At 46.6% G+C, this 60948-nt stretch overlaps 4 protein-coding genes across 4 annotated transcripts; 2 read left to right on the plus strand and 2 right to left on the minus strand.

Moving 5' to 3' along the window:
* Nucleotides 1-7026: 7026 nt before the first annotated feature.
* Nucleotides 7027-30219, plus strand: LOC135805801 (dnaJ homolog subfamily A member 3, mitochondrial-like). Its single transcript, XM_065319903.1, has 14 exons — nt 7027-7415; nt 9617-9655; nt 10697-10782; nt 15571-15654; nt 16364-16415; nt 16827-17023; nt 17949-18104; nt 18439-18586; nt 18737-18804; nt 19711-19782; nt 20239-20295; nt 20781-20896; nt 22900-22952; nt 29458-30219. The coding sequence occupies exons 1-14, from the start codon at nt 7349-7351 to the stop codon at nt 29583-29585; spliced, it is 1323 nt and encodes a 440-aa protein (XP_065175975.1). The 5' UTR covers nt 7027-7348; the 3' UTR covers nt 29586-30219.
* A 1988-nt stretch (nt 30220-32207) lies between these two features.
* LOC135805802 (ubiquitin-conjugating enzyme E2 A) lies at nt 32208-40370 on the minus strand. Its single transcript, XM_065319904.1, has 6 exons — nt 40159-40370; nt 39983-40063; nt 39817-39842; nt 36537-36626; nt 35201-35289; nt 32208-33107 (listed from the first exon to the last, which is right to left on the minus strand). Exons 1-6 carry the CDS (start codon nt 40200-40202, stop codon nt 32976-32978), a joined length of 462 nt encoding a protein of 153 aa, XP_065175976.1. The 5' UTR covers nt 40203-40370; the 3' UTR covers nt 32208-32975.
* A 505-nt stretch (nt 40371-40875) lies between these two features.
* LOC135805804 (uncharacterized protein K02A2.6-like) lies at nt 40876-45804 on the plus strand. The gene is made up of 2 exons (XM_065319906.1): nt 40876-41061; nt 44006-45804. Exon 2 carries the CDS (start codon nt 44124-44126, stop codon nt 44973-44975), a length of 852 nt encoding a protein of 283 aa, XP_065175978.1. The 5' UTR covers nt 40876-41061; nt 44006-44123; the 3' UTR covers nt 44976-45804.
* A 4207-nt stretch (nt 45805-50011) lies between these two features.
* On the minus strand, nt 50012-56494 carry LOC135805803 (uncharacterized). Its single transcript, XM_065319905.1, has 3 exons — nt 53584-56494; nt 52800-52893; nt 50012-50813 (listed from the first exon to the last, which is right to left on the minus strand). The coding sequence occupies exons 1-3, from the start codon at nt 55587-55589 to the stop codon at nt 50784-50786; spliced, it is 2130 nt and encodes a 709-aa protein (XP_065175977.1). The 5' UTR covers nt 55590-56494; the 3' UTR covers nt 50012-50783.
* Between the last annotated feature and the right edge of the window lie 4454 nt (nt 56495-60948).

Genomic DNA, 60948 nt, shown 5'->3' on the forward strand with positions numbered 1-60948 from the left:
GCCTCTGACACATGCCATCCACAGCCGTTCACAGACCCACAGCCCGCGTCAACAGCGCCATTTGTCGTACATTGCTGAGTTCACGACAGATATTCGTCATGTCAAGGGTTCTCAGAATGCTGCCGCTGATGCACTGTCACGATGCCACCTACCTGATGAACCCGTTTCTGCCATCACTGCCATTGACACAGCTTCCTTTGCCGCCGCTCAACAAGATGATCCAGACTTGCCCAGTCCTGGTAAGGATCCATCCACTTCGCTATGCTGGCAATCTATAGCTCTGCCCATGACTGATCACTCGCTCATCTGTGACACCTCTACTGCGTCTGCCCGCCCGTATGTACCTGCCAAGCTGCGCCGTGCTGTTTTCAATTCGCTTCACGGCCTCTCCCACCCTGGTACCCGCGCTACCAGGCACCTGATTACAGCTCGCTACGTCTGGCCCGCGATGAACAAGGATATTAGTGAGTGGTGTCGTTCCTGCCACGCTTGTCAGCAGTCTAAAGTTCAGCGCCACACCACATCTCCCGTAAGTGCATTCAAGCAACCTGATGCTCGTTTCTCCCATGTCCATGTCGACATCGTAGGCCCGCTTCCATCTTCTAGTGAGTCTCGCTACCTCTTGACAATGGTAGATCGCTTTACTCGCTGGCCCGAAGCAGTACCTATTCCCGACATTACAGCCGAAACCGTCGCTCGCCAGTTTGTTGCCACCTGGGTCGCCCGCTTTGGTGTTCCCACTGTGCTCACAACCGACCGAGGTGCCCAATTTGAGTCATCCCTGTGGTCATCGCTCATGTCACTACTTGGCACATCTCGCATTCGTACAACGGCTTACCACCCTCCTGCCAACGGCATGGTAGAGCGCTTTCACAGACAACTGAAAGCTGCACTCCGAGCTTCCGACAATCCACAGCGCTGGACGGAACATCTGCCACTAGTCCTGCTCGGCATTCGCTCCTCCCTGAAGGCTGACCTCAACTGCTCAGTTGCAGAAATGGTCTACGGTTGCCACCTCCGCCTGCCAAGTGATTTCCTCACTGACGAGCCTGAGCCATTTCCGGATCCGACGTCCTATGTCAGCCGCCTCAAACAAGCCATGTCCGAGCTCCGCCCTACACAACCCCGCAAGCCACCCACCCAGCATCCGTTCATTCCAGCTGCCCTCTCGACATGCTCTCATGTCTTCATTCGCACAGATGCAACACGAACGCCCCTCCAACGTCCTTACACTGGTCCACACCGAGTCCTGGAACGTCATGATAAGTACTTCCGCCTCGACCTCAACGGCCGCTCCGACACAGTATCCATCGACCGACTCAAACCCGCATTCCATGACAACCAGTCTGTCGACCATTGCCATCCGACCAAGCCGACGCCATCGCTCGCATTCGACGTGCCTCCGCCACGCCAAACACGAGCTGGTCGTCAAGTCAGATTTCCCGCCTATTTCTGACACTCTCTCGCTTATCCCATTTGCTTGCTCTCCCTTTATCGCGCTAGTTATCGCTCATTACTCATTCACTAGGAGGGGAGCTCTGTAGCGTCTCTGACGTTCTCGCATCATGACATCATCATTTGTTTGCATGTACACGTCATATTTTCCTCATCATCACAAACACTGATTCACCATACTCTCGCACACATTGTAATACCTACTACACGTACTTCGCTACCATAATCATTACGTAATGTTTGGCTAGCATAGTTCCAATACACATTACGACATCTTTTGATGTTACGCACTCCTCGCCTACAACGCTATTGTAGAAAAGTAGTCTTTACTCATCTCTTGTAAGTTCTGTTTGCATCCAAACACTTCTTCCAAACAGCACACGTCAGATATCTAACAAAACAACAAACTTCATTGCACAGTCTTCTATCACAATCTCTTTCCTATATAAACCTCCTTTCTCTTCACTTTCTTCATGACATTTAGTGTTCGCCAGTCTTGTAAAGATCTTGGAAACTAACACTCGTTGCACTGTATCTAGACTACTAAACACCAACGACTTTACGTAAACCGGTAGGCGGTACACTGGGCTTCCAGAATAATACAATGAAAAGTATAATACTGAATAATACAATGAAAAATATGATTTGTTAGGAAAGGGTTTGCTCCGGATCCGATCTAGCTCCCCACACATGGGTGACATGGCCGAAGTCGCTACCACCGAAATGGCGAAAAGTATGATTCAGCAGAGTTTATGTGATGAAGCAGTGCACTTGTGTTGGGCCAGAAACAAGTCGTCGCCTCATCACGCGGCTTGAGCGGAAGATCCTTTTGTCGTTTTGACTGTAATCTGTAGCTGTATGATAACCACTGAAACCAGTGACTGTCTGTGTCGGAGAGGTAAGGACTTTTAGGTTGTATGTGCGCAGCAGTCACAGCAGACCTGCCCAGATCGCGGAATCACGAGATTCCGATCATTCGCCACATGGCGCACTAGCATGCATGCACTGGACCGGCAGTGGCACCATGGCCAGTAGGCAGTACAGACTATGTCAGTCAGTACACTCTACACTGCAGTACTGACCAGTACAGGCTGTACAGCTACTTGAGCTTGCTAGCTGTACACACCACTGTCACGTCACCAGTCATCACTACACTGTGAATGGTGGTGTCGTGCGGTGACATTACTGGTTTGCTCCGAAAGAAATGCGATGCCAAGACTCAAGCTCAAGACAAGTCAAGAGGAGAACCAGCGTGGGAAATCGGCTGGGCTATGTAATGCTACGTGTGCGCCAACAAGCAGATTCGAGGAAGCGACATCGCTTGGAGTCCATAATAATTATTTTGTTTTTTAATTGAACACAGTTACTTTCTAATTGCTAAGCTCTTTTCCACTACCATCAGGATTCAAGAACTCAAGAAATATTCCGGTAAAATACGAGCAACTACTAGTATTACTTCTAGAACCAGTGCCGGATCGAATGACTATTAGTATTAGGAACTTACAAGTGTAGCCACTTCTCTGTTCGGTCACGTGTCCGTGGTCTCACTCACCTCTGAAAGACTAGTGTGTTTATTAGTAGCTATCTCAGCAGGGTAGCACTACAAGTACGGTCGGTACATGCAAGAGTACATAATCCGGGGGTTATCATGGTTATGTATAGAGCTCAAACGGTCACGGTTTTACCCCTAACGGTTGACTGCTAAGCTAACGGTCGGTTTAACGGTACAACGCACACATGTACAATGCTCTTGCATGCTCATTCATACATACTCTCTCACCAAGAGATCAGATATGACCGAGTTGACAGCCCAGAAATTGCGTACGCGTGCGACAGCCTGCGAAAGCGCATACTTTGCAACGACCTGATACTTGAAAAATTGACTGAAAAGTTACTGCGTAACCGTTATCTTTATCGGTTAACCGTTAATTCTTCGTAAACGGTCTGCAACCGGTTAATCGGACTAACCGTTTGAGCCCTAGTTATGTACTCTTGGTACATGTATGATGTAATAGCAAGAGTATCCAACTTTGAGTCGGGTCGAGCGAGCTGCAACTCCCCGTGTCGAAAGGCGGGCTCACACCCCTACTGGCCCTAGGTAACATGGCTACATGTACTTCCCCTTGTCTAACCTCCAAGACGAAAATTAATGATAGTAGCCGACTGGCCTGGACGGTGTGAAACAGAGCGTCTCTGTATGTTTGTATCCATGGTGATGGTTTGGCATGGAGAGCCAAGAGTTCATGAACTCTTGGTGGTGCTCTTCAGACATATTATCTTCCTCGGCCTACTCAAGCTCAATGGATGAGGGGTGAATCCCCCCCAAAACACTGCCAGTATTGAGCAGGGAGTGGTGCTTTCTTGCAGATTTGCTGAGTCGAAGGTTCGATGGACTTCTCGTGTGCTCTGGATGGCAGTCGTGAGTCAGTTTGTGGAAACGCGTGAGCTCTGGTGTGGGGAGCACCTTTCCTACAATGCAACATGATGAGAATATCAGAGAGTGGTCTAAGACAAAGCACACCAGGTTCAAATCCTACTTGGAAGCAGAAGGATGAGTCGTGCTGTGACCCACAGTTACTGAGTTAGGGAACTCATGGCCTGGCACAAGTGGAACAAAGTTACATGGATGCAACGAATGGGACTTTAAAAAATTATTTGTTGATGCCATCTTTATGGGATTTTCTGTCTTTGGTGGTGGGTCTGATCGACCCACCTCCCACCGCTTTAAAAATGGGTCCAATAACATAAAAGAGAATATGGAAGGAAAGAAGGAAAGGAAAAGAACGGCGGGAAGAGATACGTTGAAAAAGACTTGAAACCACAAAGCAGAATAGCTCAGGATCCAGAATAGCTGAGGAACTGACAGAAACGGAACCACAATGGCACGGGTCCACATTAGGGGTGAAAGGATGATGTGGTTAAGTCGATTAATTAGTCGAAAAAATCTAGTCGATTACGATTTTTCTATTCGCTACAGCATTTTCGTACGACATACTATACGGTACGACGAAATATCCGGCATGTGCAGTGTGTCTACATGACTTTACTGCGTGCAGCACATGTACCAGAGTACGAGTCGATGCACGTGCAGAGAAAAAGAGCCGCGTGTCACACAACAGATCTAGAGTACTCTAGATCTATTGTGTGACACGCGGCTCTTTTCTCTGCACCGCGCACTGATTCGTACCCGCGAACTTTCGTTCCGGTTGCTTCACGGAACTCACTGTTCTGGACAAGTAGCCTTCAGAATCAGTTTGTGCCTGTGCGACGGTCGATGTTTCCAATATTTTTGTTCTCTTTGAAGTTTCAAAATTGATTGTAGTTGATGCAAAATGGTTTAATCGATAATAATCGATAAGCAATCGATAAGTTTTGGATTAACCGTTAAGGAATATCCCTTAATCGTTTCACCCCTAGTCCACATACAATATTGACTTTTGGGAAGCTAAAATTACACACAAACAGAAGCATAATAGTAGAGTAAAACCTGATGTAATCTGTGTTTAGCGACCACCTGCTCTTAACGACCGTTTTTTCCATGCACCGACAGTTCTACACACACACTGTGGGACCTGATTCTAAAGACCACCTGGCTTTAACGACCGTTTTTTCCATGCACCGACAGTTCTACACACACACTGTGGGACCTGGTTCTAAAGACCACCTGGCTTTAACGACCGCTTTTGCTTGCACCGTGGGGTGGTCGCTTAAACCAGGTTTTACTGTAGTTGCCAGGAAGCTGGACATATTGACAGCAATCGGGCAGCTGGAAACAGCCTGAACAACTGTGATTATCCTTACACAATGACATGAGAGCACAATATGGATCTTCCTTTTCGGCTGCCTGTTTCTGCCTCGCCCATTTCCTCCCCTTGCAGACATTAATAATCAATCGGCCTTCTCTTTTCTCTTCCGTGTCGTTGATACAAAGTGATACGTGGCGCAGATTTGAGTGAGAACAGGGGTTAGAAACCCGAATATTAATATGGGTCACTCAAATCAACTGCCCCGTAAAACACTGGCAGCAACATCAGGGGCGTCGGACACGGTACGGTCACAACGGTATTGACCGTACCTATTTTTGCCCAAGGTGCCCCGTGAATCAATAAAATACGCTGATCTGGACTCTCAGTCAGGGCGCGTTCGAATTGTCTTCATGAACTGTTCAAACGAATTTTAAAAAGAGATTAGTTGAAGTGTCCCATTAGAACGGTTTCTATCATTTTAGAGTTTTTCAGTGGAATTGTCATGGCGATGATGACGTGCGATCAGATCAACCATCTCCACCGTGAGACTCCACATACTACGTGACGTAGCTATTCCAAACTCTTTGAAACTAATCCACCTCTCCCATCGGATGAGGTTGTGGAGTTTCGAGGAGCTTCGTTTTTTCTGAAGAGGCCAATAAGAAACTCCTCGAAAAGTCAAAGAGTGATAATTCGAACACGCCCTCAATTTCCAAAATTTTCCGCTCAGCCATCCCTCCCCCTACGAGTAAACTGAACCTCAGGTGGCTGACCGTACCACACTAAAATACCTTCCGACGCCCCTGAACATCAAGCCGCGCATGTTCCTTGATGTTGGCAGTTTATAAAATATATCGTAGTTGTTCTCCGGCCAGTACCTACAGCATAGACACATTGCTGCAGATTTTATTATTTTAGCAACTGTGCGGTACGCGGTGCTGTCACAGATGGAGATGAAAATCCTCTGTGTATAGGTCATTCTTACTTTCATGTACAATCATGTACTATGGTCTATGCACAGTTAAGTCACCATGGCATGCTGTGCTTGGTGAAATTCTAGCCTGTTCGCTCTTCGGCACTACCGGTACGTTCCTCGGCACCCGCCAGTACTGTAATCTTATCTATACTGCCACAGGAGTGGTTATACGCCTATAGCCTACTAGCAATGATGCTGTTTAATTTTCTACATTCCATTTTTTTTAGAATCAGTGTCACCAAACAATACAAACACCAGGGAGTACTAAAAACCGTTTTTTTTTATTTTAGCACATGTACTCCCCCTGGCCTAGGCCCTGACGTGACAATCACTGTCCGCATAATCTAAACACAAAAGTGAGCAAGACACACTTACCTCTTCAAGAGAGTACGAGTCCTAACTTGATTGGCTGCCGTTGTCACATCACGTAGCTCCATGGTACTACCGCTGAAGCCTTTGAGCAACATTTTACCTTCAGACTCGACTCACACAATCTGTCCAAGAACTTGAGGAAGTACATTGTATTGTTCGAGTCGGACTTCCAGCCCAGGAAACCGCAATCATACTAGTAAGTAAAGTACTAACGAGCTCCATAGCTGGGACAAAGATCGCAACTCGAATTTAAGGTACAATTTGCCAACATTTCCCTCACAGTCCGACACTCAAAGTCTTCTTCTTGCTGATGTCAAGAGTGGGGGTTATCAAGGTTATGAACTCTTGCTGATGTGTATGCGCTTCTTCATGCAGTTCTTGCTGGTCATGTCATCCTACATTTTCATGTCCTCACTTTCGCATTTCCCGCGACCAACGATCAGGGAAAACCCCGAAGCGATTACGTAAAGCGTGAGCCTCTGATTCATCAAAAATAGATCTCTGTTTAATAGTCTGTACATTTTGGCATCGACAGATATATCCCATTCTGGATTATTTGAACATTTTCTACACTACAAGTACAACGTATCTCTTGTCCACACAGCTAGCTGTAGGATCCAGTTGATATTACGGTTCCCTTCCCCCTAACTCTAGCCGTAACCAGTTCGAAAGCAATAATTATATATTCATAGTTCATACGAGCGAAGTAATGATTATGTCTATGAGTAGAAATGCGTAGTACCGGTGACCGTGCTTATTAGCTCGTGTCGTAAATTTCTCAGCAAGTACAGCTGCGATCATGACATGTATTTCTCAGCGGTTGCTGCTTTCAGCTCGCGGGACCCTCTTCAGAACTCCATTGTCAGGTGAGAAATGTTTTCTTCAAAAATCGAATTGCTACAGTACACACCGACATTTATTTACTAGTACATTATTGTGTTTTCACACAATCTCACACAATCGTCAATCAAATGATTGGCGATTTCGTCTGTGATCGGTGGGGTGGTGAGCGAAAGTCAAAATGGAAGGTGCTAATATCAAACCCAAAACAGCAAGCCAGGCATGTGGATACTGAAGGAGTTAGTCCGCTTGGGTATGATATTGCATGTTGATATTGTGCTGTAGAGGGTGTAAATGCTGTGATACTGACAATATCCGACAAACATCACACACGCACACATACACACACCTAGTAAAAGATGAAACACATGTAATCGTAATCATTCATCAAGTGACAGGGGTGTAGCAGCCGGGCTTTGGCTGGACCACTTTTTTTTAACATAATGCCAAAAGTGCCCAGAATACAGGATTTTGCACCCAAATTTCAAAATTTTCACAGGGGAGACCCCGGACCCGTCCGGCCAGACTACCTCCAACAGCAGTGCTACGTCCCTGAGTGACTCGGGAATCATGCCCACCATCCAGGTCCGCACTTTGGCTTTGAGCATGGCTTTATTTCACACCCCATAGCATGTAGTTGCCAATCAAAAGAGGTGGGGGTGAAAGCTGATCACGGCTGAAGAACCGTAAGGAACTGAAAATAGAAAGAAAAGAGAGAAAAGGAATAGAGAAAGGTAACTAGAAGGGGACTATTGAAGTGCCGAAAGCTGGGTCTCTGAGGCATGATGTGAGCTTAGTGGCGACTGTGGCTAGGATCAGAGAATTGCGTATTCTGTGGCTAGAGTAGAGGAGTCGGAGAACCAGTTATAACAGCTAAGATGTGGGGATGGAGGCGCAATTTAATCACGTGGCAAGTTTGAGTAAGTGAGTGCGCCGCCTATGCAACAGTGGGGTGGTCTGGGTTGGGTGAGAGCATACAGTTCAGTGGAAGGGGTCAAGTGGGCTTCGCAGAAAAGGAGCTTTAGAATCTCTCTGTGATGTGTTTCTAGGCATGTTACGTTTGTTGCTGATAAGCCAGCCCAAGACACGTCAGCATAATCAAAAAGCGATCTAAGGTGCATAGCGCAACTCTGCGTGACAATGCGAGCATTTTGACATACATACCGTAATTCCGCGCATATAAGCCCATGGGCTTATATGTGAAATAATGCAGTTTGGGAATAAAATATCCAGTAAAACATGTTCGTTTTTTAGCCCATGGGCCAATATTCGAATTTTGAAGGTTCACGAAAAAGTACAAGTCCGTTCTCATAGTGGGTCTATCATATTCTTCTGGTAAACTACTAAACTCCACTGACCTGCTGTACCATGGTAGCAAGAGTCCATTATTGTGAAAATATTCTACTTGACAAGTGAGTCGTATGTGTGCCTGTTTATTAGCCCATGGGCTTATAAACGGAGGTGGGCTTACCGGTATATCCGGATATAGGCCCATGGGCTTATATCCGGATATAGGCCCATGGGCTTATATGCGCGGAATTACGGTAATGTGTTTTGGTTACATGTTTGGATAATTAGAGTGTCGAGATAATTACCGTATTTTCCGGGGTATAAGCCGCACTTTTTTTCGCTAAAAATCGGACCAAAATCGCCCCTGCGGCTTATACACCGAATATGCTTGCGCGAATGAATGCTTAGCATACATCAGTATGCATGCTGACGTCATGTGACATGTCATTCGACTCTTCGCGCCTGTGTTGCTATCCCGGCACTTTTACTACTACTTCGAAGTAGTTTTAGTGCATCAGTGGCAGCGAGACTGAAGATAGTGCAGATGACATGGAGTGATCTGTAGTCAACACAGCAATACACCAACATCTCTGCAGCAACCTGTGGTGCACTAACACTTCATAATCTGATCTAACATGGTATTTAGCTCCATAACCATAATAAATTTGTAGAAAGGCCATTTGTCAATGAGTGTGAAAAATCTTGGTTTGTGGGTGCGGCTTATACTCCGAATACCAACTTTTAGTCAATATTTTGCCTCAAAAAGGGGGGTGCGGCTTATACCCCGGTGCGGCTTATACCCCGGAAAATACGGTAGAAGTTTTTCTACGGCTTTTGGGGGTTTGAATTATCAGGATTCGACCTGTATTTCCCATCACATTATGATGAATCCTGTGTGCTTTCCTCTTCCAATCTGCTTTTTTCTGGGTTTATGCAGAGACCCTTTCAAGCACAAGAGCGTTTCATACGCAGGGAGGTGAGAAATGCTGCGAAATTTTCTCTTGTATGCCATTTGGAAAGCAAATGTCTGTGAGATAGATAGAGACAGACAGACAGACAGACAGACAGACAGAGACAGACAGACAGAGCGAAGAGATGTTGAATTGCTGATTGTGTTTGTTTCATAAACCAGAGAGCTCAGCTCAGGACCCTCACTGTATGTGTATATGAAGATCCATGTCATCATCTGATCATTGTGCTGAGCTAGCTAAACTGGTGCTCCATCTTATGTCACGTGAGATGCGAACAGACCCACAAACACGTGCACACACGTACATACACACACACACGCATACATACACACACACACACACACATACACACACACACACACACACACACACACACACACACACACACACACACACACACACACACACATACATACACACAAACATACACACACATACAGCCATAATTGTGAAATAAAGCATGGAGGACCCTGGCTAGCGCCAGACGTTACTATTGAAATGTAACTGTACCTGTAACTATCATACCTAACTGTGCATGTGTGTCGACCTTCATGCAATATCTTGTTCTCTTGTCATGATGCATGTAACACTGTTGTTCCAGCTAGTTCCGCTAGTGTTGTCCGTGCTAGCGCTTTGTTCTCCTGGCGCCCGCGGCCCGATCATGTATCAAGGCAGCGCAGTGCATGCATGCAGTGATTGTGGTGTCGCGCGTGTGGAGCTGGTGCGTGACACGTGCTGGTCATTTTTATACTCCGCCATATTTTCTCCTTTGGACTTGGTCCTTCGTTTGGGACCGGGTCTTCCTTCTTCTTTCTTCTTGGCACTCGACTTTAGTTTTAGCTTTGTTTGCTCTCCCAAAATACAATGTGAACCATTACTCTCTGGCTCTCTGGCTTGTCGCGTGTGCCCGTCGGAGGGAGTGATTAGTTTACACTATGTAACGTCGTTTGCATAACTTCGGGAATTGGGCATGTTTTCTCTCCTGCCCTTGCCAAAGTCAATTCTCAATAATACTGTAATGATAATTATTATGTTGTGTCCTGTAGGTGGCCTACGGAAAGAGGATTTGTATAAAACGCTAGATGTCCAGCAAAATTCTTCCCAAAATGACATCAAGAAAGCATATTATAAGGTAAATTATACTTTGAGCATTTTCTTTGTAGCGTTTTGTCTTCTGGGAAACTATACTTGGAGATTGACCTTTTAAAATGCTTGCGCCCGTGTGGGCTAACTTGGCTTTGATACTCAAAGCCGGCATTTAAAAAAAGGATATGCGTTGCGCTCTGATCCTGTGGCTTGCTATGATTGACATCACATGTCAGCAACTAAAAGTTGCTTTTTAGGCCATGTAAAATATATTGATTGTTTATTGTCAGATTTTTCCTGAGAAATCGGGGCGGACGGGAGTTGTTTTTCGCGTATATGGCTGTAGGGTAGGTGTTCGTATTTTCTACTCACACGCACACGAACCCTTCGAAGACTGTATATTCATGCACTCGAGTACTCATACACTCGAATCATCACACAAACTGTGGGGCTTGATCTGTCTTACAACGTTCTTGCAAGACGATACAACAACAGCTCCTGTTCTCTACAAATCCTTAGACACACACTAAAGCACTATCAACTAAAAACCAGCTAATTTATGCACAGAACATATCCTGAAAAGCAGCGAAACAAAGGAAGCCAAAGCAGCAGGCATGGAAAGATCCCGTACGCACTATGAACTCTTGCACTCTAGATATGTGCAGCGTACGATACTAGTTCAGCGGCTACTAACACTAGCATGACAGACATGAATGAAACCGCAACCAAGTGAGCGTGACACAGATTACGAAGGTAATGAAAAGAACCAGACTGTCATCGCACAACCGCCTATTGTCGGCTCACACACAGAAACCAGATAGTCTAGCAATATATGAAATGCGACGGAACATAATCCCCCTCTCACACAAAGGGTATAAGACTGAGTGTGATACCAAACAGTAACGATAGAACATGAAAAGACAAAGAACTAAAAGGAAATATGCAGGTCCATTCTATGCTGCTACTGTCACTACGGTGGGCTAAGGCACTGAATTCCTCAGCCACTATCTGCACACAATGGAACAAGCTGGTGAACACTCCGGCGCTTGATCTTGTCGGCGATCTTCACGTCCACTACCCTTACATGACCATCGGCTCCTGGATGGGTTCCTACGACTCTGCCTAGTGGCCACTGGCCACGTGTCACATCCGGACTTGGGCACAGCACCAAGTCGCCTTTCTGCAGCTCTCTTCTCTCTGCTCTCCATTTCTTCCTGAGGTTCAATAGCGGAACCAGTTCCTTCATCCAGCGGGTCCATACATGACACACATGCTGCTGTACTACTTGCCAACGCTTCCGCGGGTGGACGGCGTCAGAGGCATTCACTTCCATCTCCAAATCAAGTGGTTGCACTATGCGGCCAACGAGGAAATGATTCGGGGTCAGCACATCGGCATCCTGCGGGTCAGTGCTGAGCTGTGTGAGAGGACGGGAATTCAGGATATTCTCAACCTCGGTGAAGGCAGTGACGAGCTCCTCATCAGTCAAGCTGGCCTTGCCCAGCACATGAGTGAGTGCACGCTTTGCTGCTTTCACTACTGCTTCGAAGATACCGCCAAAGTGGGGAGAACGTGGTGGATTGAAACGCCATTTGATACCATCATCGGCGGACCGACGTTCTACCTTCTGCCAATCAATCTGCTCGGCAGCTTCACGAAGCTCTCTCTCAGCGGCAACGAAATTGGTGCCGTTGTCGGATATCATGACGGATGGATTTCCCCGACGCTTTACGAATCTAGAGAACGCCATCAAGAAGCTGTCTGCGTTCAACGATGTCGCCATCTCTAGGTGACAGGCCCGGGTCTCCACACAAGTGAAGACGCACAGATAGCGTTTCTGCTGTGCCCGACTGCGGCCTTGTTTCGTGAGAAATGGGCCCGCGAAGTCGACTCCACAATTGCTGAAGGGTTTGAACGACTGAGTTGTTCGTACACTGGGCACAGGTCCCATCAGCTGTTCTGCTGGTTTAGCATTCATCCGCTGGCACCTCACACAACTTCGGCGTGCGCGTTTTACAGCTGCAAGGCCGTTCACGATCCAGAACCTCTGCCTGAGATTCGCCAGTAGGTGTTGGGACCCTGCAGAATGGTGGCATTGTTGATCCTCTTGCATGATCAACAGCTGTGTCACCCGATGGTTTGGTGGCAGCAACATGGGCTGCTGTAGACCACGGCCGAGATGTGCCGATTCCTTTAGTCGTCCACTCAGTGTCAGTATAGGAACACCTTCAATTGTGAGCAACACCGGATTCAGCCGTTGTAGCGGGTCGGATGCCGGCAGAGTCTTTCCAAGTGCAAGTCGCTGGATTGTGCCTCCATAGGTGTCGACTTGAGCCGCTCTAATCCAGTGTAGTTCCGCATTCTGCAGTTCTTGCGGCGACAACTCCTCCGTAGCGTGTTGTTCTGTGGAGTTGCTGGCTGCACTCTTTGCAGACGTCCCGTCAGTCTGTTGCAATGGTACCACTACCGCGCTGGTGGGAACCGCTCGCCCCCTCGTGATCCTTGCTCTCAGGTTGCCTAGGAATCGCAAGCACCATGCCGTGATGCGTACTAGCCGCGACCAGGACGAGTACGTAGATGGGCTTAGCCTGATCTGTTCATGTTCGACGGCGAACGTGATGGCTGGCTTCTTCTTCAGTTGTCCGGGGAGCTGAGCTGGCACAGTGAGGTTGGTTTTCGGCCATTCTGCCGGTGCCGACTGCAGAAACTGGGGTCCTCTCCACCAGGTATCGTTCCGTATGAAGTCGGCTGCGCGCTCGCCACGGGTGCCGAGGTCGGCTGGATTGACTTTGCCTGGCACATGGCGCCATTGATCGGCTGTAGTACTCTTGATGGCGTTCTCTAGATTCGTTCACAAACCCAGACATGCCTTTTTCTTCTCCTTTCTTGTTTGAAGCCATTTCGGCGCAGAGTGAGATAGATCCATGCGATGCAGATGAATCGTCAGCCACGAATAACATCTTGCAAGATAATTTCTAGGATACACAATAAAGGAACAGTGAAACAACCAACATAGGACAACAAAGAAAATCAGGCAGCTGATAATTATTACTTTATTAGTTTCACTTTTCAAGCGCATACCGGTAGCACCTACATGTATGGTTCAATCTGTGGACTTGGCCTTCAAAGATCTACAGCCACGCATGTATGGTTCAATCTGTGAACATCTACAGCCACGCTTATTAGAGCCAGTATACAGTAGGCATAGATCGCAGCAAACACAGTACAGCTACCAATACTGAAAAATAAAATAATTTGGCCGGGAAGAAACTCGGGGCGGGCGCTGCCGATAAACAATCAATATAATATTATGTTTTACTTGTCGTTAATTACTGGTACATGTTTTCAAGTTAGATGGCATCTTCTTTAGTGAGTACCGTAAAGTACCGTTGATCCCCTACGCCATGTCACTTCCCAGCTGGGTTTTCGGCGGGGGGCGGGAATTCGATCAAGGCTGTAAAGTGCAGTACGATGTACAACAACGTGGAAGATCAGACTCGATGTGCTGGATTGTGCATATTTTCATCCTGCACTGGCACGTATTGTGTACAGCAGTACATGCGTCGGTTTAACATCGTATTTAGTTGTATACGCTGAAGTCGCTTCACAGGCAGAAATTCGACAGGGGGCGGCAAATAGAGAGGGGGCGGATCAACGGTACTTTACGGTATTAGTATGAACTGATATTTTACTTTTGCTGTTTGACTAGTGTTTTCATTCTCCTGGCAACGGTCCTGATGTGAATGGTGTTTCTTGTACCTACAATGCTGGCTTCCAGTATTAGGGAGGTTTCGCTCTACGGAATTACGTATGAAAATAACGTAGGAACGGCACGGAATTTTCATACGTAAAAATTAGGGGTGAAACAATTATACCGAATATTCGAATACTCGTTTGGATTTTCAAATATAATCGTACTCGGAATAAATCAGAGTACTCGCTCATACATGGTACATGCATTTACCACAGAAGTCTGCAGTTTCAGAGCAGCAGTCAGCAGATATTGATGTGCAGACTGTGTGATGAACATTTGTACACGAGTAGAGAGAGCCCAAATGACCCACCAACCAATACACCCGAGAAAAGAACTGCCAATCGATTCAATCAGGGTTGTATCATGTGATTTTTAAGGCGGTTGGTGTGCGATTTTTAGGATATCAAGAATACTCGAATATTCGATCGGAGAAAATCAGAGTACTCGAACTCGGGATCTCAGTGCCAACTTTCACCCCTAGTAAAAATCAGAGCTGTTGGGTTTCGCTCTACGTGATTTCAACACGACTGCTAAACATGCGTTGTTGCTTTGGAGACGCGTTGGCTGCATGCGTCTACCGCATGCACCATGAACCGAAACCGCGTTTTCCATTTTATTTTGCACGTGGTGTACGGTGTGTGTACCTTGTGTTTCGCGCGGCTTGAACGTTGCCATGGACAAAGGTGGAAAATGCGGAAAAAATATTTCAAAAAGTCCTACGGAGGACCCAACGTAGGAAAGAGCTTTCCTACGGAAATCCGTAGAGAGATTTACGTATGAAAGTTGCCCTCGCTCCCCGGCGCGTACGACATACGGATTTTCACACGTAATTACGTAGAGCGAAACCTCCCTATTATGTTCCAATGGGAACTCTGTTCCAGAAGAATTGAATCCTGCTGACAAGGGGAGTTTGTCTACTGATTTGCATGTAATGGTCAGTTTTCTACTGTAGTGTAGTGCGGAATAATGACAGCGCCACCACCACCACCACCACCACCACCACCACCACCACCACCACCACCACCACAACCACCACCACATTCTAAGTGCCGCTTGTGTTTGCCTCTTGTTGTTTTGCAGCTAGCTAGAAAGTATCATCCGGATGCTAACCGTGACAATCCAGAAGCTGCCAAGAAATTTGCACGCGTTGCTTCGGCATATGAAGTAAGTTTAGTCACATGAGCATAAGCAGTAAGCAACCTGCTGTTAAGTCTTGCCTATCTCGCCGCTCTTCAATGGTAGAGAAAGTAGCTCCAGTCCTGATCACATACGTTAGATCGGGCTTTTGTTAGGCTTGTCCATGCAAATTTTGAATGGTCGAGTAATACTACATAATTATGGTGATCCGAAGATCAACAGCTATTGTTCGGAGAGAAAAAACTGCCCAGCGGGTTGTCTTAGTTCCGGATTCCTGATCATTGATGCGTGTTGAATGATTCGTCATCTTCAATATTGCAACCAGGAGGACAAACTGTGCGGTAGCTATTCTTTACGTACGGGACATATTTGCAGTGTAGACAGGACAGGAACCCTGAGAGAGAGAGAGAGAGAGAGAGAGAGAGAGAGAGAGAGAGAGAGAGAAATGATTATAGTAGGAACAACTGTCCATACATGTTGTGAATAGCTGCTAAAATTGGCGCTGGAACTCGGTATTGCCATTGCATGCACTGAAGATGTACATGAGCCCAGAACCCGCCAGGAAAGACCTAGTTATACGAACGATTTCCCAATTCTTGTAACGCATGATAGTACTTGCTTCACTACCGTCACTGTGGGTTCCTGTTTTGCTTTTTTCTGCTGAACTGGACTAGACTTGTCTCATTTCTTTATTGTTGTTCTCTTTTTAACTTTGCTGTGCTTGCCGTTTGTTTAGACTCTGGGTAATGCAGAGAAACGGCAGAAATATGACATGCAAGGCGGTCCAGGTACGGTGCTGATTGTTTCTGGGCACAGTGATTACCGTATGGTCAGAGAACATGAAATCCTCTAGCCAGGCTGCTGCTCTGGTCTTATTCTTTCCTCGCCGACTGCTTTCCGGTTTCCTTTGTCCTGCAGCCGTACATCACATGACACTGTTGTTGTCAGTGTGTATTAGCACAAGTGTTTCTCTGTCTGTGTGTGTGTGGTGTCTGTCTGATTGTGAGCGTATGCGTGTGCTGTTCATCGCATGACATTCTGTGCGACTGTGTGTGTGTGTGTGTGTGTGTGTGTGTGTGTGGTGTGTGTGTGTGTGTGTGTGTGTGTGTGCGTGCACGCGTGTACGTGTGTTTGTGTTCTCTTGTTCCCCTTACTTCGAAATACTTATCCGTATATATTGTCTGCTTGCTTGCTTACAGCTGGTGGATTTTCCAGTACAATGGGTGGTAGTTCAGCAGGCACTGCTGGCAAAGCATCAGGCAAACCCGGTGCTCGCAAACCTGGTGAACAAGATGAGCAGCGCGCTGAAGAAATATTCAGAGCTTTTCAGGAGCAATTCGGCCGAAACTTTGACTTTGCCGACTTTGCCGAGAGATACTCGTATGCTTCTAATCAGGTATGGTTATAATATGGTTGCATTGTGCACTCATGTATTGAATGCTTAGAGGAAGAAATGAGTGTTTCATGCTCATCTTGCCGTTTGTAGCTGGCCTCTTTTTGCATGAAGCTGCAGGCTCACTACTTCACGTGCTGAGTGAAAGTTCAATGTTCATGAAATTCATTCACTACTTGTAGACCCCTGTACTGGTCAACTCCTGGTTCTGTTTTAGTTTTACAGTGTGCCATCTTCAACTTGCACGGTACTGGCATACGTATTCATCAAGGCATGCTCTAAGTGAGTTACCTGCCTGAATTGACATGTCTATCTGCTTGTAACTGGCAATGAGCAGGCACCTGGGCCTTCAGTATGAAATATGAGAGGATGTGCAAGTATAGCTGTTTGCGTGCAGACTGAAGATCTTTTTCGATTCTTTATTTTATTTGAGCTTTCAGTTCTTCTTAGATGAATGTATCTTAATGGGTTTTTGATAGGGCTGAAACGATTATACCGAATAATCGAGTACTCGTTTGATAACTCTAACGATCGAGCAATCGTTTAGATTACCGATTACGATTATTTTGCGTTTTTTTAATTTGTATCAAGAAAGTACTGTAAACCCTCGTTTTGTGAAGTTTGAATCAGTTTCCGCTGGGAGTATGCAGTTGCCAGGGGTATGCATGGTTCATGTTCTGAGGTTAAAATAATTGACTTCAAAACTGCCATGTCTCGGAGCTACCCTTTCACTAATGCAGATTTGTTGGTATTATGAAGGCATAGTTTGTGGAAACAGAGTAATGTTTGCGCAGAACTATGACTCTATTTGCTAACGATTATAATCGATTACTCGATCGTTAAGCTAAAGAGTAATTGATACTTGAAAATCCACGATCGTTTCAGCCCTAGTTTTTGATGTATTTTGATTGCTTTGCGTCTTCTTTAGATTGTTCAAGTTCACTTGACGTTTGTTGAAGCAGCTCTTGGCACGGAAAAAGAGTTAGATTTGTCCTTCACTGGTATCTGTCATCACTGCCATGGAATGAGATCCGAGCCAGGCAGCGAAACAATCATGTGCCCCAAGTGCGGTGGCACCGGAGAGGTATGTTATTTATTGGTTTTGCTCAATCATAGCCACTTGCCACACTGTTCTGTTGCTACCGCTGTTGTGTTGGTTATCTTATCACTATTCTCATGTTTGCCTGCTGTATCTACTGGTGCACATGGCTCTTTCTTCTTTCTTGTCTTGCTATGTGCTTGGTTTATTGGTGATCGGTGGCATGAAACGTGTGCATGCACCGATATCGGTTTCTCCTAGTTCTCACCGGCTGAGCGGAATGTGAAGCTCAGTTATGCTGCAAGTTGTACATAATTCAGTGGCTGCTAGTACCGCGTTTGAGCAGCCACGTTTATTTTCTCCTTTTCCCTGTTGGCAGGTCTCATTATCCACTGGATTTTTCAACATGCGCTCCACGTGTACCGACTGTTCTGGAAAGGGATTCCTTTTTACAACTGCCTGTACTGTCTGCTTTGGGCAAGGTCATACGAATCAGCAGAGAAAAGTCGTTGTTCCGTTTCCAGCTGGTAAGTTTAGGCCTTGCTCGGGACGTCCTTACAATGTTTGTTCTTATAATGCCGGTGCTGCGATGCGATTACGGCTGAGTCAAAGATGCATGGGACAGTGTACTAGCTTGTTGACGCTGTTTTTGGTGCTTTGTTTTTGTTTTGTTTTAGGTGTGTCTGATGGTCAGACTATTTCGGTGCCCGTGACTGGAGCTGGGACATTCTTTGTGCAGCTATCTGTACGTCACTGTTATTCTGACCTGTTGTATGTGTCATGCGCTGGTCTAAAAGCAGTTATGAAGAAGACATGCGCCTCAGGCCAACTCTACGCGGCAATCTGATAAATATGCATATGTGATACAAACCATCAATTGTTTCACATCGCAGTGCAAGCTTTCAGCCATAGGCCCATCTTCATGAATGGTGACTTGTTATGCTAGTGGTATATTGGTATATTGTCTTGCAAAGTACGACTTACCTACACGACTAGGGTGGCAAGTAGGGCTGAAACGATTATACCGATAACTCGCATATCGATCGTTAAGAGTGCGATCGATAATCGTTAGTGTTCAAAACGAGTACTAACGATTTTTTACGCATGCATATCAGTGACAGTATTCTAGCCCTTGCACTCCATCTGATAGTGGAATACAAGTGCAATCATGTACTTTCAAGACTTTCAAGGGCAGTAAAATTGACTTGTGGCTTTGAAAGAGATTGGGAGAGAAACTTTGTCTTTTCGGTTTATTTGTGGGAGAAGTTGGAGATGAGAGGAGTTGCCAGAGGGTGATGACATTCTTCGCTCTAGAAACAACATGAAATTCTCTACTTGAGTAGTTCATGCTGATAAAACCAGCCAGATATCTACATATGTCAACAGGTGCGGTGCCACAAATTTCTAGCGTAGCAACGGCATCATAAAATTTCTTTATCAACTGGTGTTTGGTATAGCCAACAGGAATCGATAAAACCAATATATCGATCGTTAATGATACTGGTTGATCGTGAGTTATTGAATGATCGTTTCAGCCCTAGTGGCAAGCAACATTGCTTCTAGAAGGTGACATTCAGTTGGTTTGCTACTGTAGCACAACATGGTATCTTCCATTATGAATTTAGCGTCTTGTCTCTCCTTCTGCATCTAGGTGGCTGGCAATAACAACCTTGTCCGAGAGGGTTACGATGTCCACTCCAATGTCGAAATTAGCTTTGCAAAGGTATCGTTTTGACCTGCTATGACCTGTAATGTGGTACATGTACATGCACTGGAAATTAGACCCACGGTTCACCCAATCTTGAGAATCTGTTCCCTGTCCGAATCTGGCCAGGGAAGTGCTGTGCACTTCTTGTTTTTTTTTGTGGATAGCAACTTCTCGTCTGCCGGTCCTCCCTTTCACTCCGATCATGTTGTTTGGTGGTTTCTTGGTGATAGTTGGTCGTCTTCTTAGTAGTAGCGGCTGGCTGCTTCTTCGAAGATGTCTTCAAAGCCGTTGCTGCTTTGAAATACTTCTCTCATAAGTAGTTCAGCATTGTCTTCATTTCCGTGACAGGCTTATGTCTCCTTCTCTCGAGTGCGACCGGAATTCTTATGGTACTGTGTAAATGAGCGTGGCTTCACCACCTGATCAAATGTTGTTCTCCTTTCTTTGGTCCGCCCATGTATTCTACTGCAGGCTGTACGTGGTGGAACTGTTCGTGTCGATGGTGTCAGTGGCTTGGTGGATGTTGTTGTAAGTAGCACAGTTGTTGGCCTGTAGTTACCAGTAAAAAAATAAAATAAAAATGTTACCAGTACAGCACGTGAAACATTTACACCTGCGTGTACAACTGGGCAAGTGAATAGCAACTTACTGAGAGAACCATGGCTAAGTCTTGCTAAACATCATACCCTGGTTCGGATGACCATGGTGTGTGTGTGTGTGTGTGTGTGTGTGTGTGTGTGTGTGTGTGTGTGTGTGTGTGTGTGTGTGTGTGTGTGTGTGTGTGTGTGTGTGTGTGTCAACAGGACAGGACAGGACAGGTGTGTGTGCGTGAGTGTGGGTGTGCATGGGTGTGCATGGGTGTGTGTGGGTGTGCTTGCACCCAGGCACCTGCAAGCTCAGACGCATGAATGCTTACACCTCTTCTCCATCAGTGAAGTGACCCACAGCAGGGCAACCTGCAACACCATTCGACGGTGCTCTGTTTTGGATCTGTGTGATTTGTGATTCTTTAGATACCGCCCGGGACCCAATCACATGCCACACTGCGGTTAGGTGGTCGTGGAATTAAACGTTTAAATGCTGTTGGCTGTGGAGACCACATTATTCATGTGAAAATCCTCGTTCCAAGGTGAGTAAATTGCTCTTAGAACTACCCGCCTTTACCCGTAGCATCCGCCGTCTTGTCCTTTGCCCTTTGAAAGGCTTTGTGTAAGGTAGTACCAAGAGTACATAACCAAGAGTGTGCAACTCGACGATCCCCAAGCCCACGGCGGAATTTTTTTATGACATCATTTTATGACATGGTTCGCTGATGCCATCATGCGTAGCCAGAGATCAAAGTACAAAGAATTTGTACATCACAGCTACGGTAGTCGAAGCAGAACAACGGACGATAGATCGATGTGTCCTGAACCTGGTGAACTCTCACCGTATCTACAAAAATGTGCGGGAAAGCATACACACTTGATCATACTTCAGCCAAAGAATGACGCGATAAAAAAATTCCGCCGTGGGTGAACCCATCGCAGCTCGAGATAGGAGTTGCACACTTTTGGTTATGTACTCTTGGTAGTACATTGTCAGGATGTGTCCTGTATTCATGGTAATGGGCAGAATGATCATCCATTGCTTAGTCATCCAGTGTGGACCTTCTTGTAGTGATCCTAATATATTCCCATGTTTGATCTCCCTCATCGGACGCTGCTGTCCCTAAAGCTTTTGCCACAGGGTCTAACTAGTGTAAGTAGAGAAGTTGCGCGCAACGAAAATTCATACTTCGAAGTAAGGTTGAAACAACTATACCGAATATTCGAGTACTCGCTCGGGTTTTTCAAAAATAATCGTACTCGGAATAAACCAGAGTACTCGTTCATACATGGTACATGCATTTACGACAGAAATCTGCAGTTTCAGAGCAGCAGTAGGCAGATATTGATGCGCAGATTTTGTCCACGAGTAGACAAAGCCCAAATGACCCACCTTTCCAATATAACTAGGGGTGAAACGATTAAAGGATATTCCTTAACGGTTAATCCAAAACTTATCGATTACTTATCGATTATTATCGATTAAGCACCACTGACGACAAAACTCACCATTTTGCATCAACTACAATCAATTTTGAAACTTCAAAGAGAACAAAAAATAATGGAAACATCGACCGTCGCACAGGCACAAACTGATTCTGAAGACTACTTGTCCAGCACATGTGCAGTGAGTTCCGTGAAGCAACCGGAACGGAAGTTCGCGGATACGAATCAGTGCGCGGTGCAGAGAAAGGAGCCGGGTGTCACACAATAGATCTAGAGTACATCAGGTAGATCTACCGGGTACGCGTGTAGTGTGTATCCAGAGCATGAGCAACTCGCTGTGCGTGCTGCACGCGTTGTTTGATACCTCCGTGCACGAGCGCATCGACTCGTACTCTGGTACATGTGCTGCACGCAGTAGAGTCATGTAGACACACTGCACCTGGCGGATATTTCGTCGTACCGTATACATGGTATAGTATGTCGTACGAAAATGCTGTAGCGACTAGAAAAATCGTAATCGACTAGATTTTTTCGACTCATTAATCGACTTAACCACATAATCCTTTCACCCCTGAATATAACCGAGAAAAATGACTGCCTCTCGGTTCAATCAGGGTTGTATCATGTGATTTTAAGGCCCTTGGTGTGCAATTTTAGTAGATGAAGAATACTCGAAAACTCGAATATTCGATCGGAGAAAATGAGACTCATTATCAGAGTACTCGAACTCGGGATCTCAGTGCCAACTTTCACCCCTACTTCGAAGTAAGATCTTGACCGTCCGGGTTCGAGTAAAGAAAGCTGCTATGAAGATTCGTCCAAACGCGACCGAAACAGAGCAGATCTATGAAAATAATTTTCGTCACATGGAGTACTAAGATATTGATATTTTACCACTCCCTGTCTTGACACTTCGTAACCGCGTCGACCGACGAAAAAGTCCACATGTGCGCAACCTGACAGTTTACAAATATTCTTTAGCTTTTTTTCGTTGAAATTTTCGTTGCAGTGCTACGAATTTTCATTGTGTGCGCGACCTCTCTACTGTCTCGCCTGTGCACATGCTTGCCTGCATCTGTGTGGTTTTACATTTGTGCAGACGCCTGACAGCAACGCAGCGCGAACTGATAGACAAGCTTGCTGAGGAGGAGGGTGAGACACACAGCTATGCTCTTGTTTCTTGTCTTGTTTGCTTGACGGTCACTGAGTGACGACAGTACACAGAAACATCTGTGCTTAGCACCGCTCTACCCAGAGTTTTGATGTACTAGTATTACTATTAGTGCTCACCATTTCCGCGAGAAGACCTTTTCTTTAATCAATCTTTATTAACAGTGGATGTACACGTATGTGTGAGCTCTGGCCAGCACAGTGCAGCTCCGCAAACTCTTACCATCGTAAACACGTATGTGTGAGCTCTGGCCAGCACAGTGCAGCTCCGCAAACTCTTACCATCATAAACACGTATGTGTGAGCTCTGGCCAGCACAGTGCAGCTCCGCGAACTCTTACCATCGTAAACACGTATGTGTGAGCTCTGGCCAGCACAGTGCAGCTCCACAAACTCTTACCATCGTAACGTATGTGTGAGCTCTGGCCACAGTGCAGCTCCGCAAACTCTTACCATCGTAAACACGTATGTGTGAGCTCTGGCCAGCACAGTGCAGCTCCGCAAACTCTTACCATCGTAATGTATGTGTGAGCTCTGGCCAGCACAGTGCAGCTCCGCAAACTCTTACCATCCTGACGTATGTGTGAGCTCTGGCCACAGTGCAGCTCCGCAAACTCTTACCATCGTAAACACGTATGTGTGAGCTCTGGCCAGCACAGTGCAGCTCCGCAAACTCTTACCATCGTAAACACGTATGTGTGAGCTCTGGCCAGCACAGTGCAGCTCCGCAAACTCTTACCATCGTAACGTATGTGTGAGCTCTGGCCAGCACAGTGCAGCTCGGCAAACTCTTACCATCGTAAACACGTATGTGTGAGCTCTGGCCAGCACAGTGCAGCTCCGCAAACTCTTACCATCGTAAACACGTATGTGTGAGCTCTGGCCAGCACAGTGCAGCTCAGCAAACTCTTACCATCGTAATGTATGTGTGAGCTCTGGCCAGCACAGTGCAGCTCCGCAAACTCTTACCATCGTAACGTATGTGTGAGCTCTGGCCACAGTGCAGCTCCGCAAACTCTTACAATCATAAACTCCCTAGCTCTGAGAAACCTCAACAAACAAACAAACAAAAAGAAAAGATGTAGTGACATGATTTTTGGGCGGTTTACAGTGCGCAACTCTGCATACTTCAGTACTACCGTGGTACATGTACTATGTGACAGTGGCAGTGAGTGAGTTGATGATTGGTGATGTCTTGGCCCATTTTCTTTTCTCAGTGGTGCTGTGTGCCAACAGTGTGCTTGTCTGATTGTAGTAAAATGTAATACCGGTATACACGCGCGACAGTGTTTGCTAGGAAAGTGCCATTCTATTAATGTACAGCCATGTTCAACGAGAGAGCTTGGAAGCTCAGGGCCCTACGCTATGCTTTTTTGCCTTGATGACCTAGACAAAAAAAGCATAGGGATAAATTCTTATAAATTTCTACTTTTTGTTTTTAGACATAACCTGGGATTCGAACCCGCACTATCGCCCTGCATGCATCCCCCGATACACTTCGCACACATACTATTATCCATATAAAAATCGCTCTGTGAGCGGTTCTGAAAAACCTTTACTGGTACTGCCCCGTCGTAAAAGTAAGAAATTAGAACTGGCCCATTGTCCCCCCAAATGCGAACTGATCCACCTAAATCGCGAATGACGGGACCCGAACGCACCAGTAGCACGAGGTCGGGAGGGCACAGGATCATAGGGTAACACTAGTAGTAGTAGAATTTATTATTTTGATAGGGAAGCCTACCGCTAGTACCATACATGGCCTATGCCTAGGCTATGGTCCGGACCAACGTCCCCATCTGCATCCACAGGTAGGAACCTCGTGCTACTGGTGCGTTCGGGTCCCGTCATTCGCGATTTAGGTGGATCAGTTCGCATTTGGGGGGACAATGGGCCAGTTCTAATTTCTTACTTTTACGACGGGGCAGTACCAGTAAAGGTTTTTCAGAACCGCTCACAGAGCGATTTTTATATGGATAATTTCAGCTCTTTTTCCGTTCCCTCCCCACCCCAACCCCGAAGGTAAACATGATGACCACGCGCGCGATGTACTGTATGTAGCCATGCGACTGCAATAACACACTGATACATACCAGCCCTCCCCGCCTCGCTACCCCGCACACAGATACACAAACATGTGTATGCACACGGCACACACACGTGGCCACGCACACATACGCACATGCACACGACACAAACAGGAACTTCTTCATGTATAATGCCATGCAAAGCAGTGGCCACCGTACTTGAGGAAGTCAGTTGTGAAACAAAAATAATTCAACTACAGCGTGTAGACAAGCTGACGGCCAAAGCACAACATAGCAAACATGACATTTGCCCAAGGATTGCAGTTTGCAGACCATGCCATGGAAGCAGCGAATACAGAATGTAATATCATACAAAGTGACAAGCAAGGACGTGGCCATCATACACCAGAAACTTGCAGAAAGTCACATATCCAACAGATAGAGAAGTGAACAGCAATCTGATACAGCCCACACAGGACAAAGCGGACCTGAAACTCGTCCCAGGATCGCAAGTGGCAAACCCTTTTCAATGCATAACATGCAGGTGTACGTTAGACGCATGAACATCTGACCGTGTCGCCAGCATACAATGTCATCACATGTTTACCCCACAAGTTACACACATGCACAGTAGAAGCACAATGAAAGCAATGGAAAAGTACGATGTGGTTGCTGAAGCATCTTCACACTTCAAATTCAGACTTCAATGTGGTCGTCACGGGATGATATACCTGCAAGATACAAGTGATGAAGAAAGAAAGCAGAAGGTCGTGAGGTAGGCTATGAGACACCACAAACGGTTCACCTACATGTCTGTTCAGGGCTAGTGCACTCACACGGAGAATTGTCATAATCGAGCATTTCTCAAACTGAGAAGTGCAATGAAATCCACTTGCATGCACAGGAGCAATTTTGCAATATTATGATGCGCAATTCGACACGATCTGCGATGCTGCGTGCGATGTGCCCCTGCTGTCATGATAGTGACAGTCACCGCTGTATGTTTTGTCAACGTCGCCCATGCACTCTTCTGTCAAGTCCAAAGTGCTCACATACTTGGCAATGTTTTTGCAGTGATTAACTTTTATCCTAGTTATGTCACGGGTAGCTTTAATGAAGTACCCGCAGGCCGTGTCGATCTGCACATCGTCCACTCTCTCATGTACTTGGCCTGCTTTGTCTGTGTATCCATTTCATGTGCGATCCACAAAATCGACTAGACAGTGGGTGCAATACGCTCTCTACCTGAAGACGTTCTTCTGGCGACATCTCGCCATGTACTTGGCCTGGCTTTGTCTGTGTATCCATTTCATGTTCGATCAACAAAATCTCAATGCACTACAGAGACTAGACAGTGGGTGCAATACGCTCTCTATCTGAAGACGTGAACCATTAAATTTCTTGGAAAAGTTATACGTACACCTGAAACGTAAGGGCCGTTTCACACGAGGTACAAAATCGCGTACATGTCACGTTTCCGGTTATGTTCCCTAGGAGATGGAGCACTTTTGGCGCGAAATGTGAAACGCATCGTGTACGTTTTCAGCAAGACCAGGAGGGGTGTAGAAAGCAGGATATACCCAGCGTTCTACTGACAAACTTCGTTTTCCTTGCATTGTGATCTGTCGTCGTGTTTGCTTTTTTTGCTTCTGTTTGCTTTCATTGCTGGTTGCTGGTTGTGCCTTCCGTTTCGGACAATGCCTCGCCAAATATTCTCTGATGACCTGGAGGCTAGACTTATTGAGTTGTGGGCCGACTATCAAAAGTCAAAAAGTGGCCAGATGGTGAAGCGTATTGTGAGGGAAAGGGAGATCGCCGAGAAACTCAATGCTGCGTTCCGCTCAGGATGGTTGAATCCAGAGAAAAACTTGAAATTACACTTTGAACAAGCGAGGGCAATGCAGTCCTTCTACGCCTCGCCATCCTTTGCAACCTCTCTCGTCCGTTCATCTTTCTCTCCTTGTGGCGATCAAAGAAAACGAGAATCAGGGAGAGAACATCTCCTTGCCAAACTAATAATAATTATTATTATTTTGTGTTCAAAACTCCCGCGTTCGCATGCGGATTCCGTTTTTTTCGACTTCTGTGCGAGGCAGGTCAAAGCTGCCATGGCGACTGCTGCTTGAAAAGCATGTTGCGACACTCGTGTGAAATCACGCGCTGTGTACTGTGCCTAGAACGCCCATTCGTGAAAAGCCATGTACACCTCGTGTGAAACGGCCCTAATGAAGTACAGGAATAGAGAGAGTGACTACAATACGCTCTCGACCTGATAATAGTGATAACGTGAGTACAAGACACTCTCCACCTGATAACGTGTTAGAAGGTAACATGTCTACAGTCCCACCATACCCTTCCGACACGACTGTAGACCATTAATTTTTTTGAGAAGTTATACGTACACCTTAAACGTAATGAAGTACAGGAATAGAGAGAGTGACTACAATACGCTCTCGACCTGATAACGTGAGTACAAGACACTCTCCACCTGATAACGTGTTACAGTAGTAGAAGGTAACAGGTCTACAGTCCCACCGTACCCTTCATCATTCCTCATTCACCATCGCGCGATACCCTGGCACACACTGGCAACATATCAATGGGGTGCCTTACCGTCGTCTAGAGGAGACGTCTTCGCAGCAATATTTTCCCTCCTGCGCATTCAGTCGCCGACGCGACAGCGTTCACGGGGTCCGTTCCAGTTGCGGAAGACATTCGATTCATCGGGCCAATTCAGAAACAGGGCCGTGGACACACAGGGGGCAGAGGAGAGACATTGTTAGTGGACAAGAAATATGCAGTGGCAAGTGGCGAGTGCCGCATGGATGTCAAGTTGTCATGCACAATTCAGCTATTACTTACGGTCCAGCTAGTCCTGCCATTGCTCGCTCGTCCTGGTTCCTCCTCGTTCGTCTTCCTGCACGTCTGCACTTCTCCTTCCCCACCGTTGGCTTTGCGGTACGAGGGTGCCGGAAGGAATTCGCATCATGTATCCATGTACATGAAGTCCCACCATGACTCTCCATGTACATGTCCACGGCCACGTCAGCAGTTTGTATAGTACCGGAAGGAGTTCCCACGATGTCTCCAAAGGCCTAGAGCGGACGTCTTTGCAGCAATTCTTTTCGCCCTGCGCATTCAGTTCGCCGACGATGTCTCCAAAGGCAAAGGCCTAGAGCCTAGTAGAGGGGACGTCTTTGCAGCAATTCTTTTCACCCTAGTACCCTGCACATTCACTCCGCCGACACGACAGCGTTTACCATGGTTTACGGGGCCGTTCCAGGTGCAAAAGGTCCACGTCAGCAGTTCTCAACTATTTCGCGTACGGGATAGTCGCCGCGACAGCGTTTAAGGGGTCGTTCCAGGTGCAAAAGGTATCCATCAATGGCACTTTGCAGTATGGGGTACGGAAAAGGGGCCTCCTCGTTCGACTTCGTCGACTTCTGCAGTTCTCCTTCCCGTCAGGGGTACCGAAAGGGGCCTCCTCGCAGTTGTCCTTGCCGTCAGGTCCACGTCATGCAGTTCTCAACTATTTCGCGTACGGGATAGTCGTCTTTGTCGTACGCGACATCGGCGTTTACCGAGTGGCATTGGCACAAAGCAGACCGTTGACGGGGTCACGTGTCAAAAAAGTATCAACAACGTGTCGACTACGTGTCGACCACGTGTATAGCGGTACACTCAGCGGTACACTAATTCTCGTGCCATTCTCGTGTCACAAAACTGGAACATCGAGTACCAGTATGGAAAGGCTTCAGACAGGAAGCCTTTCCAATTTCTATTTGAAAGCCCTATTTGAATATGCATTGTGGCCAGCCGTCTTTGATTGTACGGTACGGGACAGGTACGGGTCAGGTACGGTCGAGGGTATTACGACACCATCTACCGCCTTGATGACGGCAAAAAAAAGAATAGGGATGTTATAAATTTTTCAATTTCCTATTTTTTCAGGCATTACCTGGGATTCGAACCCGCACTATCGCCCTACATGCATTCCCCCATACACTTCGCATTCATACTCATTCTTCCAAGTTGCTTCACGTTATGATCTTGCGTTTAAAAGCCCTATTTGAATAGTGCGGCCAGCTGTATATGGCCAGCTGTGTTTGGTACGGTACGGTACGGTACGGTACGGGACAGATACGGGATAGCGCCAGGCGTGACACAAACACACAAACAAACAAACACCAAATTAAAGCTGTGTGGACCCTGGCTAGCGCCAGACGTTACTAAAGTAACGTCTTCTGCATAGCTACGGGAATAAAATCCATTTTCTTGTTTGCACCCTGCTTCCATGCACAGCCCAGTGTTCACAGGGAGGGGAGGGGGGGGGGGGGCTTTATAATGCACAGAGCCAGTTGTCTCACACACAGTCAGATTTCCATGAGCATCATCATGTGTACTTCTGAGTCCTGACCTACCCGCACATGTATGGTATTTCTTCATGGCGTGACTCTTAGGTGCTGAGGAGAAGGCCGTTGAACAACCAGGCTTCTTCCGCAGGCTCTGGGACAAGCTTTTTGTCAGCTTCGATCCTGAGAAGGAGAAAGAAACTAATGCACGGCGGCGGCATTCAACTGGTGGTTGACCGTCTTCAACATCCATTGCTACTACAATTGTAGTCGACTGTCTTCAGCATCGACGCCCACTGCAGTCGGTAATTGTGCTGGTCACTTTGCCGTTTCCAACTGCCATTCCACCCACATACCTTATACTGGTACTGCGGTGACGTGCCGTGTCCTGCAACAGTCATCATGCAGCACCGGTGCAGATGGTCCTGCAACAGTCATCATGCAGCGCCGGTGCAGATGGTGTTGTGGCTGGGATCATTCATACCAAGTGCCGAGGTACTCTTTGGAATTTGATGTGCCTGCACAAACAACTTCACCTTGAATTAGGCTATTTTATTCTGGTTTCTTATTATTATAAACATGTTGGCTACTTCACTGGTCAGTGATCACAGTGCTAAATCCCCTCTAGGCTGATGTATTCATGCTTGAATCCACTGCACAGCACTGTCATGCTCCTCTGCTCAAAGGTGCAGATTTTGATTGCGCTGTTTCGGAACTGCTATAGTATATCAAGTTGAAGCCTCGGTCCTTGCACTGTGAAATGTTGAATACAGAAGGTTTGAACAACATGCCGCCGTAAGGAATAAGTGAACGAAGAGCGAGCTGTGTTCTTCATTGTGAGATTATTGAAGCATTATCCAGAGACAGTTATTCTCCACTTGGTGTGTGCTCATTCACCTGTCATGCTCACATCTGTGCGAAACCGACACACCAGTAACCGACAATGAGTCAAAAACCGGTCGTATTTCACATACCGGTAATCAAATGTAGCGTCAATCAGTGACAATCACTGAGTTGTGCAGAAGGGTATTCACAACTCACGCTTTCAATCCATTGTCCAGAGTGCATGCAGCGTGAAGTTTTTGCATAAGCGAAGGACCTACAAAGAGAGACCAAACAAGTCTACAATGCATGTCGCCTCACTGTGCCAATGGAAAGCCACGGGTGCCGTGTAGATTCGTGTTCTGCACAGAATGGGGAGATGGGACGGACCGCAGGAAGCACTTTTTGAATGGTCCAGTCATACCATAGTCTTTCTTGTAATATTCTTCATTTGTGTGTATGATAATAGTGGAAGGGTGAAATTAATGGCCTCCTGAGCATTTAACACTGGGGGCTGCCTTCTTGCCTGTACTCATGCAAAGGCCAGGAACTCTCGTGCCAACACACCTACAATATTAAAATTAATAGTCCTATTTTTGCATGATTTCTTGATCCAAATTTCATCCTTCACGAACATTTACCATTGCGTTTAATTTCCGGAATGGGTAAGTGAAGCATTGTAATGAAGATGACATGCCACGCAACTATAGCTAGCCCATAATTACAAAAGAGTCAAAAGACATAATCACATGCAGTTATCTACTCTTGGTTACGGGCTCTTACTGGTATGAGTGGTATCGTACATAATAGAAATATCGAAAAGTATTCTTTCTAGACCAAAGAGTGGTATATTTGATAACATTTAATAACGATAGAAATTTTTACGATACTTCTCCAGACGTTTTGTTGTTCTGAACAACATCGTCAGTGGATAAACTCCTTCTTTATCCACTGACGATGTTGTTCAGAACAACGAAACGTCTGGAGAAGTATCGTAAAAATTTCTATCGTTATTTAAAAATGTTATCAAATATACCACTCTTTGGTCTAGAAAGAATACTTTTCGATAATTATTACAATGAGAGTGAATAATCAACGGCTTGTCCACCAACTCTTTTTCTATAATAGAAATAGTCACTCTTTGCCACGTATAAAACAGGAACAATTATTGTCTTTATAAACCAGCATCATTTTCAGTAACCAAAATGCCCTCCTCATGGACATAGTGACATTGCAACAGTAAAAAGTGCCGGATTAACTTAAAAATGAACCACTAGCGCTATAGCATGCTAGCACTGTATACTTCTTCTGTTTGTTTTTTTGAAGTAATAATTAACGTACCTGTACTGTGTGCCAGCAAGCGTACAAAATAATATAAATTTTATGTATCTAATATTGACTGAGTACGAGGTCAATATAGGAAATAAAAGCCGAGTAAAAGACCGAGGCGAAGCCGAGGTCTTTTACGAGGTTTTTATTTCCTATACTGACCAAGTACGAAGTCAATATTAGATTTATCACGACAAACAGTCCGTATTTCAAATTCCAGAACGATAACCTCATGAATCCCGGTTTTATGATTGCACAACCGTTGCACCACCACCTACTCATGCAGTGACAATGCTGCACTAGGCACGTGCACCGTTCAACTGCGCAACCCCGAAGCAGTCAATATAGCCCTAAGGAGTGAAATATGCAGGAATATTTGACTGCTTAGGTATGGCAAAAATCTATGCGAGTCAATACTAAGGGAGTGATAAAGTATTTTATACGCTTGCTCGCACACAGGTAGGTACGTGCACGGGCACATGCAACACGAGACGCTGCACATGCCGCGAGACACTACACTCTACAGTATGCTATGAATATAAAGCAGCAACTACCGATATTTACTCTTCCCTGACTGGACAGCAGTCAGCAGTCATGTTAGCTGAGACGGAGAAGATCTGTGAAAACTTGAAAAGCAAACTATGCTACAGCTAATATAGGTACCGGTATGTACGGCGTTAGAGTGCACAACAACCAGTGCACAGGAGTCAATTTAAATCTTCCGAGAGATCAAGTTCTCTGCATGGCGGAGCTAAAACTACAAAACATATGAAACCGAGCGTTGAAAACAGAACTGGGTGCAATTCAAGTAGACTGTGAAGAAGACAACGCGGGGACGGGGCAATCACAGCCACAGACAGCAGCAGTCAGCTGTCACGAAGGCAAATGATACACAATGTCAGTGGCCACAGGGATATACTAGAGACCAAAAAAAGAGAAAAGAGAAAAGAGAGAGAGACACACACACACACACACAGGATACAATACATGTACACATCATAAAGCAGACCAGGGTTTTGGTGGACATCAACAAAACAGAATAAGTATAAGCAATGAGGGGGGGGGGGGGGGGGGGAGGCAGCTGGCAGAACAAATGAGCTTTATACAGGCAATGAAAATAACTGACAGGACAGTGGGGTGGTAACGACACATGGTACTTTACAGGAGGAATAAACTCTCATTGCCACAACAGGATGCTATAGTAGAGCGCTCGGCAGCGGCGAGTATTAAATAAGAGCATCAGCAAAAGGATACAACGAAAGCGTGATGCATGCAATGGACCCAGAGTGGTCCTGAGATCACGCCAACACCAGGTTGGATCGCGAAAATGCATGAGCATAGGTAGTCTGTGGGATACAGTCAAGACTACAGCTTGAGAGAGAGAGAGAGAGAGAGAGAGAGAGAGAGAGAGAGAGAGAGAGAGAGAGAGAGAGAGAGAGAGAGAGAGAGAGAGAGAGAGAGAGCATCAGCCAATATTAGGAGTTGTCCATCCAGCTTTCTTCTACAATTGCAGTAACACGCTTCTCGTATTCCCGACGGTTTTCCTGATAAAGCTGAGCAGCCTGGCTGTTGGCTGGACTGTTTGGATTAGGCTCATCCAACAAAGACTAGACACAGAAAAACAAAACAGACATAGACATGGCAAGTTACAAAAAAAAGGAACAGCTAAACTACGTGGAACACCCCAGTTTTGTACACCCGGGATGGGTCAGGTTGGTCAGCCTTGGGCTGGACAAACGATTCGGCCGCCATTGAGGTACACTACTGAGGAAGGTGATTCGCGAGTATCATAAAATACACAAGGTGGGAAAGGTACCAATCCAAAACTGATTGCACCGGTCCTGTTCTGGGCCAAGAACTTTGATAGGACATAGCTTTGGTTATGTACAGGAGGTTCTCATGTCATTAGCATGCTGCCCTGCATGTAGCCATTTCTGTTCCAATTGGAAAATCTTGCACCCTGTAGAGGAGATGGCGCCTTATCGGAAGTGTCCGTAAACAGGAATGGGCTCAAATTAATTTCTAACTATTATAATTTGAAAACTTTGTAACGGCGAGACTAACAAGCTTCGGCATGTCAGCCTCCTTCCCCAAACCTTATTTTGAGTGAGAGATCCACGTTGATGAGTCTTTGGGTCAACAATACTTTTCTGTCAAACTGTTCCGATAAGGCACGGTCCAGGGGAAAAGGCAAAATTCATCTGACTACATCTGCAGAATTGGGGTTCGAAGACCCCAAATCGGCAGTACAGAGTCAGCAACTCAAGTGAAGTTCTTCTCTGGGAAGACTGCAAGTTACGTGTTACCTAGAACTAGGGTGTATTGTACAAGGAGGCACACACAACTCTTTTACTCGCCAGCCTACTTTGATGTGTCACCCGCCAATCACCAGTCATACAAGCAAGAAAGGTAAACCACAGGTAACCTAAACGCGCACTGCGTGCTGTATGTAAAGTGCCCCCATGGACCCCAACTGTTACGCTGCGTATATTGTTTGAAACTTTTTTTTCGACCTCTTCCGTCACGAAGAACTCGAGGAGGCAACAGTAACCTGCTTATCGTCCCTGCAGCTGCTTCTGCACATTCTACCAAATATTAATTGGTGACACATGCTGGCACAGTTCTCTGGAATTCCCTCCATGCGGATATCCGAGGCGTCACCAAACTGGCCGCCTTCAAGTCAAGCGCTTTGCAACATATTCTTGCCTGCTTTTAGCTTTATGCCCATGTTTCTGTAGCTGTGCTGGAACTGCTCTATTTCGCCGCCACTATTTACCATTAGCCATGTCTCCCCCCTCCTCCACCCTACACAGTGGGTCCATTGTTATTAGGCATCTGCCTGTTTTGGTTTCTCCACTATAAATAAAAGAATACTACTACAGGTGGAATCCTGATAATTTGAATACTGTAAGACATGTATATATAACGAGGAAGCAAATCTAACGTTTTAACGGGTGACATTTCTTCGTTATAATAAGATCCGTTGAGGCCGTAACTGCTTAATATGCTGTGTGTGGATACGGCAGAATACTGCAAGATCGTTAACATATCTTCTCGTTAACCTATGAATTTTGGACAATCGTTAAATTTGCGACTCGTTATAATAACATGTCTTACAGTATGGCTTAATTAGAATTCTTTCCAGGACCGATTTCTGTCAATACGATTCCCACATAAATTTTTCTGATAATTCAAACCCCGAACCAGACATGTCAGGTTAATTCGAAGTTCCACGGATTCCACTTACATAGAAAAGGCGTGGGATTTGTGCTGATAATTCGAAGTTAGCAAAGTGTAATTCGAAGTTCACTGTACACTGTACTGGTCAGTTCAGTTTGCATGAGCAGGCTGTGCCGGTCAGTTCAGTATCCGTGAAATCCGTGTCTAAGGTCCATAGCGCAACTCTGCGTGACCATGAGAGCATTTTGACATACATATTGTTGTGGGTTCATGTTTGGATAATTAGATTGTCCGGATAATTAGAAGTTTTTTCCTGGCATGTCAAGGTTCGAATTATCAGGACTCCACCTGTACTAACAGCGGTACACGTATACCGTAACTCATGTGTAAGATAGCGTTGCACCTATGAATCTATAGCAATATCTCGGGCCCGTGGACCCCCCCCCCCCCCCCCCTCTTCAGGTTTGATTACAAAACAGCCATTGCAAAGCCAATATCTAGCGCACCCTATGCGACATACCTGTAACGAAGTTAGAATGGCGGACACATCATACGTTGGGCTCCATCGATTTTGTAGGATATCTAAGCAGATGCCTCCGTCTGCATATACTGCAGGCATGAGAAAAACCGAAAGAAAGAAAAGCAAGGTTTTGTTGAAATAGTTGTCCTCAAGGAAATACCATCTCATGAATACGTCAGTGCCCAGCGCACATGCACATCCCAGTGCTCGTAGGTCAGGGGGTGCACACTGCCCAGTGCTCGTGGGTCAGGGGCTGTACCTAGCCCAGTGCAGGATGTGTACACTGCCCAGTGTTTGCAGGTCAGGGGGTGTACACTGCCCAGTGCTTGCAGGTCAGGGGGTGTACACTGCCCAGTGCTTGCAGGTCAGGGGGTGTACACTGCCCAGTGCTTGCAGGTCAGGGGGTGTACACTGCCCAGTGCTTGCAGGTCAGGGGGTGTACACTGCCCAGTGCTTGCAGGTCAGGGGGTGTACACTGCCCAGTGCTTGCAGGTCAGGGGGTGTACACTGCCCAGTGCTTGCAGGTCAGGGGGTGCACACTGCCCAGTGCTTGCAGGTCAGGGGGTGTACACTGCCCAGTGCTTGCAGGTCAGGGGCTGTACCTAGTCAGGGGTGCACACTGCCCAGTGCTAACCGCCTCACACACAATCAGATTTCATTAAGCGGGACTATACCCTGCGGCTTTTCTCTATCGCGGCTGCGGCTCATGTCATAGTTACAATTCATAGGCAATAGCCGCAAACAGATCAAGACATACTTGCCTGTGCGGGGTGTTGTACCCAACATAAGATGGAAAAGAAGAAGGACAAAATGTTACGAGTTATGACTAACTGTCCACCAACGTAACCAGATCTTATACAGTCAGCGAGTGCGACAAAATGGCACAAAACTGACACGGAGTACTGAGACATTCGGCGACTTGACACCTAGCTCCAGCTCCTAGATCTGGTTACGTTGGTGGACAGTTAGTCATAACTCGTAACATTTCGTCCTTCTTCTTTTCACAATAATTTAATTGGCTCACCATCCGAGTTAAGGGGTCGTCGCAAAAGTTTTTTGTCGTCCCTGAAACGAACATGATTCATTTGGGGGGGGGGGGGGGGAGGGGGTGCGAGCCAAAATCGCAAGTCGACCGACACTGTACATATGACATGCACATGCATGCGATTTTCGTCGTCCAGCATAGCAAGCTGTGTTCGTTTCAGAGGGAGGGGAGGGGGTCCAAGTACGAAATGAACGATGTTCGTTTCAGGGACGACAGAAAACTTTTGCGACGACCCCTAAATAAGATGGAAAGAGGGAAAATACAACCATTGGCCATGCAACATGTTCTTACCATTAGGATGGAACATTTTTGAGATAAATCTAACTGTCGGTGGCTTATTAGGATACTCTTCCGTGAATTCCATGGTCAGTTTGAACGTGCCTGTAAAGTCAACAACCACACAAGAACGACAATAACACTATACTCAAAATTCCTTGAACCGAACCGGAAGCCGTCCGTAACTAGGAATTGTTCATAACAAGGAGCTACATTCAAGACGTACACCCAAGTGGAAGCACGGTACAACCAAGTGTATACACACTTCCAAGCACACACGTGCAGTGGTACATAATACATATGCTGACTACATTATAACTGCATGTGATTGCAGTGTACGCCAATACAGAACAAAAGAGAGGATTTCGCTATAAATGGAGGGGGACGATTACAGCTTTTGACTAGCGCTTAACCCTTTACCGGCCGATTAGTCACATCACAGAATGAAATTTGCGACAATTTTCCGAAATGTGGACACACAATGAGTCATAACTTTAGTTTGCCTTGATCGATTTTTACGATCTTGGGCTCCCTGGAAGGATCTCGACAAGAGGAACAATTGGAGATCAAACTCAAGCCAACACACGCGACTAGGCCAGCGCAGCAGTCCAGTGATAGCGCTGGAATCGTCCTGAATATCAATCCTTATCGGCCATTTCACTCTCCTTGCTCCTATCAATCTCACTTTTTTCGTGAAGACTCACTCGCGTCCCAAGCGCAATTTGAATCCGCGTTCCTTTAAAAACAGCTAGCGGGAATTGGGGGAATCCCCAACTCAGTGACAGGCAGACGCACTTTCCGAGCAAAGTGCTGTGACTCAACTTCAAAGCTTCGTAGCACACCGGCAGTACATCCTATCGCTTCGCCGATTGCGGCGATGGAACGATACGGGTTTCCTCTTCGATTTAGATATTTCGATGGAGGGGTGGGTTATACCAAGACTACATAAACACTGTTTGCTGTTTGCGTTATGCAGAGCTCACTGACTTGTCAGTTTGAGCAATCTGGCAAGGTACGTTCGGGCCTGATTGGAAATTTTTATTTCCATTGCTATCAGGTTCGGCCTCATTTCCTCTGTGCTGCGCTGACGAGTCCACAAAGGACGAAACAGTTCTGTCCGCAGATTGAGTAAACACTGTTTATGTAGTCGTCGTTATACTGAAGCGAAGATGGAAGAACAGGGGGAGAGCATGATGGATGCCCGAGGAATTTGCATTTGAGCATGCTGCAGGAGACGTCGTTTACTACAAGAAAGCTGTAAACCTCGGCGGAGCAGCCGGCACTGATAACGCAGTGGCATAGGGGAAGCGTAGCTGCTTTGCGTCGAGAGAATTTCTTCCGCTTGTACGACATTATCGACACCGACGACTCGCCAGTCGGCTTCTTTGCTGGTAGCCATGTCAGGAACGCACCAACCCAAGCATCCATCGAGGCACGAGACCGAGAAGGACGGTCAACTTCCACGGCTTCCAGAAACCAAACAAAGTAACTCCTTGTTTCGAAACAGTAGGTGTTTTATCTCCTTCCTAAATACACGCATGCGTGTTTACTGTACATTGAAGTACAGTGGTCCCTCTATAATCCGGCACCATTTGTGCCACGGAAATCTGCTGGATTAGGGAGGGTGCTGGATTAACAAATCTCATTTTCTGCTAGAATGTGCATGAAGAGGACATTTTGGCTACTGAAAATTGTGCTGGTTTATCGAGGGTGCTGGATTATAAAGTGCTGGATTAGAGAGGGACGACTGTACATGATTGTGTAGATTCTGCACTGCACGTGTAGCGCAACGGCATTTATTGGTTAGATTTTTGGATCGCTGATCGATCAATATTGCTTATACTGATTTTACTGTCGGAACACTGGTTTTGATCGCTTGATCTGACGTTATCGATTTATTCGTGTATTATAGATACAATTGTAGGTTGAATATTCTGATATGCATTGCGATCCTCTGATCTTCAGTTCTCCTTTAGTTGACCTTCTACATCTGCTTTTTGCTATATTTGAAGCACAGAGTGTGCATGACACTGTGCACTCTGAGCTAGCTTAGTAGCTATATATAAGGCATAGGGAGAACACCCAACTCTGGATTTGTGTCTATAAGGCATACGATATGCACCTCTAGCACTGTGCACTCTGAGCTGTCCATATATTCGACTCAAACCGGAGAACACCCAAGCCCGTTAGGAACAGGCCTGCTGCTGGGTCCATCATATTATACTCTTGGTCATACTGTTGTGGACATTGAAATCCGTTGAGAAATCAAGCAGCCACGGAGCACTGGCCTTGCAGCCGCGAGTACTGCTGGTCCACTTCTACAGTGTGCGTGTGAACTACAGTGCGTGTACGTGCTAGGGCGCCGGCCCCGGTTATTGCACCGGATTTCAATGTCCACAACAGTACAGTTATGTACATTGGTACTCTTGATAAAGTCTGATATGAAAATCAGCATTATTTTCTGTATGTTGAATGCCACAAATCGGTAGGTTTCACCCCAATTTGCCGCAATTACCTTGATCTGCATTTCCAGTCCACATTTCCTGAGAAACTCTTCCACGATTTTCAAAGGGGACAGGATTGCATTGCGCTGAAGGCGCGGGAAATGTCGGGGTCAAGGAAGTGTACGAATCTAGAGTCGGAATATTACTTGACACTCATTTGAAGTTACGTTCTGTGCTGTTGTTGTGTGAGCGTGACTATAAAGCTGTGTTCACAACTGGCGCGTGTACGCGTGAAACCACACGTTTGTGCGTATTTTGCTGGCTTTCGGGGCGCCATGCGTACGGAAACGCGCCGAAATGGAACTTCCAACATGTTGGAATTTTCTGCGCGTATCAGGCGCGTACCAGCATACAGGCCAGTCACTTTGACTGGCGGGGTCAACAAATTAGTACTCGAAGGTGTCGCAAGCGCTACGACTCGGATTGCCGTTTTTTGTGAAAGCCTGTGCGCGCGTTTGGGCATGCATGAACCGCCAGCATACCGCGTCCACACGCCAGTTGGGAACACAGCTTAATCCCAAACGGGTTTCTCTGGGCACCATGCACCTCAAATCTGCAGCAGTTTGACCCTAGCTGTTGTATCATCTGACTGTTCATTGAATGGTTCAATTGAGGATTTACTAGTATTGCTCATAACTGGTATCAGATTGTTTTCTCCTTTTCTCATGCACTCATCTTGAAGGTTAATTCTATTGATCTTCTCACATTGGCAATGTTCAAAAGCAAGAGTGTGTACGGTGATGACAATGAACAAAGACTTTAAATGCACAGCAGAGAGTAGAGATACGTACCGTCCTCAAATGGCGTATCTTGAGGGCTGTAAACGCACAAGCAAAAAAGCGGAGCAAGTGGATTCCAAGCAAGCAATCCACACAACATCCAGAAGAACTCGAATGGAGCCTAAAAACGATACATATACATGTACATACGAGACGTTTTCCGGCTCAATACACTTACCCAAATATCACGGCATTCCAAAGCATGATATTGTTGTCTGTCGGCGCTCCACTAACACCTGCTGGGGGATCATCTTGGAGCCTAAGGATACCAATTCCAACAAAACGTTGAGCAACAGAGACAGAAACGTCTTGTCAAGTTGAGAAGGTTGCTTGAAAAGCATCGATTCTTCATACCGCTTCAAGTCCCGCATGAGGCGACGTCGAGCGGGCGAAGTCATGGCTCAAAACAGGCTGTAATGGATTTCTATTCAGCAACGTCCAACTCTCTCAGCAACGGAACGTATGGCGTACTTAGAGTTTGCAAAGAAAAAAATAACCTCGAAGTATTGAAGAAGATTGAAACAAGACCTAACAACGAACAAACTGGTCGGGCAGTCCTGCAGTGTTGCTTCATGTGAGTTTGCCTATGCAAGCATTCTATGTGATCGATGCATGATGATCGCGATGTCGCGCACAAGTCACATGCACACGAAAACCTCGATTGGTTGTTGTACGTACAGTCATTTACGTAGTCGCTGGCCTGGCCTGGGTGAGGCGATTTCCGCTTCGCGTTGCTGGTTGGCCTGGAGACCCTGCAATCCTGCACATGCATGCGCATAATTATGCATCTCTGATCGGTGACTCATGGGGGATTACATCGAGTCATCCCAGACTAGACTACGAAACTCGTATACGGTATAGTCGACTCCGGTGCATGCATTATGCGCCGACGTCACATACCACGAACCGGTAGCTACAAGAGCAACATACATGAAGAAGATGAAGACGCCATAATAATGGCGTCTTCATCTTCTTCTTGCATATGCGCATGTTGTTTTGAATTATTTTCTGTGCCAAAATCAAATTTTTGATTGTCTTCACTTTGCATTGAATACTCCGTCTGCTGGGTGCTAGGATCATCATGATCATAGTCCTGAATCCCTAGCAAAATCTAGAAGCCGCCACCCCCCCCCCCCCTTCACCCAGAGATGTCCCCATGCTGTGGTAGAGCTACCTTTCTCTGTTGCCGTGCAGAAAGCTGGAATATTTGTTGGCGTGAGAATGAGCTACCGGACACCACCCATGCCGATCCCGCAGGTACATTGTACATTCACGTGCAGTTCATTGTTCTGGGCTGCTCACAAAAAACTGTCTTGATAATGGCATGCTTTATTTAAAAGTTTGACAAGTTTTTCTCTGGCACTTGCCTGATCTTTACCAGTGTTTCACACATCCACAAGAACAATCACAATACATGTACATGTATCGTCGAAGCAATGAGTGACACCGAACATAACTGACAGCCATACGACTTTTAATAAGTTAAAAGGCCTAATTAACTAAGCCAGGTATCTAGAAACTAGAATCTCAAGTAAGCACTATGGGTAATGGAGAGAAAATTGTAAACTACAAGTACATGCTAGTGGTGTGCACGGGTAGTCCTGTCCCTCCAGGAAATCGCGATTCCACGGATGCAACAAATTTCGCGATTTCGGCCCAAACCCGCGATTTTGAGCAGAATCCGCGATTTCATGTGTTTTTTGTTGTTTCTGCACTATATCTCACATTAATATAGCAATGAAAAATATCAATTGTGCACTCATAATCATGTATAAACAATTAAAATGAAACAATTCCAGAACGTTTTCGTGTGACCATCATCAGTGGAACATCGTCACATAGTAAGAATCACTAAAACAACCAGTTATATAGCTAGAGTAACATGAAAAGAAGCGTGAGAATGCAGCCCAGCTAGCGGTTATGCATAACGCGTGTAGTGTGGACCTTTGCAGTGTATCTGAGAATGGTAGCAGTAGATGAATGTGGCAGCTGTGAGTGCGTGTGAACAAAAACTGGTGAGTGCGTATTATTTAAAAAGTGTGAGTGCGCGTTTCTTTAAGCAGTTGCCATGGTTGCAGGTGTTGGAAGCTGTATATATTCGCACACGTGACCCTGTTCTATGCAAGCAAAAAGAAAATGTTGTAGCACTCACACTTTTTAAATAATACGCACTCACCAGTTTTTGTTCACACGCACTCACAGCTGCCACATTCATCTACTGCTACCATTCTCAGATACACTGCAAAGGTTCACACTACACGCGTTATGCATAACCGCTAGCTGTGCTGCATTCTCACGCTTCTTTTCATGTTACTCTAGCTATATAACTGGTTGTTTTAGTGATTCTTACTATGTGACGATGTTCCACTGATGATGGTCACACGAAAACGTTCTGGAATTGTTTCATTTTAATTGTTTATACATGATTATGAGTGCACAATTGATATTTTTCATTGCTATTTTACGACTGTTGTCTCCTCGTCGGTTATTTAAATATCTCACATTATTATGCACTTTTCACACAGTGCTTTCCATGATCCTGTAGGTTATTTGCACAGCACGACTCGTACTACTCCCGAGTAGATATACATGTACTGTGCAAATAACGATGTTACGTTTTCTTACTCTTAGTACTCCCTTGTGCCATTGTTCCAGCAGATGCTGCAGGTGTCGCTGACCTGCACAGTTTGTACGAGTACTTGTAGATTTATGCAGTGCGTGTCTACAGCTGTATTTGAATGTGTGTGTAGTGCACAGTTTGTAGTTGTCCCCTAGGCCCTGTGCCTGTGATACGTGATTTGTAGTGCGTGTTAGCTTACACGTGGGAATGCTACGCACTTTCATGTGACCTGCGTTACTTCCTTCTCACTGTACTTCCTTTTATGCATGTATCGCTGGCATATGCGACACGGGCCGGCCGGGCCGGAGTGTGTATTGGTTTTGGAAGCATGTGCCTTTTTGTCCTGTGAGTTGTTCGCATGCACATGTTGCTGGCCGCGTGGTAATGTTTTGGTTCTTGTTGTGTTGGACCTGAGCTCTAGATTCTACAAAGTTTGCAGCTGTTGTGATTTTACTATGTTCCATGGGTCTGAATAATTGTGTTCTCCGGAGTGGAGTAAAACTGAACTGTGATTCGATTGTGTACGGAAACCCGGTGTTGACGAAAGTGTGTTGACCTGGGCGCTGAGGAAAAGTAACAAACGATTCTAAGAATGCAACAAGTTTCGTGATTTGGCCCAGATCCGCAATTTTCTGCAAATAATTCCGCAAATTCCGTATCTTTCCGCACTTTTCGCCGGATTTTTTGTTGTTTTCTGGCGCAATTTCTTGCGCAAGTTTCGACACATTTTTCCGCAAATTCCTGCAGGGACAGGTAGTCGGGTACCCGTGAGGACTTCGGGTAGAAGACGGGTACAGAATGGCACCCGAAAACCCGAAGTCGAAGATGACATCATGTACAGTGCACGTGTCCACATTCATGTCTACCCAGTGTGTAAGTGAAGGGGTGTGTTGTGGTGTTACCATGGAAACATTACCCGGTCGGGTACCCGTGCCACCCGTGGAAACTACCCGAACCCGATACCCGAAGAAAATGCTACCCGACTCAGACCTACTACATGTACATGCCCACCGTGACCCTCGTTAGTAGACAACCCGGGGGAGGGGGTCAACATTTTTGTCTTATTGAGTACACACACAACAGAGGCGAAAGGCTGTGTAGGCACACAGCATTTCGCCTCTGTTGTTGTGTGTATACTGCTCTGTACATTCGTGCAGTGAGCACTCTACCTCGAGCTGCCTAGACCGGCCTTATTTGTGTCTTATCGAGTATTATCTACAATCAGGACTTGCATGTATATGTACGGCCATTTACACACGCTTCGTCAGGGGATTTTGGATCGTTGTCTACTTATGGGGTTTGTCTAATAACCGATATCGCACTAACAAGGGCAGACCTGTAATACGTACTCGATGTTTTGAAGGAAAATTTGAAAATTGTCATCTAGGAAAAGTAGCTCAGCTACATAGAAAGGTTTTGCTCGAGCGTCTCTTATCCCGGCACATGGATACCGGGCACTGCCCGTATCTCAGATTAGTCCGTAGGTCAGGACAACTCATCTACCGCATATCTTGGCAGTTTATTGATGAAGTTTATTTGGCACCTATTGCACGAAAAATTTCATTCCCACTGCCCTCCAAGGGCGTACCCTGCAGCTTGCACACACGGGCCACCAAGGTATCGTCCGCACCAAGCAACGGCTCAACAGCAAGGTTTGGTGGCCCAACATGGCTACTAAAGCCGAAGCACTCTGCCGGCAATGTATTCTGTGCCAAGCAACTCTCTCAACGACACCGCTACGTCCGGAGTCCGTGCCCACACCACCGTCCACCAAGCCGTGGCAACGGGTCTTCGTCGATTTGTACGGACCCATGCCGAACGGTCAGAACCTGCTTGCCACTATCGACCAGTTAATTTGTCGCCGTATTGTCCCTCTCCGTATTGTCTTGTCCCACAATGGACTCCTGCGTGGCTCCAGGCGAACCCAACAGTTATCAACGTGTTTAGCACGACACCCACTACGGCCGGTGTTGTGCGCTCTACATTCTCCATGTTCGGCTTGCCCGAGGAGCTAGTCTTGGACAACGGTCCTCAGTTCCGTTCTTCGGCTTTTGCTGATTTCCTCACGCAACACACTATCCAGCACCGCCGCACCCCTCCTTTGTGGCCACAAGCAAATAGAGCAGTCGAGCGCCTGAACCGTACCATTGGCAAAGTTTTGCAAACGGCCGAACTAGCTGGCGAAGACATCAATGTTGCATTAGACCAATGGCTTCTAGCGTACCGCACCACGCCACACCCTGCCACTCACGAGGCACCGGCAACACTCATGTTTGGTCGCCCCATCCGCGGCAGCATACCCTGCATTACGCCAGCCGCACCAGACTTGCCTTCAGCTGCCAACAGTGACCAGCAATTCCGCCAATCACAGCGTGACGCTGCCAATGCCACCCGCTGGTCAAACGCCCCCATCCTCACTCCTGGTCAGCGCGTCTTACGCCGCAATGAGCAGGCGCACAGCAAGCTCTCACCACAGTGGGATCCCAACCCCTGGACCGTGGACCAGACCTCCGGGTCTACGGTGACGATCTCCAACCCGGCAACTGGCTAAAGATCGACTCGCCATATGTCATTTGTCAAGCCCGTAATTGTTGTCATGCCGCCAGCTCATCACCCACTACCAGCTGAAACTGCTGCCACCACACCAGCTCCCGGTCCACCTGACGTCAACACTGGAACCCAGGCAGTACCTCACCAGCAACCGTCCCGAGCTGCCAAGTCTGCCCACAGCACTGGGACCCCTCCACCACCCTGCTCTGCTGTGACACTCACGCATACCCAGTTCATTTTCTGTTGGGAAAAGAAGGGCTCTAGTTTGCTCTATCTGTCTGACTCTCTTTGTGCATTCTGGTTTATGCCTTTCCCTTACTGTTCGTTCGTTCTTTCCGCCATATCCGAATCTTCTCTTTATTAATCTTTAGCGATAGAACATTCCGTCTGCGTTGGGAGGGATGTAGTGTTCACACATATATTATAGACTGTCACACGCATGTATGCACGCGGCACCGTTTGTACTCCTATCCATTTACATATGCCGCTTTCCACGCCTGTGCTGGCAGTCGGTACGCACCGACTCTGTACTCATGCACGCACACCATTGCATTCTGTTGGCATCATATTGCGAAGCTTTCCGGAGCTCCGAGTTGTTTGGAATAAAGCGAGAGAACAACATTACACAGTCCGCATGATACTCGGCTGGAGGGTGAGTTTCCCGCATTCGTAGGAACGCCGCCGCCGCCCCCAAGAATCAAGATTGTATCGCAGAAGTAGGATCAAGGATCGTATAATCGTACCGCACATGTATAGGATATTTGAAAGAGTCTATTGGTGAACATGTGTGGATTAGGGTTGGTTCACATATCGCCGGTACGCACCGGGAGCCACCGGCGGTGGGCCTCCTGCAACTTCTCCCGGCGCATGGCGATGATGTGAACCAGTGCACTCGTAACAATCATAATTATGGTAAAATCGCAAGGGATCGCCGGCCAAGTTGGGCAGTGACCAGCTCTTGCGATCTGCCCCGGCACCGATTTTGACCAAAAGTGGTTTGTGAACCGTTCACGCCGGTGACCGCCAGTGCCGGTGTCATATAGTAGAATGACCCCCGTAGTGGAAGGCCCCCCCCCCCCCCCCGGTCGTTGTACTATATAGTAGATTGCCCCCGGGGTCACTCTACTATATAGTACAACGACCCCCCTCGGCCGCTATTTTAGTAGAGGTCCGTGAACTCCTGAACTCCTGAATAATCCAAAAGGAGCAAGGAGCACACAGAAAACGCAAAGGAACACTGAACTTGCAAACTTTCTTCCAACTCCAAAACAAAAACAATCCAACACAAGGTGGGATGTTCATGTCTCCTAAAGAGGAAAAGTGCGCGACCTATGTACAAATGTTGTGGACTTTTCACCACATATTCCCACAATCAAGAGTACATAACCCCGGACTCTTGCCACAATCCATAATGTCCACGTGGAATCTGTGGTGTAAACTCCATCCCTTTCTACCTGCACGTGCGAAACGACAAGTCTGGTGGACTCTGTAGTAGAATGACAGGGGGCAATCTACTATATAGTAGAACGACCCCCCGGGCATTGTACTATAGTAGATTGCCCCCGGGGTCACTCTACTATATAGTACAATGCCCGGGGGTCCATCTGCTGGGGGGTCATTCTACTATAGTACACCCGGACCCAGACTTTGTCAAAAGTTCAAACCAAGACCCGTCCTAAATTTTCCTAAATTGAAGCTAAAGATGAGGTCCATTCGCCATTCTTGTGGTCGCTTCAATGTATCAAATTAAGTCCGCATACCAATCTGTCCTTCTCGGATGATCTGCTTGACTGTTGTGTAACTTACGAGACAAACACGCTATAATGTCCACTAACACCACCAGCAGCTTCCAAACAATCAGCTAATGCTAGTTAGTTGTAGAACGTCAGTACCGTCGGTCAATGTCGTGGAATGTTATCGCATGAGCTGATTGTTTAGTAGCTGCTGGTGGTGTTAGTGGACATTATAGTGTAACTTGTCTTGTAGTTCCTTGGTCCCTTTTCTTTTCTATAAATAAGTACGAAGGATGCATTGGCAAGTTCTTGTGACTTCCTCAGCGTTTGCATGCGTAATTTCGACACCATCGCTTTAATACTAAACTGCAATAAAATGTGTAGAAGTAGTTTCATGATCTCCAGTAAAAGATAGCACCGAGTGGGCATCACCGAAAGACCTTGAACTACTGAAGGAACAAAGAATTCAAGTTTCAATTGGCAATCCTGTCGTAGCATTTGGGCACATTCTGTACTAATTTGTAGTAGATTTGGTACTACAGCAGTACTCGAACCGTATGCGGAACGGACCGGGAACTGGCTCACCGCCGGTGCAGCAAGTTCCTGGCGCCGATTTGGCTTATGTGAACCAACCCTGTCGGGCATTGGTTGTGAGACTTATGGTTGGTTGGTGTGGTTCACAAAAGCCAAATCGGCGCCAGGAAGCACCGGCAGTGAGCTAGCTCCCGATCCGTCCTGCATATGATTCGAGTCCCAAATCTACTACAAATTAGTACAGAATGTGCCCAAATGCTACGACAGGTTTGCCAATTGAAACTTGAATTCTTTGTTTCTTCAGTACTGTATAAGTGCAAAGTTTTGTTTGGAATTTCGCTATATTCGTTAGGGGGCACAAAATAACCAAAGTTTGCACCAAACTAAAAGTTTTTTTCTGAACTTTCGGGGTGACAGACCTCGACCAAAAACGAAATTTAGTACGTAACGAACCTGCTGGTGGGGTGATCTAACGAAAGAGTCATAAACAAAAAATTGTACTTATACAGTAGTTTAAGGTTTTTCGGTGATGGCCGCTCGGTGCTACCTTTTACTGGAGATCATGAAACTACTTCTACACCTTTTATTGCAGTCTAATAAGCGATGGTGTCGAAATTATGCATGCAAACGTTGATGAAGTCACAAGAACTTGCCAATGTATCCTTCATATTATTTTTTTCAAATGTACTTCAGTATAATGTCTCATAAGTTTCACAACAGTCAAACAGATCATCCGAGAAGGACGGGTTGGCATGCTGACTTAATTTGCCACCTTGAACATGAGCGACTACAAGAATGGTGAACGGAGCTCATCTATAGCTTCAATTTAGGAAGAATTTTGGATGAGTCTCGGTTTGAAATTTTGACAAAGTCTGGGTCCCAGCATCGGCGATCACCGGTGTGAACGGTTCACAAACCACTTTTGGTCAAAATCGTACGGGATCGATGCCGAGGCAGATAGCAAGAGTTGGGCATTGCCCAACTTTGTCGGCAGTCCCTTGCGATTATTTACCATGTGATTTTGTTACGATGTGACTGGTTCACATAATCGCAATCCGCCGGGAGTGGTTGAAAGAGGCCCACCGCCGGTTACCCCGGCATGCACCGGTGATATGTGAACCAACCCTTACCATCTCACCCTCGCCGTTATAGGCGCTGCATCTGCCACCCTTGTATCACAGGCATGATGGTGGCCTGGAACAAGCGAAACTTCCTAAGCGGGTTGTGTGTCTCAATAATAGCCGCATTAGCCCGTTGTAGTATCTATGGCGGCCATTTGCTACGTGGACTATACACGAGCTACGCGCCTGCAGCGGGCGACTTTTTCCGACATCGCATCAGCTGTACTGTATCCATCACTCACTGATATAATGTACATGTTTTAAGCAATAATGGTTCCTCCACACCGGCGCACAGGGTTTTGTGTCTGTCTCTCTTAACAAGTGCCACATTATCATGGCTGTTGCTTTGGCTATTCTTGAGAGGCATGTTAGAGATTGCAAGAGTACTCCAAAGACCTTCCTGCTTTCGTACGTCCAAATAGGACATTATATTCACGGTGCTGAAGGACATTTCTACCAACCTTTCCACTCAGCCATCTGGTGCACCACGATGAATGTCAGCAGTTTGTTTGTTTGTATATTTAGAGTCGAAGAACAAATAGCAGTGTGGTAGCCGATATGTTTTAGAAGAGCTGTTCAGCATCTGACCAAACATACTTGTATCAATCAACACGTTCCCTGTGGATGTTTTCAGAGTCTGCAAAGCGCGTGCGACCAAAACGTGGTAGGCCTCGGAAATAGCCCCACGGTACATAGACGCCAGAACAAGCTCAGGGGACAATGACACCAACACCAGCCCCTACCCAGTCGCACACATTCCAGGAGCAGATGGGACCAAAGGAAGAGAGGGAGGCCAGGAAGCTACGGAGGAGTCTGAACCACTACCAAAACGACCAAGGCGAACAACAGCTAGCTATGGAACAAATAGAACTGCAGCACCAGAACGTAAAACCGAGAAGCAAACAAAAGAAAGAGGATACCGGTATCAAGGTGACATAATTCAACGAGGTGGAAGTATTGAGGATGACAGCGGTCATGGTGAGGATGCTGCTGATGAAGATGATGGTGACGAAGATGACCTTCGTGAGGAGAAGAAGAAGTCAGTGGTGTTCAGGCATTTGTTGTCTATAGTGGACAGTGTCGTAAGATTCCCGGTTCAGTATTGTACACGTATGTCTTGCTCGTAGTTTTTCGTCAGCTGAAAGTGTTGGAAGCAGTATGCGTTTAATAATAACAAGCACAAGCCAAATCTATAATAGAGAAAGAATATGCCACCTCACTCACTCACTCTCCATAGTTCTCACGTAATGTTGTTTGCACATTCAATTATTCAGTTTCACCGTCATATTAAATCTAATTACATGTATTTGACTTGCATACTATTGTTGTCATACCGGTATTTAGATGTATACTGTGCACTTCTTCCAGTTAGATTGGTTGTTTCTCTTGCTTGTACCAGTGGCGACTGCGCAACTCATCTTATCCATAGCATTAGTTAGCGTTTCAGCCAAGTAACACACATACTATGATACCAGTAGATGCAATCAGGGCAGTTTTATGTATCATAGTCTAGGGGCAGCAGATCTAAACCCGAATCCACATTATGAATTCAAAAACTGCGTTTAATTAAAATTATGACTTTGAATTCAGGCAGCCAAGCCTAATTCTCATATGCCCACGCCCCAACACACCGGTACATGAAACGCAAATACGTGGCACGGCACTTTCGAACTTAGATCTTGGCGAATGAGGACACATTGACCTTCATATGAATCATGTGTGTGACAACAGTAGCTCAGTGTTAATTTAAAAATGGTGGTAGTGAATAATAGTTCAACAGGACTCAAGGAGGCAGCAGTGGGTGCAGCAGCAGCAGCAAAGGTACTGGGTTGCAGGAGGAAGCTGCATGACAAACAAACATTCCAAGTTCAGCAGGGTGAAGAAATGCAGTTGTGAGTAATAACTGGACAGTCTCAAGGTGGTACATGTAGTACTGGATAATATTCATGGGACTCTCAATAGGCTTGCCAGCAGCTTGGCTTGGTACGGGTCATGATGGAAAACTGCAGACCATGCATGAATCGAAAAATGTACTGGGTAGCAGAATTCCATTACATGAAATGTCGACATTCAAGATGAAGTCCACACAAGATTGACAATGGTGAACGTATCCTGGTTACAATTGTTGAGAATAAATATATACACACACACACTCTCTCTCTCTCCTCTCTCTCTCTCTCTCTCGCATGCACATGTCGGTAATCTGACTAGTGTTCCGAAACGATAATACACACAAACTCGTGACACGGGGGTCGTGAATTGGAAATTGGCAATCGGTTGATCTGGAGGTTGTGGACTGTTGTATAATTTGGTGACTGGGTGAGTATTTGCAGGGCGCATTAGCTCAGTGCTTTGTGCAAGTCGCGACCAGCTTGGAAGACTGACACCAGCGACTGACAGCAGCAATCACTGCGTCATGAGTCAAACAAGTGTGCTCTTAGAGAAGGCAGCCTGTAGAACAAAGGCAACACACAAGAAGAAGCCGAAATGCATTTTAAGTCAGCAGCCAGTAGTGACAACACTAGTAGTCATGTTCCCTATGCTTCAAGTGCTGAACAACTGGACCAAAGACATAGCATTCAGCTTGAATCCCTCTCAGCTCTGGCGTGGCAATGGATTGGTGGTCAGTGTTGTTCGAGGAGGGCCGGAACTTTGCAGCCATGGAGAGTCATTAACAAGCTACCAGGTAGGGCTTTCACAAAGATGCCTGCCAATCAAATTACCTACTGCTGGGCACGATAACACTGTTGTAGGTCAACTCTCTATCTTCCTATCTCAAGTGTCAACATGGATAGCTAGATAATGGTATAGCAGGACTGAGGAGCCATGTCCCAGTAGGAGGTTATCTCGTAGGTTCTGACCCCAACGCAAAACTAATATATTCACAGTATGTCACAGGTCAGCCACGTGATACTGGCAAGTAACATATGACTGCCACAACTGCACGGCACTAGTTGCAGCTGCTGTGGCTTTCCAATGAGCCGTGCACCCACAGTGACATAGTGTGGCTTTCCAATGAGCGATGCACCCACAGTGACGGCATAGTAGCTACTTTGACTTGGAAGGTTGTTTCATGAAACTTGCAACCATATCATTCATCAGAAGCAAACCCAACTCTGGCTCCACTATGACAAACAGCTGAAAAGACAACGCCTGGCGGTAAAAAGGCAAATGTCTCCAACGTCAACACTGGCATCTGATCGTTTCCGAGATACATACACAGATAGAGGCCAGTGACTGGCTAATCGGTGTGGACCCCTGAGGTGTACGGTTGTTGGGAACTGAAACTGGAGACACCGTTTCGAAGAGAACTGCCAACGTATAGTGCTGGAAGGAGGCACATTCTAATGAGCTACAGTTCGTCAATTTCAATGTAACTTGAGAGATCCTGGCAGTTTACGCAGCAGTATCACTTCCCCCAAAGATAGCTGGGCTACTTGAGGACTAACTTTGGCCTTTGGGCTGACAGGACACTCTTGGCCTGCATTGCCTGACACCTGCAGATGTTCTATCACTTTGGTAATGAAGAGCCATGACTAGTAATACAGGAACTCAGCATGATCCAACATCAGTGCATCTCTACCTGTTGGCCATCAACAGATACCGGCAAAACATGGACCTTCTTCTTGACCGGAACTTTTCGTTACCCGATAAGCGTGTCGCCCTAAGCTACCAGAACTGACACAGATAAGCTCTAATGCACCATGCCTGATAGGGATAATAAGCTGACAATGTTCTTGAGTGACATCATTGCCCATGTTCGAGCTGCTGCAAGCACAGTTGGTGGGAACACAGTCCTCTCTCCTTATCCCTGGATGTGTCCTTCAAAACGATAACATTGCTCGCACACTGGATCTTCTTTCCACTGTCTGCAAACAAAGGTTTGTTGCGAAGTGTCCCTAGCACCTTATCACATGATCATGTAGTCCCATGTGACATCCCATGTGACATCTGCACACCATCACCGATCCCTCATTATCCAAAGCCACCACGGACCAGCCTGACTAACCACTGATGTTGTCTTTCTTTAGAGTATAGGTCTGAAAGAAGGGCACTAGTGTTAATTAGATATGGGGGCTGTGAGTGTGAGCACAGCTGCACAGCTCAATGAAGGTCACATCTATCTCCTGCATAGTGATCACTACTTTCTGTACTGATGTGCATCCTACCCTGCACTTAGTGTTGGTAGTAGTACAGTGTACAGCCTCTCACACAACCAATTTGTCCCTGCAATAATATATCAGCACCCTGCTGCCTGCACCCTGAGTACATGCTGCCGTGCTTTGACAAATTACTATAACCACAGTGTGTGAGGATGCGGGACATTGCCAGCGGCTTCAGGAGCAATAAATGCTGCTCCAACCACACCGCACTCTCACAGTTTTAACAACTGTCTCTAGCCAAGTAAGGATGCAGCAATGACAGCTCGGAACTTACCAATTCAGAAGAGCCACTGTTCTGCCTGCTGTGTTGCTCCAGAACATCAAGGTGTGAAAGGGCTGGAGAATCTCCTTGCTGGCCCTTCCTCAAGCTGTAATACATCAGACCAAGCACAACAAGCCAGCAATTATCACCCCCACAAGTGATTTATGACAGAATAAATTACGCATCAAAACTCAAGGCCACTATGCAATGAGTTCTAAGTGCCTAGTTACAGTCAGCAAAAATGGCTGCCATTGAAACAGGACTGCTAATATCCTGCAGTCTCCTCCCTAGTCCCATCCAGAAAGACCTCTGAATGGTTCTTAGCAGCAGTGTTTGATCACAAGTTCACAACACCAGCTCACACAGAGCCCTCAACATCACCCTTGTCATTGTGTGCATTCTCATAGGGAGCAGACATGTCACAACTGACATGAACCTAGATAATGACAGAAGTACTATGAGTTGCTACACTGTATGATTTAGCATGCATAAGAGACCACACACTCACTGTAGCTACATACACATCACCAGCCTGAGAAGATGAAGCCTAATGCTCTAGCTCTGCATTTCCAGCATGCAGTGTGACAGCATTCAACATGAACTACATGTAGTGGGCTGCACTGGAGCCTTCTGACTGTTCTGAGTTTCATTCACAGGTGAATTCTGGGTTTACCAAGTTTACCAGGTGACTCCGTCACCTCCCCCTGGTGTCCACAGCAATATTAAACTATCAACACATACATGCAGTTTTGAAAACAATTTTTGTTGGCCCTGGTAAACTGCATCTCTAACTTACCTTGATGCTTTCTTCCGTTTGTCGGTTTTCTTCGTCAATAGAGAGAAGGGAGAACGTTTCTGCTTGGACTTTGGAGAACTGCGATCGATGGTGGTCCACTTTGAAGCAATGGAGTCATACTCGGCGTGGCGCTGCAGCGCCGGCGAGTGTTCAGCACTGTCGGCAACTGGAAGTGTTGCTGTTGCTGCTGCCGCCGCTGCTGCACTTGCATCGCCAATGTACATGGAGTGACGGCTCCGCGGCACCGACATTTGCTGTTGCTGTAATGACAATCCACCTGGTGTGCTTGCACCTAGCGATGACAATGCCAGCTGAGAGGCAGACAGTGATGACGGCGGGCGATTACGCATTGGAGAGTTGAAACGGTTCAGGGAGAAAGAAGTGAAGCGATCGCGTAGAGTCGGAGTGGAGCGTCCACTTTTCATCGTCTTCCCGGACGCTCCAGTCGGTGTCAGGCTAATATCAGTTGGTCGCAGTGTACCTGGCGTAAGAGAACCAGATGATGCTTCAACGCGACTGACTGGGCGGGATGTTAGGCCTAGTGTCATGCTGCTCTGTGAGGATCGACGCTGATTGACTTGTGATGCTGGGTGGGCAGGGAACGCTGGCAGCTTATACAATGCCCCTTCCGAGTTCTTGCGCTTCAACTTGTGAGCGATGGGCGGTGAAATGGCAAAGCGCGTTGTCTCTGGCTCGGAGTTAACCTCCATGTGATTGAATCCAGCTCGACTCTGATAGCCAGAGGGCCTGTCTGCTGCTAGCTGAACACCTGCTGCATAGGCTGGTTCTTCAACATCGCCATCATCTTCTTCATCATCATCGCTTGATTCTCCCGCCACGGCATAATCTGGATCTTCATAGTCGTGTAAGATCTGTTTTCGTGCAAGCCAGACATCAGGCAGGGGCATGTCCTGCCGTTCCTCTACGTTTGTGTAGTCATGATCCGCATCGGTAGCATCCACATCCCCTCCATCAAGCTGATCTCTGCCACTGGCATATTCGTACGCACTGCAGGCATTGTACCCACTCAACTTGTCGTACAGCTTGTTAGGGCTCTTCTGCAAGGCAACAGGTGAGGCATCTCTAGATCTGACATTAGCATTTCCCTCACCGCTGTCCGTACTGCACATAGAGACCACTCCACTGCTGCTCAGAACCGACTGATCTGAGATCTGCTTCTTTCCCAGCTTCTGCGGAATAGGATGTGCGGTGACATAACATCCTGTGCTGTTGTTTCGACTGTACGTCGGTCTCCTTCCTGCAATGGCGTACGGGTCGTGTGGGGCCATTTCCTCGTAGTCGTCATCATCTGCTTTCCTCTTCTGCTGCTGCTGATCAGCCACTTGAGAAGAGAAGGGCACGTACGAATATCGCTCTGTCAGAGCGTGCGTATTGGCATTGCTACTCAGCCTGAACTCTGCCAGCCGCGTTGACAAGTCCACCGGATGAATGTCGACGTAGTCGTCAGCAGCGTCCTCGTCATTACAATCTGAATCGACGGATAGGGACTTCATTCTGTTGTCGCTCAACTCATCGTTCTGAGAACCACACGCCGCTCGCCTGGACGCTACCTTCCTTTTTCTGCCAGTCGCTGACTTTTCCTCATCGACCGCTAGGTCGCTTGCATCGAAATTGGACGATTCGCAATCGCTCTGCCCCGCGTAGTCGGAATCACTGGAAAACCCCTGCAAGTCATCTCCGGTGGAACCCTCCAGTGAGTTGATCCTGCTAGTACTACTGCTGGCCTGTGTACCGCCACAGTACATGATACTAGTACTGTCTTGGGAAGTCTCTTGGCTAGTTGTGGATATGATCGAAGCTGGCATAACTGCGTCGTTGTTCGTTGTCGTCGTCTCCTCACTCCTCGTCCGTCTTGCCTGGAGCTGAGGAGCAGTGCAAGACTTACTATGTCCTGGGTCACTGTCAGTAGTACTCTGATAACCAGATGTAGCGCTCATTTCACGAGGCCAGACGCCTTCTCCACAATGCTCGCTAGTGCTGGACATTCAACAAAATCTTTTCTAACGTCTCAGTCGCTGACGCCTACCTTCACATACACGGTACGGTACGGCCACATGAAAAACACACACGTGCACGCACTCTCCGGACAGAGGGACAACAGCCAACTGGTGCAGTCGTCTGGCACGCACGGCAATAAAAGCACTCACTTGGATCGCCGGGGCTGCAGCTGCCTGTACTTCACAGCGCGCTTATGATTCTCAACAAAACAACAGCCGGCCGTAGATCACTCCGTACTCGGCCACTGGTTGTGGCATGACTGTAGTAGCCTTCCCAGCGGGGGCTTGACATAAGTGCGCTAGAAAGTAGAAACCCGTAGATCTACACGAGCCTGGACAGAATCGACCGATTGCTACACGCAGTGCATGCTGCTGCGTCCTGCACCAGTCGACGACACTTGACAACTCTCCGGACGGTCGAAAAATGAGTGCGGCCAGCGAACTGTAGTATCGCGGTCAGCTGAGCTGCTTGACCTGACACGCTGTCAGAAAAGCGATCATAGGAGATTTACATGGTGCTCGGACCACAATACATCCAGAACAGACCTACTCCTAGAATCCTGCATGGCAGTATCAGTGCTTGGGTCGTCGGACGGTCGGAGTTCGCGGAACGGGTTGTGAGATCGAGACCTATGTGCCTAGAGCGCAGAATCGATCCTCGTCGCGACTCGCTTTTCGATAGATTTTTGAGGTAAACGCCGGCAGATTGCGCAGTTGGTGGTGCTCTTGTCAGTCTTGACCTGCTGCAATGGTCGACTATACTAGTAGTTGTACGGAAGCAGCTTCAACGGTGGAAGTAGTTATAATCACCGTGGGGTTTCGTCGTACCTCCCTCGCCGTAAACTAGCTGTTGCTGGTCTTGACCTGCGTCCAACCTTCTCTTTCAATCAAGTAACAGCAAACTGGCCCGCACTAGGCCGCAGATTCTAAGTAACTAAATCACACACACTGCTGATTTGGAGACTTGTAGTCTTTGCGTGTACATGGTGTAGGTGGCAGCCTTTCTCAACTCAAGCTCGATGGCGGCTGGCGCTCATGCAGCTCAGTTCCGAATCAGGTCATTGTTTCCGGCGTGCTATTGGCATACAGTCATCTGGTCATCACGGAGAAAATCACGTCTGCGGTCCTGAACAGAATAGAATACAGCTGTGTACTGACGTCCTCATGACTTCAGAGCAGGGAGTAGTAAATACAGTATTTTACTACTCCCTGCTTCAGAGCTTGCGCATGAAGTGTGGAGGTGTTCCAAATATTTTGTGGCGAAATCACATCCAGGATATCCAGGACGGAAGGTGTCTACGTAACATTTGCACTTCGCACTCTCTCAGTCTCTGTTCTGGGGAGCAGTCACTATACGTCATGACTGATTCAGTGTTGTGCACTTCGTTCCAGGGACAGTCACCAAATCCGTGGGCGCACGTCGACTGCATGCATACAGCATCCACTGCACTGACGACTTTTTGCTGCTTTCATTCAGCTGTCTTTCCGATAGATCCGCGTGTGTTGGCCCCCAAACTCCACATTATTGTGGCATACTCGTAGCAACTACCGGTGAAGCTGTACGTGTATTTGCTTTTAGACCTTACTAAGTTACTTTACTTTCACAGTGCCCAACAGAAGCAACACAGGACTTTTACGTGGTCAGTAAAATGTTCAACCTACGCGTTTGGCCATTGCCAGTAACAATTTATGCAGTCGTGGCAGATGTACAATAGCTGATAATGACAGGTGGCGTTTTTGATATTTTCTTCTTGCCACACATAGGGATTGTACACTGTAAATATGCCAGTGAATTATGATTATTTTGTTTCGCGCCACGTTGCCACACTAACCAGCACATGACTATTGTAATTATTTATAATGTACATAGCTTCTGGTGAGGGGTGGGGAGAATGTTATGTAAGTCGTATCTATTCAGTATCATATCCATAATGTCTAATGATTGTATGGGCCATCGAATAATAATACTAGAAGTAACAGTACAAGTCTACATGATGGATGTACTACATGTATAACACATCAACACGCTCATGTATTTTTTTGTAGATTGGTGTAAGAAAAGATCAGACAGTCATGAGCCATGACTGTATGCAGGAAACTCTGTGAATCAGTGATCATGGTGATGCAGTCCGCCCACAATTTTCCTGCTTTTCAACAGCCAGCAATGCAACCTCAGAATTGGAACACAGCGGTTTCCTCTTTGACCTGTTTACAATGGTTTTGAGTGTTGGCCACGCAGTCCTGACCCCATTACCTGACTACGCTATGAGTATGCGTCCAGGTCGGCGCTTACGGACACTCAGTGGCTGAATTGAAGCGCATGGGCAGTGCTCATTCATTCGTCTTTCACAACAGACCTTGGCCAAAGTTTCCTGCAACATCCTGATCCTGGACCTAGTCGACATACGACTACTGTATGTAGTCCCGTGCGTATTATAGCATTCGTGAATTCAAGCTAGAAACGTATAGTAAAGTATAAATACATGATTGTATAACAGCAAAGGCAGTCAACCAGCCAACCATGGTCAACTGGACAACATTTCCTTCACAGGATTTCGTCGTTACATGCACTTCCAAGTATCAAACTCACTTAGAATAACAAAGACGTGAATTGCCACTGGTGCAATTCTGTTCAGAAACACAACCAGCTTGCGAAGTTTCGCTTGTGCCCCGCGGCTGAGATCTCAACGTACCAGGTTTGTTGTGATAGGAGAAGGGTGCATTCGTTTTACTTTTAGGTGATGTCGTTTCTATTCAGAAACATTGCTGCAATGTACCCGAAGGTGAAAGCTTTTTTGGATACACATTGACAACATGGAAGGCAGTGTGTCACGCATATCAGCCAGCGCTAGCCACTTCCCTATACACCCACTCAATTACTAACATAATTAGGGGGTGAATCCGAGCCATCATTATAATGTTCCAGCTATAAACTTTACTTCAAATCATGTTGAATGGCCATTGACGAATCATGACCAGGCAGCAATATCCAGGAGGAAGTTACTCTTCGCACTATAAGTAATTTTTAACTAAAAGTGTACCAAGCCGGAATACCGTGACTGTAGTGTGCATTGCAGATAAGGGACTCTAGCGTTCAGGGACCCACTTTGAGCGTCTATTTTCGCTGGACACTTGAGCAGTCGTGACGATTGATTCTTTTATCTCGGCCACCTGTAGACTCTTGTGCAGCACAGAGTCAGAGGCCTTTCGTGAAGAGCTCTCCCTCCCGTGGCAACTCCGGGTTCAGTACTAGTGCCGTAGTGGAATACTCAGCAGGACTGGGGCTGGTTGTGCCACGTGACGAGTTCCTCTGCCTCTCGACTCTCTACTTTAGTCTTTAGTCTTCAGATCCTTCATTTTCAATGTATCTGGAAGTGCATTGTAGTTACTTATAATATTGTCCGGCGGTCGATGGTTGCTCCGTAGATCTACCCGAAGTGCACTCTTTTCATGTTCATGCTGAGGTCTTACCGGTACCGTACTAGTAGATTGACTCGCTTTCCGTCTAGTGCATCCTCCCGAAAAATCATGGAAGGACTCACCTCCCCGAACAAGGAGTTCTAGATTAGGGAACAAATGAAAAGAATCGAAGTGCTCTACATCGCCGATCGGCAATTGTAATTAAAAGAGGTGCCCTGGTGATTGGGCCAGAGTGAGTGCCAGTTTGTTCGAAGGTACCATACAGTAACTTAGTCATACCGACATTGCTCTAAAATGGCTACTAGAGTAGTAAATGCCGGTTTGAAACAGCGGTGCTTGTGCACAGTCACATCACACTTGTGCTAATGTGAAGTGCAGTGACTGTTGTACTTCTCTTCGCGGTACTCATAGAGTCAAATCACCAGTTTAAATAATGTTGCTTCGGTTCTAATATCTGCTAGTGCTAGGTTTCGCAGCAGTTCTGACAACTAACTTCTGTGCATTGTACCTTTTTGTGGCAATGCACGCTTGACGAAAGTGCCATGTCACATGCACAGTCCACAAGCGTGTGTTTGCTGCAGATCTACGACGTTCCACCCATTGCCAGTTGTCTCGCCACTCGTTATGAAACGTCTTGAATCCTTCTACTTTACTTGTTTAGTTTATGAACACGCCTTCTTGAGGATTCCTTTGCTTGAGCCGAGGTCAGGTGCTACAGACTACTACAGTACAGCATCTTAGATCTAGACTAGACTACATGTAGTGCGAGTAGTGGCTGTGCTACTTTTCTCGTCGTAGTGGTGGTGGACCAGGGTAGAGCTAGAGGGGCATCGAAACAATAATGGTGGCGGAGCAGTGATCAAAAGTATGTAACCGTAGTACATAAAAGCAAGAGTACATTATAAACGGGGTTAGTTATGATAGAAATGGGGTTATGTAACTAACTACTACTATACATCTTCACTCTCCAAACGGTCTCTGGGCTACACCAATCACGAGACAGAGCCTCAGACTCAGAGGACTGGCCTAGCGCCTGAGCAAGACTCGTATCGAGCCTCGAAGAGGGCCGCTAGGGGTCTAGACGTAGACTCTACGAGTGTACCGTTCGGCCATGCATCTTGCCCTTTTATGAATCCCATCAAGGCAGTCACGCGCTGCACAGGTCTGGAGGGCAGTTGCTGCTCATGAAAGTGGCCCTGTCTACCCACGCGCTTCTCTATGATTCCACCCTTTATGGCTTTAGCCTAGTAGGCTTTACTCCTCTTGTTTGATCACGGAGCAGGCCTGCACGAGACTAGCGACGATAGGTTACATAACTGTCGCTACTAGGTTACGTTATGCCTGGGCATAGCCTAGGCCCTATGGGCAGTTCTGGGAACTTCTGGACTACTCAATCCGCGGACAGAACTCTTTTGTCCGTTGTAGACTCATCAGTGCAGCACAGAGAAAATGAGGCCGACAGTTATGGACTTAGTAGTCACTAGATAAACTAATGTTAGCTACTTGCTCGCGACACTCGCAATGCCCATGAGTCCATGCTCGGAACTAAACACAACTACTTCAAGTACTATAATAACACGACCTGCTTTCTACATGTTCTTTTGACCGTTTTGACTTTGTCCGAATCTGATCTGCAATCAATCATCGCACAGCACACTGCTAGGTGGGGGACGGTGGCGGTGAGGCAAATTAGTACTGACTACAGTCAACTTCGCTAATAACGACTGCGGATATAACGACAATTCGCGAATAACGACATCATTTTCATGCCCAGAGCAAAGTCCCATCCAACTGGGACCCATTATAATGAGACTTCGGGCATAAGGACACTTCGCGAATAAGGACACTTTTCTGATGCCCCGCCGAGTGTCGTTATAAGCGAAGTTGACTGTATACTGTAATATAAATTATAAGACAAGTCACAATC

Source organism: Sycon ciliatum, chromosome 1 (genome assembly GCF_964019385.1).
Source record: "Sycon ciliatum chromosome 1, ocSycCili1.1, whole genome shotgun sequence".
Classification (NCBI taxonomy): Eukaryota; Metazoa; Porifera; class Calcarea; order Leucosolenida; family Sycettidae; genus Sycon; species Sycon ciliatum.

Bases quoted from the DNA above. Each gene is read 5' to 3' on its own strand.
- LOC135805801 (XM_065319903.1), top strand. From the start codon at position 7,349: ATGACATGTATTTCTCAGCGGTTGCTGCTTTCAGCTCGCGGGACCCTC. The intron at 16,416-16,826 runs GTACGGTGCTGA...GCTTGCTTACAG, and splicing joins TGACATGCAAGGCGGTCCAG to CTGGTGGATTTTCCAGTACA. The intron at 20,296-20,780 runs GTAAGTAGCACA...GTGATTCTTTAG, and splicing joins GTGGCTTGGTGGATGTTGTT to ATACCGCCCGGGACCCAATC.
- LOC135805802 (XM_065319904.1), bottom strand. From the start codon at position 40,202: ATGACTTCGCCCGCTCGACGTCGCCTCATGCGGGACTTGAAGCG. The intron at 36,627-39,816 runs GTACGTATCTCT...TTGACTTTACAG, and splicing joins AGATACGCCATTTGAGGACG to GCACGTTCAAACTGACCATG. The intron at 35,290-36,536 runs GTAAGAACATGT...TCATGCCTGCAG, and splicing joins AAAAATGTTCCATCCTAATG to TATATGCAGACGGAGGCATC.
- LOC135805803 (XM_065319905.1), bottom strand. From the start codon at position 55,589: ATGTCCAGCACTAGCGAGCATTGTGGAGAAGGCGTCTGGCCTCGTGAA. The intron at 52,894-53,583 runs GTAAGTTAGAGA...GATGTATTACAG, and splicing joins AAACGGAAGAAAGCATCAAG to CTTGAGGAAGGGCCAGCAAG. The intron at 50,814-52,799 runs GTAAGTTCCGAG...TTTGTTCTACAG, and splicing joins ACAGTGGCTCTTCTGAATTG to GCTGCCTTCTCTAAGAGCAC.
- LOC135805804 (XM_065319906.1), top strand. From the start codon at position 44,124: ATGTATTCTGTGCCAAGCAACTCTCTCAACGACACCGCTACGTCCGGA.